This window comes from Micromys minutus (genome assembly GCF_963924665.1).
Source record: "Micromys minutus genome assembly, chromosome: 24".
In the NCBI taxonomy this organism is placed as follows: domain Eukaryota; kingdom Metazoa; phylum Chordata; class Mammalia; order Rodentia; family Muridae; genus Micromys; species Micromys minutus.
The window spans coordinates 8777976-8846757 of record NC_137959.1 but is presented as its reverse complement, the minus strand read 5'-3'; the positions used below and the strand labels follow the sequence as shown (position 1 = coordinate 8846757).

At 50.7% G+C, this 68782-nt stretch overlaps 5 protein-coding genes across 11 annotated transcripts in view; 2 read left to right on the top strand and 3 right to left on the bottom strand.

Moving 5' to 3' along the window:
• ADGRE5 (adhesion G protein-coupled receptor E5) overlaps positions 1–2563 on the top strand; it is an 18212-nt gene extending 15649 nt beyond the window's left edge. For 2 of the 3 annotated variants that reach the window (XM_080936686.1, XM_080936684.1), the window contains 8 exons: positions 1–87; positions 596–787; positions 898–1124; positions 1248–1317; positions 1406–1497; positions 1610–1778; positions 1881–1973; positions 2051–2562. The exon at positions 1–87 is cut by the window's left edge and continues 81 nt beyond it. In XM_080936686.1, the coding sequence (XP_080792812.1) occupies positions 1–87; positions 596–787; positions 898–1124; positions 1248–1317; positions 1406–1497; positions 1610–1778; positions 1881–1973; positions 2051–2080 (960 nt within the window). In that variant the 3' untranslated portion in view covers positions 2081–2562. Of the gene's footprint in view, positions 88–595; positions 788–897; positions 1125–1247; positions 1318–1405; positions 1498–1609; positions 1779–1880; positions 1974–2050 lie in introns of all 3 variants that reach the window. The other variant, XM_080936685.1, reaches the window with a different exon arrangement.
• Positions 2564–2678: 115 nt separating this feature from the next.
• On the bottom strand, positions 2679–10690 carry DDX39A (DExD-box helicase 39A). 4 transcript variants are annotated; one of them, XM_080936689.1, is made up of 10 exons: positions 6600–7245; positions 6243–6370; positions 5326–5418; positions 4824–5007; positions 4077–4195; positions 3572–3703; positions 3385–3494; positions 3158–3302; positions 2914–3061; positions 2679–2825 (listed from the first exon to the last, which is right to left on the bottom strand). In XM_080936689.1, exons 1-10 carry the CDS (start codon positions 6844–6846, stop codon positions 2809–2811), a joined length of 1323 nt encoding a protein of 440 aa, XP_080792815.1. In that variant the 5' UTR covers positions 6847–7245; the 3' UTR covers positions 2679–2808. The 4 variants fall into 4 exon arrangements, with proteins under 4 accessions (XP_080792815.1, XP_080792814.1, XP_080792813.1 ...); XM_080936688.1 differs by adding an exon at positions 10622–10690 and having other exon boundaries at positions 2715–3061; positions 6600–6811; XM_080936687.1 differs by having other exon boundaries at positions 2715–3061.
• An 11257-nt stretch (positions 10691–21947) lies between these two features.
• PKN1 (protein kinase N1) lies at positions 21948–49512 on the top strand (the record flags this gene model as incomplete). Of its 2 annotated transcripts, XM_080936986.1 has the most annotated exons (22): positions 21948–22137; positions 28147–28447; positions 30405–30556; positions 32886–33030; positions 35767–35912; positions 36330–36543; positions 36889–37083; positions 39153–39262; positions 39349–39492; positions 42389–42464; positions 42548–42689; positions 42779–42872; positions 46179–46258; positions 46333–46408; positions 46498–46589; positions 47437–47613; positions 47741–47803; positions 47919–47995; positions 48258–48400; positions 48663–48770; positions 48869–48949; positions 49309–49512. In XM_080936986.1, exons 1-22 carry the CDS (start codon positions 22117–22119, stop codon positions 49510–49512), a joined length of 2841 nt encoding a protein of 946 aa, XP_080793112.1. In that variant the 5' UTR covers positions 21948–22116. The 2 variants fall into 2 exon arrangements, 1 of the variants encoding a protein (XP_080793112.1); XR_013975522.1 differs by lacking the exons at positions 47919–47995; positions 49309–49512 and having other exon boundaries at positions 48869–48899.
• A 589-nt stretch (positions 49513–50101) lies between these two features.
• Positions 50102–53027, bottom strand: PTGER1 (prostaglandin E receptor 1; the record flags this gene model as incomplete). The annotated part of the gene is made up of 2 exons (XM_080936988.1): positions 50782–53027; positions 50102–50362 (listed from the first exon to the last, which is right to left on the bottom strand). Exons 1-2 carry the CDS (start codon positions 51730–51732, stop codon positions 50102–50104), a joined length of 1212 nt encoding a protein of 403 aa, XP_080793114.1. The 5' UTR covers positions 51733–53027.
• Positions 53028–54813: 1786 nt separating this feature from the next.
• Positions 54814–66686, bottom strand: GIPC1 (GIPC PDZ domain containing family member 1). The gene is made up of 7 exons (XM_080936590.1): positions 66629–66686; positions 58291–58611; positions 57406–57591; positions 57131–57311; positions 56410–56522; positions 55609–55690; positions 54814–55490 (listed from the first exon to the last, which is right to left on the bottom strand). The coding sequence occupies exons 2-7, from the start codon at positions 58576–58578 to the stop codon at positions 55339–55341; spliced, it is 1002 nt and encodes a 333-aa protein (XP_080792716.1). The 5' UTR covers positions 58579–58611; positions 66629–66686; the 3' UTR covers positions 54814–55338.
• Between the last annotated feature and the right edge of the window lie 2096 nt (positions 66687–68782).

Below are 68782 nucleotides of genomic sequence, written 5' to 3'. Positions count from 1 at the left end.
GAGGGCTGCTCAATGAATGACACTGGCTTCTGCCACTGCAACCACCTGACCAGCTTTGCCATCCTCATGGCTCAGTACCACGTGCAGGTAAGCTGTAAGCCCTGGACCCAAGGTAGCCAGGTGTGCCCAGGCAGGACCATGTTCTCACTCAAGGGTGCTGTTCAAGCAGACCCCTTCGGATGGCCCAATGCCCTGCTTTTTAGTTCCTCCTGCCAGAGGCCCTTGCAACTGTCTAGTCCTAAAAACACAGCAGCCTGGGCGGATGAGATGGGTCAGTGAGCGAGGTGTAGGCAGCCAGCCTGATAACCGGAGTAACATCTCTAGAAAAACAGTGGCAACAGACACTTCACCCTCAACCCCCTGCAAATACATAACTTTAACTGAAAAAAAAAAAAAAGGCCCTGTGTATAATCTTCCAGGTACTGTAGCTTCCTGAACATGGCCATAACCTAGGCCACATGGCCAGCTTGATCCAAAGACAGGATCACAGACTTTTCACAGGAAGGCCCATCTGGGGTTTTGAGTGTAGGAAAGAGGAGCGCCTTGCTTGGAGGGGTGTGAGGGAACACCACCCATCCTTGTTGCCTGCCCCTAGGACCCAAGGCTGGAATTGATCACCAAGGTGGGGTTGTTGCTGTCCCTGATCTGCCTGCTGCTGTGTATCCTGACCTTCCTGCTGGTGAAACCCATCCAGAGTTCTCGAACCATGGTGCACCTGCACCTGTGCATCTGCCTTTTCCTGGGCTCGGTCATCTTTCTGGTCGGCGTTGAGAATGAAGGGGGTGAGGTATGTTCGTATCCCGACCTCACCAGAGCATGAGTCCTAGGAGTAAGGAAGCCTAGTACCAGGCCTGGGGTCCTGCCCTGCACTGACTCTTCCTGACTCTGTACCCACAGGTGGGCCTGCGCTGCCGCCTGGTGGCTATGATGCTGCATTTTTGCTTCCTGGCTGCCTTCTGCTGGATGGCACTGGAGGGTGTAGAGCTCTACTTCCTGGTGGTGCGTGTGTTCCAGGGCCAAGGCCTGCGTACAGGTTACCGCTGCCTGATTGGCTATGGGGTGCCCCTCCTCGTTGTGGTCATCTCGGCAATTGTCAAAATGGACGGCTATGGGCATGCAACATAGTGAGTGTACTATACGGCCCAGGCTGGGCCGGGGCTGGGCTGGGGCTGGGCTGGGCTGGGGCTGGGCTGGGGCTGGGCTGGGGCTGGGCTGGGTGGGGCACTGATGAGACACCTCCTCCCCAGCTGCTGGTTGGACTTCAGGAATCAGGGCTTTCTCTGGAGCTTTTCGGGACCTGTGGCCTTCATCATTCTCGTAAGTGCTCTCGGGGTACTGGAGGCCTGGGCAGCAAGAATGCTGACTACTTGCAGCCCTATAACCTGAGACCCATGACCCTCACCAGTGCAATGCTGCCATCTTCGTGATCACTGTCTGGAAGCTCACAATGAAGTTTTCTGAAATCAACCCAAACATGAAAAAACTAAGGAAGGCAAGGTGAGAAGGGCAGGGAGGGAGGCTTTGGGCAGAGCCAGGTTGAGGGCTAGGACTGAGCAGGTGGAGTCTGGAGGGCTGGAGACCAGACTCTTAGCAACTGTCCACCCCACAGGGTGCTGACCATCACAGCCATTGCTCAGCTCCTCGTGCTGGGCTGTACCTGGGGCTTCGGCCTGTTCCTCTTCAACCCCCATAGCACATGGCTGTCCTACATCTTCACCCTGCTCAACTGCCTGCAGGGCCTTTTCCTCTACGTGACGCTCTGCCTGCTCAACAAAAAGGTAGGCTGACCAGAGCTGGCTACGTGGGAGGAGGCAGGGTCAGGCCTGAGTCCTTTCTTGAGTTCCTTTCTGCCCCCATAACTTGGTGCCTTGGGCTCATAGGTGAGGGAAGAGTACTGGAAATGGGCCTGCATGGTGACCGGGAACAAATACACAGAGTTCAACTCCTCCACAACAGGCACCAGCCAGACCCGGGTAAGGAGCTGGCCGGCAGTTGGGCTGGGAGGGCATGCCTGGGGGAGCTTAGCCTCAAGGGCCTCCTTCCTCTGCAGGCTCTCAGGCCCTCAGAATCAGGGATGTAAAGACAAGTTCCACACAGGACAGCAGCACATACTTGAGGCTGTCACTCTGCCTTCTGTTCCTGCCATTGGCCCCATGTCAGATAAAGGGATGTAAATCCAGCGATGCGCCCTGCAATGGCAAGGAGCCACCGTCCTGCTTCTGGTTGCCTCTTTGCCTCACCAGTTACTGCCTACCAGGGAAACAGAAGCCAGACAGCCCAGACCTGCAGCCCACTGCCTGGTACACGAGGCAGGCAGTCCTAGGACAAAAGTGAAGGTCCCTTGAGACTTGGGCTCTTTGCCAGGGCACTGGGTTCAGGTTCCTTAAGCTAAGACTGATGATGCCATGTTGGCCACTGAGGCCCCGCCTGCTGCCGAGGCTCACGGTACAGAGGCCTCCTGCCCCACATCCAGGGCAGAGGGTCTCACAGCTAAAAGACTGGGTTTTTTTTTTGTTTTTTTGTATTTTTTTTAACATGTATACAATATTGACATAAAATTAAATATCATACTGATAAAAAAAAAAGATGGCATGCCTGCTGGTGGAGGCTTGCTGGCTTGACCGGACTCCATAAGATGTTGAGTGAAAGAAAGATGGGTCTAGAGCCAGGTATTCACAATAAAAGTTTATTCTTACATAGCTAAAGCTTTAGAACAATAAAAAGAGACACCAATTTGTCACCTAGGAAGAGGATCTGAAGCAGCAGGTAGGAAAGAGGGTGGCCATGGTGCCCAGGCTGCACAAATGGTTACCGGCTCTGCTCAACTGTAAAGACAAGAAAGACGCAGTGAGGATGGAGGGCCTTTGCTCCTGAAGCCCAGCTCCTCTACCCAGAGTGGCTGCAGGCACTTACTGTATGTGGAGATATCTATTTCTTCTGGAAGCTCAGCCACATTCACTTCGAACCGGTCCTGAACGTCATTAAGGATTTTGGCATCATTCTCATCCGATACAAAAGTGACCGCCAGGCCCTTGGTACCAAATCGACCAGCACGAGCCACCTGCAGAGAGGTAGGGTCAGGAGATAGGCACTCCTCAAGAACTGAGGAAGGGTGGGGGAGACCCTGACCCCACCCACACTGGGAGGAAGCACTCACTCGGTGAAGGTAGGTATCTGAGTCCTCTGGCATGTCATAGTTGAAGACGATGTTGACTCGCTCAATGTCCATACCTCTGCCAAACAGATTAGTAGCCACCAGGATGCGACGCTGGAAGTCCTTGAACTGCTGGTATCGGGACAGACTAGAGTGGAAGACAAGCAGAGGCATTAAATCTGAGTCCCAGGTGTGAGCACCCCTGGCCCTGGTGGACATAAAGCACCTACCGCTCCTCCTGGGCCATGCCTCGGTGAATAGCGATAGCTGGGAAATTCTGCTCCACTAGGAGCTGGGCCAGGGCCATGCAGCGTTGCACAGACTTGACAAAGATCACCACCTGAAGAAGAATGGTGTTTAGGCCCATGGGTAATCATCCCACAGGTCCATATCTTGGTGTGGGCAAGGAAGCATCACCTGGTTAAACTCTAGCACGTCGAGGAGGTCGAAGAGCTTACGATTCTTCTCACTGTCCTTGAGCTTGACGTAATACTGCTGCAGCCCATGCAGCGTGAGCTTGGTCTCGTCGTCCACAAACACCTCCATAGGCTGTGTGGGAAGGGAAGCAGGAAGGGGCGAGTAGGGCTCACTTCTGGGCGTCTCATGTGCCCGGAACCTTCCAGGGAGCGGTTCCTCTGTATTGATGATTCCCAGAGGGCCTGTTGCTCCCAACCTCAGTAAAATATTCTCTCCCAAAAGCCGGATGTAAGCTCTGCCTCTGGCTCAGGTGTGGACCACTCAGCTCCCAGTTTGACAAACCAGGGGAAGGAAGGAGGCCGGCGAAGCCTCCTAGCATCCTCCAGGCCATGAGAGCAGTGTGCTTGTCGCAGAGTGGCCCAGCCCATCAGGGAGGGCCAAAGCTGCTGTGCTGACGTGTTGGCCACGGTGGGCAGGCAGCCAGCTGGGGCATCACCCTACTCACATCCTGCATGAACTTCCTGCAGACTGGCCGGATCTCCTTGCTCAGGGTGGCACTGAACATCATACACTGCTTCTCATGGGGTGTCAGACGAAAGATCTCCTGTACATCCCGGCGCATGTCTGGATGAGATGCCAACAAATAGCAAGCCTGAGTGTCTTGTCTGACTGAGCAGACCCACACCAGAGAGGAACCAGCCCTTCCCAACCTGGGCCAGACAACACTGGCACCATAGCCGTGGTGGAGTGGGCCCAGGGGTGTCCCCACTGCCTGAGGGGCTGGGCTCGGATGGGCGGGAGCGCAGGCATGGGAGGAGCTGCGATCCACTTACTCGCTGCCAGCATGGAGCGGCCCTGCCAGTGCGCCTTGAGCCACGCTTCAGGAAAGGGAGCCTGAGGCAGAGACAGCCACTGGCGTGAGAGCTGCAGCTGCTTCCCAGGACACATGCCCATCTCTCCCAGCCCCTGATGGGTGGCAGAGGCCACTCTACTCCTCTAGATTCCCTGGGTGTGCCTCCATGTCCTTAAAGAGATGGCAGCTTATGGGGCCTATGGTCCCAATCAACTTGGATTCAGAAGCAGCATATACTCTGTTAACCTGAGAATTCCCCTTAGGCTTCTCCTAGGAGCCCTGAGTTCTGACCACCCATGTGACCCACTATGAGAGCCACTGCCTGCCCCATCAGGCCCCCTAGAAAATGGCTGTGACTCTGAGTGGGAAACCAGCTGGACAGGCCAGTAGGATGCTCACCCAGCTGTTCCAGCATCTTGTCACATTCATCTAGCACAAAATGCTTCACATTCCTCAGGTTAAGGCTCCTGCTCCGCACAAGTGCCAGGATCCGGCCTGGTGTCCCCACCACAACATGGGGACAGTTCTTCTTCAACACATCTTCATCCTTCTTAATGGAGAGACCTCCAAAGAACACAGATACCTATGGGCACAAAAGAAAGCTGTTTCCACCCATCTGAGGCCAGTGATCCTTACAGCATAAGCCCCACCCATCCTGAGGGGACCTAACACTCCAGCCCCACTCCTTCAGAATCCAGGGTAGCCTCAAAAGCAGGGGTAAGGACAAGGTATGTGGGCCCCAAGACAAGCCTGTGGGAGCTGAGCATAATTCAGCAGGCTTATAAGAAACATAAGTTACCACCAACCTTAAGATTAATAAATGCTGCTCCAGCTAAAGCCAGAGGCCAGCATGGCTCCAGAAGGCCACATGGTACCCAAAGCAGCACCCGAGGAGGCTTACCTTCACACTGGGCATGTACTTAGAAAAGCGCTCATACTCCTTGCTGATCTGGAAGGCCAGCTCCCTCGTGTGGCACATGACCAATACTGATACCTGTAGAGTGGGCAACAAACACATCGTCTTTCCCAGAATCCATACCACCCTACCCCAACGCACTACACCCTATCACAACAGTTCCTTTCACATAAGCCATTTGAAGCCCAAACATTACCCTGACCGGTCCTCCTCATGGCTACTAAGCCTGTCTCCCTCAGTAGGCCAGGAACAAAGAATGGCAGCACTGACCCTAGATATATGGGTTCTCTCAGACTGCCATGTTTTCTTGACCACCCAAAGCATAGCCCTTCCCTAAATTCTCATGCTCTTGTCAGACCCTGAAAAGACAGACACCCACCCAAGAATACAAACCAAAGCCTCACTCGGGCCACCCAAGAGCTCTATAGCCACACTCCAGCCCACCACAACATGACTTTTCTTTTTCCCCCACCTTAGCTTCCTATCCTGGACTCCAGCATAACTCTTTTTAAAAAAAGATTATTTATTTCTTTCATGTATATGAGTACACTGTAGCTGTCTTCAGACACACCAGAAGAGGGCATCAGATCCCATTACAGATGGTTGTGAGCCACCATGTAGTTGCTGGGAATTGAACTCAGGACCTCTGGAAGAGCAGCCAGGACTCTTAACCACGGAGCCATCTCTCCAGCCCCAGCATAACTCTTAAGACCCTAAAATTTATCTCTAATGGTGGCCTCAGAGTACCTGCAGAATAAACCAGCAGTAACCATGGTGACGGTAGTCAGTGTAATTTCACTTCACAGGTTAAATTCAAAAGCCCACAAAGAGAAAATGGAAATAGTTCCATGAGACCCAAGGCTGTACTGTCATATAGTAACTTTACAAGAGCCCATGTCTACCTGGCCATTGACGGGCTCGATCTGCTGCAGGGTGGCCAGCACAAACACAGCTGTCTTGCCCATCCCAGACTTGGCCTGGCACAGGACATCCATACCCAGAATGGCCTGGGGAATACACTCATGCTGGACTAAGGAAGAAAAAAGTGAGTTAGTTAAGAAACTAGCTGCTGCCTCTCTGTATGCTCCTCAGCCAGAGAAGCTCAGAAGAGCCAGGGCCCAACCATCTGCTTGCATAGCGGCTGCTGATATAACTGGCTCATGGGGAGGGCAGACCCCTACCCAAGGCACAGGCGCTCAGGAAGAGTAGGATTTACTCTGGGCAGAGGGCATAACTGGGGTGGCAACAGGGGAGCATACCCTCTGAAGGATGCTCAAAGCCACAGTCAACTATAGCTCTCAGGAGCTCTGGCTTCAGCAAAAAGTCCCGGAAGCCAGAACTGTGGATGGAGACATAAGATCCTTTGACATCTTTCTTCGGAGGAGCTGGAGTGGTCTCCTGGGGTGCCTGGGGCTCTTCATCTTCATCATAATCCAAAAGCTCATTTTCCACATCCTGTTCTGCCATGGCACTGAGAACAGAAGAGAGGGGAAGGCAGAAATGCATCTGAGAAGCACGCAGAAAAACCCACTTGGCAGAGAAAGCAGGCAAGGAAAGGGGTTAGCAGGGGCAAGTCCTGGAAACAGGCAGAGTTTAGCTGTTTTTTGTCACCATCTTCTCAGTAACCCTCCACATCTGCTTCACAACATACTTCCCCATCCAATACCACCCACCTCAAACAACCTAAGCAAAATACCAATTCCATATTACAGACAGGGATGTGGCTCAGTGATAGAGCACTTATCTACCAAGTTCTATCCCCAACACCACAAACCAAATAAGTGGTAATGGATTCTTCACTATAGCCTTCATGGCCCCGATCCTGCTCAGTTCCCCATATTTCATCTGATCAGAACCTCTACCTGAAGGATGCCCAGTTCTCAAGTCTGTACACAAGATTTTTTTTAGACAGCTCCAACAGCTCAAGCTGGTCCAGAACTGGCAGTTACAGGCTGACATCACTTCCCCTGACTAATGTGTCCTCCCTGACATTCAAGTTTTGGCACTAATAAGGTTTCTCAGACCACCCTCCCAAGAAGCTCCTGGAACCCATAGCATCAACCTGAAGCTGTACCTGCATCCATGCTGAGAAAGAAGTGGTGGTCAAGAAGCAAGCAGCACTTCCCTTGCCATGCCCAGCCCAGCCTCCCCTGCTGTTTGTGGTCTACACAGGGGAATCATTAAGAGCTTTTATGAAGAGGATTCCCATTGGGCCAGGCCAGCAAGAAAGCCAGCCAGTCGAGATGCTAAATGGAATTCGCAGAAGACCAGCTCACCCCTCACTTTATTAATCCCTTACACATCAAGTACAAGGTACACACCAGCCAGGCTTGTCTTTTGTCTTTCCTAGTCTGCAGAAATAGTTCCATTTTCCTGAGGTCGGATGCTAACACACTAGGACCCACTGCTAGCCCTCTTACTCATTTTCTCCATGACTTTATCCAACAATACTCAACCATTTCTCTGTTGGCTCCCCAACTTTGTCCACAGTCATATGCCTTCTCCACTCCAGAACCACTGCCAGCTGCTCGCTTTCCCAAATCCTTACAAGTTAAATGCAAGCGGCCTACAGCAAGCTTTCAGTTGCACCCCAAGGGCTGCATCCCCCACCTCAGAAATGACTATTCCATTCTCAGGGGCAGTCTTGACTGACCACAAATCTTATCCAGTACATCCCAATTACCATATCTCACAAGGCTACCATGCTGGCCCCAAGTTGAAAGGACCTTTCGTTTGTTTTTTCTTTTTCATATCATCTTTTTAAAAAATTTTTATTGGATATATTTTATTTACATTTCAAATGTTATCCCCTTTACAAGTTTCCCCTCCATAAACTCCCTATCCAATCCCCTTTCCCCCTGCTTTTTTGAGGGTATTCCCCCAACCCCCTCCAGCCTCCCCACCCTGACATTCCCCTACACTGGGGCATCAAGCCTTGGCAGGACCAAGGGCTTCTCCTCCCATTGATGCCCAACAAGGTCATCCTCTGCTACATGTGCAGCTGAAGCCATGGGTCCCTCCATGTGTACGGTTTGAATCAGGTGTGTTTATTTCTTTAAAATTGGAATGCTATACAACTCACCAATCAAAGTACAAAATTCAGGAACCACAAACATGCTCACACAATCAACTCGAACATACTTCACCACCTTAAAAAAAGAAAGCCTGGATGGGCTAGAGATGGCTGATTGATTAAGAGCACGTGTTCTTTCAGAGCACTGGGCTTCAATACACAGCATCCACAACTGTCCAGAACTCCAATTCCAATTAGACCCAATGTTCTCTTCTGATTTTCTGATCATACATATAAAGCACTCACTCTGACTATAAATGCACTCAGACAAAACACTTTCATAAGACAAAATTAATCTTAAAAAAAAAGAAAAAAGAAAAGCCCCTGGGTCTGGGGTGTGGCTCAGCAATAAATGCCTAGCATGTGAGAAAATCCTGAATTCCTGAATTCCATCCCCAAAACCACAAAGTAGCCTGTAGTCATCTCCTAACTTCCAGAACCATTAATCTGTTTGTCTCTGCAGACTAGCATTTTCTGGACATTTTCTATAAATAGGTTCAGATAGCATCACCTGGCCTTTTACTTTTTGATTCCTTCACTACCATTCTCAACACTACCCACAATACAATGGGAATAAATGCTGCATTCCTTTTTATAGCCAAACAATATGAGGTCATGTGAACTGAAGCCCGGTGCTCTGAAAGATCATGTTCTGGTTGACTGTGCTGACATCGAGGCATGTAAGACTATCACATGGTGTTATTCAGAAGACACTGTATTTTTTAAAACTGGATCACACCAACTCCTGTGTCCAAAGATCCTTAGATTGCTAAACCATGGAGAACTGCTAACTAGGCTTTTGGAGTTGACTGCTCAAGATTCGGTGGAAGACGAGCAACAGCAGGGAGAAACCCAGTGCACTGAAAGAGAATTAGCTGGGGTGAGGAACTGAAGCCGAAAAGACTGAGGAGCTCAAAGCCATTCCTGGGGAGAAAAGAATCATACACCTCAGAGTTCAAACACCTGAATGGCCAAGATGTGCCTATTTTTATTTGAAACTGGGTCTCGTGCAGCCCCTCAAACTCGCTATGTAGCTCAGGCTAGCTTTGAATTCCAGATCCTCCTACCTCCACTTCCCAAATGCTAGAGTATATTAAAAATAAATTTTAAAATGCCTGAGACAGGGACAGGTAGATAGATCTCTGTGAGTTCCAGGCCAGCCAGGGCTACACAGTGAGATCTTGTCTCAATAACAGCAACAACAACAAAAACCACTTAGAAGTTAAGTTCCACGACTGGCTAGGAGAGGTGTCTAATGCTGCTGAAGAGTGCTTGATGCTCTTTCAGACGACCTGAGTCATGTTTCTCAGTTCACATCCTTCTAACTCCAGGGAAAGCACCTCCAGCCCCCAAAAGCACAAACTTCAAGGACAGCCTCGACTTCAGGAGAACCCATCTTATGGCCTCTAAGATGTGAACTCTTTTTTTTTTTTAAGGCAGTACTGCTTTAAGAACATTTATTGTGTTGGTTAGAGGTTCAGTGTGGAGCCAGGCAAGTGGATCTCGTTTAGTTCGAGCCCGACCTGGTCTTCAGAGAGTTCAAGGACGGTCAGGTTTAAGTAAAGAGATCTTGGCTCAAGAAACCAGATTAACAAAAGGTTCCAGGAAGTAGTTGAGGTGCAACTCGGAGCGTATGCCCCCAAATACGTCAGGCCTTGAGTCAATGAGGAAAATGAAACAAGCGAACCCAGGCTGTCACAGACCTAAAGTTTTAACTAAGCCCAGGAAGACGAGATGCAACGGGCTGAACCGGCCTCACACCGGGAAAGCCACACCGGATGAATGGCCACGTTCCTATGGGCCGCCACACCGGCCTTCCGCTTCATAGTCTGGAGGACAATCTCCTGGGGGAACGGCAGAGCAAGACGGGAAGCAGATGGCTGCCGACTCGGGACGTCTGCCCACAGCCTGGGTCCTCTCCCTACGACCAAAAACCAGTGTGGAGCCTCCCTATGCCTTAATCTCACCACGGTACACATGCGGGCCTCCGAGTGGCGCCATGACACCGTTCCCGGAAGCCGATGCATTAACGGTTGGCCCGCCCCTGGCGCACGCTCAGAGGAGCCCAACGGCCTCCAGCTCGAGATGGGTGCCTAACCGTCCCGCCGCCGCGCACCCACTCCTCCCGTTGCACCGCGCCCCGCGGCGTCTCTTTCGGCAAACCCACAGCCCCGCACCGCGGCTCCAGCCTCGGGACCCACCACTTACCTGCTGCCCGGTTCGCCTCCGCGAGCTGAGAAGACAGACGCCCGTCCGGTTGTATGCCGCGCCCCTGGACGCGAGCTACAGCGCTTCCTGCCTGGAGCCCAACTCTGATCTTGCTTACTGGACGGCTGACTTGTCACTCAACACTAGGGGAAATGATGGTTGGGTTATAAGGACGCTGTCGGCTGGCTATTGGTGAAAAGGCTGAAAGAGGGCGTATCTAGAGTCTCAGGTTCATTGGGCAGTTGTAAAGTAGGCGTGTCCGAAGGAGGAGTGGGCTAAGCGGCGGTCCCGCCCAGTCACGTGAGATGAGTTAAGGACTTGAGTGGTTGCTGCCACATTTAGTACTGGCAAAGGCACGTAAATTGCACATGTGTGCCCCACCCTTTTAAAGTGTCCCTTTCTTGACTGGCTTAGAAACCCTGATTCTTTTGTTTGGTTGTATCTTTTCGAGACAGGGATTCTCTGTTTAGCCCTGGAACTCCTCAAACTCAGAGATCTGCCTGCCTCTTCCTCTGTCTGAGTAAAGGTGTTACAGCCTGTGTGCTCCTACATTTCAATCCACTGCCTCACGTGCAGAAGCTCAGGAAAGGCTTTGAGGATGGAGAGATTGAAACTAAAGAGCAATTTGGTTTATTTATATAAACGAAAGATGCTACTTTGGCAAAAGTCTTAACCTTACATTTCTTTTTACTTATTGGGGGAAGTGTACCAGTCTTACAATTGAATTACAATTGGATCCAGATCCAGTTCTTTGGGTTTTTTTTTTTTTTTTTGACAGGGTTTCTCTGGAACTTGCTCTGTGGACCATGCTGGCCTTAACCTCAGAGATTCACCTGTCTCTGCCACCTGTATGTTGTGATTTAAAGGCAGACATATGGCATTGCTGCATGGCCCAATTTATAAAACATTTTTGTTTGTTTTTAATCGTTTTTTTTACCCCTATGTTGTACCACCACCAAAACAAACAGAAAAGCCCAGACTATAAACTGAGCTCATAGTTCCAGGAAGCCAGCTCTTCGAGGATTGCAGAAGAAAAAAAAGCAGCTGCTCGACCCCAGATACCTGGTGATACAGAAAGTCCTCATCTAAGGAAAACAGCAAATCCCCTTTTGCCCCCACAAAACCCTCTTCTCCCTCCCCCATCCTTAGCTACAAAAACCATAGCCTGAAACACAAATCACAGTACTGAGAGGCCACCTGGCAGATAAAATAAAACCTACTCTAGCTGTTACGCCATCTACACTCCTCCTTTCTACATACAAACACAGTTCTTACCACTAGTATCTGGGAGCTACCCTGCCTGGCTTGACAGTGCTTAACAAAACCCTAACAGGCTTTCTCTGTAGTCCCATCACCTTGGGACTCACTCTGTAGACCAAAGTCATGGAGATCTGCCTGCCTGTTCTGCCTCTGCCTCTTGAGAACTGGAATTAACAAGACCTAGGGTGTAACTCAGCTGCAGAGCACTTATGGGACACATAAGGTCCTGTGTTCAGTCTTAGGTTGAAATAAAAGTGCTATTTTGTTTTTTGAATTCTAGCACTTGGTAGGCAGTGGCAGGCTGATCTTTGAATTTGAGTCCATCCTGGTCTACATAGTGAGTTCCAGAACAGCCAGAGTTACTTAGTGAGACTCTGTCTCAAAAAACAAAACAACAAAAAAAAAAAAACAAAAACAAACAAACAAAAAAACAGTTATAGTGGCCCATGCCTTTAATCCCAGTTCTCCAGAAGCAGAGAACTAACTCTATGAATTCAACTAGCCTTATCTACATAATATAGTTAGAGGCTGAGGCCAACTTGGTCTATACAGGAAAGTCCAGGATAGCCAGGGCTACAAAGAGCGACTCTGTCTCAAAACCAAAATGAAAAAATGCCCAAACAGGTCTGGATTCCTCCCTACAGAGCTGAAATCACTCTTAATTTGACCATGGCACCTCATAAGGGAAAGCATTTAGTTGGAGGCTTGCTAACATTTCCAGAGGCTTAGTCTATTATCATGTGGGGAGCACGGTGACACACATGGGAACGTCTGTCGTTTTACATGTTTTTGCTTCCACAGATGTAATGTGCAGTGGAGGCCAGCAAGTCCGGAAGAGCACACTCGGGTCATTAAGGCTTGGTAGTAGCACCATGCCACTGGCCCTTGGTTTTTATTTTTTGTTTGTTTATTGAGACAAGGTCTCATCATATAGTTCGAGCTGGCTTGGAAATCACTCTGTAGATCAGGCTGGCCTTGAACTTAGAGATCCATCTGCCCCTGCCATATAATTTTTATTAAATATATGTTATTTACATTACAAATGTTATCACCTTTCCCAGTTCTCCCTCCATAAGCCCCTATCCTATCCCACCTCCCCCTAGATCAGGTATTTGTAATCAGCAGGTTCTCGGTGTTTCCGGTTTCCTTATTTGGTGTACTGAGGACAGGCAAGCCCTCCACCACCTACAGCCCTGGTCATTGTTTTAGGATGATTTGTTTTGAGGGTTTGCTTTTTAGATTTTTAAAAATATTAGTATATGAGCCTTTTGCCTGCATGTATAATGTGTACCCCGTGTGTGCCTGGTAGCCTCAGAGGTCAGAAGATGGCATTGGATCTCCCAGAACTGGGGTTATATAGACAATTGTGAGCTGTCATATGGATATCAAACACAACAAAGCCTCTAACCATTGAGCCAACTCTCCAGCCCTGGTTTTGTTTTCCCCTACCCCATCCCACCACCCCCGAAACCTCCCCCCCAGGACAGGGTGTCTCTGTGTAGCTCTAGCTGTCCTGGAACTCAGAAATCTGCTTGACTGCCTCTACCTACCCTGCGATGGGATTAAAGCCAAGAGCCACCACCACTGGCTATGGCTTTGATTTTTTGAGACAGGGTTTCATGTACCCAAGTCTGGTCTAAAACCTTTAATTCTCTGAAAATCTACATAAATGTAGGGTTATGGGCCCCGTATCTGCTCCACCACACAGCACTTACCCCATGCTGCTGCGGGGGGACGGGGTCCCCGGGCCTGCAAGGAGGCGGGGGTCATCTGGTTCTCAGGCTCTCTGACATCCAGAGACCACTGGAAGAGCTGAGGGGAGGAGGGGCGCTCTGGCTGGTCCCAGATTGTCCTGCGGCAGGCTTGAGTTTGGCTTGATAGTGGCTGGGAGCATAGAGAGGCCTTCTACAGATTAGACAGAACCTTTCTCTCCTACCTAGTGTTGCGGGATTGGAAGGGTGGTAGATTTGAGAACCCAATAAAGGAGGCTGGAGAGATAGATGGCTCAGTGGTTAGCAGCACTGACTCCTCTTACAGAGGACCTGGGTTCAACTCCCAGCATCCACATGGCAGCTCATACCTGTCTGTAGTCCATTCCAGAGCTTCTGACACCCACATGCAGACAAAAGACCATAAAAATAATAAAACAATAAAATAGCTTAAAATAGTCCAGCCTGCACAATCACCTCCAGACAGGAAATGGAACAAAGAGATATGTTTTCTTCTCGAGGACATGTGTATGAGGGTCATAACTCAGACCTGTGATAGCAGCACTTGGCAAGCTGAGGCAGGAGGAGTTTAATTCCAGATTAACCTGGGCTATACAGTGAGATCTTGTCTCAAAAAAAAAAAAAAAGTGCGTTTGGTTTGATTGAATTAATAATTAACTCAGAGTCAGCAATAATGCATCTGTGTCGCATTAAGAAAAAAAATCAAAGCACTTCCTCTTGGTGTCATCAAATCAAGAGCAAGCCCTGATTTAAATTCTCTACCCTGCTCTCCTTGTCTCTGTCATCCCCGTCTGTCTGCTGACTGTATCCTTCTGCCTACATGAAGGCTGTCCTGTGAGTCTGCCCCTGACAAAGGGCTTCATTCTCTCACTGAGCAGCGCCGAGAGCATCATCTGGGGAAGGAGGGATACCCCACAGAGATATTAACAGTTTTACAAGGGATTAAGTCAGTAACAGGCTAATGGAAAGTATTACCATTGTTTATCAGGTAATATCTGTACACTGATTTCAACATTTATGGTGCATGTTCTTATGTTATTTCCAGCAATTGATTATCATAATGTATAAACACACATGCATTATTACTGGGTCAGGGGCATAGACCAGTACATAATTTAAGATTAGCTCAGGTGGTGAGAATTGATATGGAAATGAGTGCGAAGTAAGGCTGGTGGTTTTTGTTTTTTGTTTTTTTTTTTTTTTTTGTTTGTTTGTTTGTTTTATTTTAAAGCAGTTTAAATGGGCCAGGTGGTAGTGCTATACACCTTTAATCCCAGTCCTGGACTGGAGAGATAGCAGTTAAGGGCACTGACAGCTCTTCCAGAGGTCTTGAGTTCAATTCCCAGAAACCACATGGTGGCTCACACCATCTGAAATGGGATCTGGCTCCCTCTTTTGGTGTGTCTGAAGACAGCTACAGTGTACACATAACATAAAAACTAAATAAAATTCCAGTCCTCCGGAGGCTGAGGCAGGTGGATCTCTGTGAGTTTGAGACCAGCCTTGTCTGCAAAGCTAGTTCCTAGGACAGCCAGGGCTATTACACAGAAAAACCTTCTCTCAAAAAAAAAACAAAAATCAAAGCAAGCCATGTTGAGTGGAAGAATATAGTTCTGAAAAATGGTGTGTTGATTGTCGAAAGTTCAAGAACAGGGTCATTTTTAGTGATGGAGTCTTTGTGGCCTGTGAAGGGTACAGCAGAATTTAAGGTGGAATAGGCCGAGTAAAGAGAAGAGGGTTAAAAAAGTGAAAACCACCTCCAGAGCTAGTGAGATACCTTCAAACCAGACAACCTGAGTTCACTCCCAGAAACCAAACTTTTAAATAATGAACTAGTGAATTCTAGTTAAAGTCTCCTGGGCTAGGATAACTGTCCCCGGCCACTGCCCCTGTTAAGCCGTGGCAATAGATCTGCTGCTAAGCTCTCCAGGAACCAGAGACCCGGAGCTGCTATTATCAGACATTTGGGTCTTTTGTGTGTTTCTTCAGTTTGGCTTGATTTGGTTTCAAGATGGTTTCAATGTGTATCCCTGGTTATCCTGGAACTTGCTCTGTAGACCAGAGAAGCATCAAGCCCAGAGATCTACCTGCCTCTGCTGGGATTAAAGGTGTGAGAAAGTCAATGTAGACCAGGCTGGCCTGGAACTCACAGATCTAAGCCTGTGGCTCTCCAGTGCTAGGATCAAAGTCTAGGATCTCAGTGGAGAGATAAGGACACCAACCCACCCATGAAACTTTTGACCCAAAATGTGTCCTGTCTAAAAGAAAAGCAGGAACTGAAGACAGGAAAGAGTGAAGGAATGGTTAACCAATAACCAGCCCAACTGAGACCCATCCCATGGGCAGACACCAATTCCTGACACTGTTATACTCTGCTATGCTTGCAGACAGGAGCCTAGTGTAACTGTCTTCTGAGAGACTCGACCCAACAGCTAACTCAAATAGATGCTTATAACCAAGCCAAACAGTGGCTGGAGGTCAGGGACTCTTTAAATATGTATTTATTGTAAGTACACTGTAGCTATCTTCAGACACACCAGAAGAGGTCATCAGATCCCATTACAGATGGTTGTGAGCCACCATGTGGTTGCTGGGATTTGAACTCAGGACCTCTGGAAGAGGAGTCAGTGCTCTTAACCACTGAGCCAGCACTCCAACCCAAGATCAGGGACTCTTATGGAAGAGTTGGGGAAAGAATTGAAGGCCCTGAAGGGAGACAGGAACTCCACAGGAGACCAAGCAAGTCAATTAATCTGAACCTGAGGGGGCTTTGAGAGATTGAGCCACCAACCAAAGAGGATGGATGGGGGCCCTCAGCACACATGTAGCAGATGCGCAGCTCACTCTTCATGTGGTCCCCCAACAATCAGAGAGGGTGCAGTTCCTGACTCTGTTACCTGCCTGTGAATCTTTGTTCCCCTAACTAGGCTGCTTTATCTGGCCTCAGTGGAAGAGGATGTGCCTGGTTCTGCATGCCAAGATGGGTTGGTAACCCCCACTGGGGAGTGGGCTCACCATTCTCAGAGGAGAAGGAGATGGGAGGATGGGGGAGGGGCCCTTGTGGGGTCAGAGGTGGCTGGGAGGAGAGGGACAGCTGTGATTGGGATGTCAAGTGGATAAATTAATTAATGGAGAAGGAAAGGAAAAAGCCTGAACCATGACATCTAGATAAATGAAGGCATTTTTTAAAAATGCACTTGTAGAAACCTCAGAGAGGTGGGTCACCACCAGGCAGACTGGCCTTGTTGCTCTTAGTCTGCCTTCTTAGCCTTCCACTAAGAGAAGAGGATTTCCTAAGTTAACACATTCCATTGTTTTGTTTTTATCAGGAAGTTAGGTCTGATGTAATAGACTGTGTTGGCTCTTAAAGGCTGAAAGATGGCCTTGGAGAAGCCGTAATTAGGTTCCGGGCCTCCAGCCGTTCAAACTCCATACGGGCACTGAAGTTTTAAGCACGCAGTCTTTAATTGACACACACAGCTTCTTTTCAGTTCACACAGGGTTTACTCCAAGTGTTCAGTCTGAACTCAAATGAGCCACTCCTTGCGTGTGGTATGTCGTTGAGACAGAGTCTCCCTCAGCCTAAGCTTCAGCCCCTGGTTCTTCTCCCTCTTCAGCCTCCGTAGCATGCAATGGCATGGTGAGTTCTGTCCCGGGGGTCCCTCACCATAACACATCATTTAATTTTGTTTTGGAAGGGGTGGTGATGGAGCCCAGAGCCTCAGAAGAGCTTGGCACGTGCTCTGCCACCGAGTCCACCCAGCCCTGCCAAATTTGTTCTTGTTGAGGTAAAGTAGTTAAGTAGCCTAAGCAGCCCAGGCCAACCTGGAGGTCTTCAGACTCTCCTACCTGACCCTCTGCAGTGACACATTTAGTATTGATGGTAGGTAACCGGTCCTATAGTTTATATGCTCCCTCCATGTATGTGAAAGCCAAACAAGAGGTCAGATGTCTTCCATTGCTTTCCGTCTATTTCAACAGGAGTGCTCTGGATGAAGGAAGCTTGTCACTTCTGCTCAGCCTGTGCTGGTCTTGCTATGTAGAGGCTACAGGTGCCCACGTTCATGCTCAGCGTTGAACACTGTGCTGGGAACTTGAGGTACTGCTTGTCTCATCATCAAACCGCTTCCTTGCTTTCCTTTTTGCAAAAAGGTAAGGGTTAATTTCTTTTCAGGATCAGTTTTTTCCTTCTGTGTCTTTATGAATATCCCCTTGGAAAGGGTTACAGCCACAGGGATTCAAACTGTGGTCCTTTGGAGGTGTGGTTAACACTCTCAGTCTTAACCACTGAGTCATCTCTCCAGGTCCTGGTGTTTGAGGCGTTTTGTTTTGTTTTAGTTTCTTTAAAGATTTACTTATTTATTTCACACACTAGAAGAGGGCATTGGATCCCATTACAGATGGTTGTGAGCCATCACATGGTTGCTGGGAATTGAACTTGGGATGTCAAAGAGACAAGGAACAACAGAGAAAATGTCTTAACCTTTGGTGGGACCTAGTCACACAGGCCTGTAATCCCCAGTTACTCCAGATGCTGAGTCAGGAAGTCAAGGAATTTTGAAAGCTGCCTAGTCTACAGTGTGAGTTCAAGGCCAGCCTCGGCTATATAGCAAAATAAAAGTTGGGGCTGGAGAAATGTCTCAGCAGTCAGGAGTTCTGTTCTTACAGAGGGCATGATTTTGACTCTGTAAATAGCTCAAATGTCAGATCCATGGGTAACTCTAGTTCCAGAAGAGTCGATGTCCCGTCTGGCTTTGGTGGACACCTGCGTGTGGTACAGACTATACGTGCATACATACATAAATTCTAAAAGTTACTTTTTTCTAATTTCTTATTATCTTTATCTGAATGCTGGAAGAATATAGAGTAGTCTCAATTTCCCTTCTTTTTTGTTTGTTTTTGTTTTGTTTTATTGAGACGGGATTTCTCTGTGTAGCCCTGACTGTCCTGGAACTGACTCTGGAACCGGGCTGGTCAGAGATCCACCTGCCTCTGCCTCCTGCGTGCCTGGATTAAAGGCTGCGTCATCACCCAGCTCACCAATTCCTATAATTAAAAAACTAAACACTCCAAGTCTAGACTCCCTAGAATTGTCTTGTTCCAAGACCTAAAACTCTTGTTTTTAAAATGCAAAGTTATTTTTAAAAGGTGGGCGGTGGGAATACAGCTCATTGGTGGGGCACATACTTAGCATGGAGATGTTCAGACCTATAGTGCCAAGAGATTACCGTTTGCAGGGAAGGGAGCTGCCTCAGTGGCTCTGACCTCTTAGACCACCCTTCTCTCCACCTCCCTCACCCCGCCCTGTCACTGACTTTCCTTTATTTTACTAATTAAAATATGAAGGTTCAGATGAAGTCACCTCTTGAGTATGTGACTGGGCAGCCCTTCTTGGGGAAGTGGAATTAACATTAAAATACAAACAGCTTCAGGACAATCTACAGGACCAAACATTCAAAAGAGCTGGAGAGATAGCTCACTGGTTAAGAGCACTGACTGCTCTTCCAGAGGTCATGAGTTCAATTCCCAGCAACCACATGGTGGCTCACAACCATCTGTAATGGGATGTCTGAATAGCTACAGTGTACTCCTATATAATAAATAAATCTTTCAAATGTCTATGGAAGCCGTCCTCATTCAAACAACCAGAGCTGCAGCTGAGTGCCATTAATATTAATCAGACCATGCCACGGTCCGGAGATGCAGAGTTGAGCCATAGGGAAGAGCCTTGAGAGTCTCAGAATGGCGACATTTCCACAGATGATTAAGACAAATAAGAGTTATTTAAAGACTGTCCAGTGAGATTCCTCCGAAGGTAAAGGTAGGCACCATGATGCTTAACCAGATGTGAGCCCAGGACCCACATGGTGCAACGTGAGAATGAATTCTGAATTACGCTCTGTCCCCTTAGGTGCCATTGACAACACACGTGTTCTCTCATTCTTACGCACGCACACACATGCACACACAGAATAAATATATTTTGACATGTAATAAAAAACTTGGGCTGGAGAGATGGCAACAGTGAAGAACCTTTTGCTTTGGTTCCCAGCACCCCTTGGTGGCCCACACCATCTGTAACTCTCCTTCCAGGGGATCTGACACCCTTTTCTGGCCTCCACGGGCACCTGGACTCATGGGCACGTATCTATACATGCATTTACAAATAAACACATAAAAGTACATTTAACACAATTTTTAAATGTAATTAAAAAAATTTTTTAAATAAATGAGCAAAGAGGCCCGGCCTTGAGGAAACATGACAGACATTTTATACCAGAGAGCAACCTGTGCAAAGATCCTGTGGCTGGCAGCAATGTGAAAAGACCAGAGTATCTGGACAGACTACCTTGAAGGCCAAATGAGGCTGAGAGACCTAAGGCTGCTTCAGAGGCAAGCACAGACTTTTTAGCATGGAGAAGCAGAGCACGGTGACATATCACATGTCTGGGGTCCAGAGTAGACTGGAGAGAGGCCAGGGATGCCTCAGGGATCTGGTGGGACTTTTATCATTGCTATGTGGAGATTTTACAATAACTCTTTGTCTGTCCCTTTTAAAGCCTAGAGTACAGCTGTTTCCAGTCCACCAGAATCCCTAGCAGACTGTGCTAAAGACTCACTGAGTGAATTGCCTGCTAGAAGGTTGAAGGAGAGTCTGGCTGGATTCCCAAGCCTCATCCCCAGAGGCAGCTCAGAACCTGGCAGGCAGGGCCCTGGACAAGGCTTTCTCCCTGCCAACTCCGTGTCCTCCTCATCTGTAAGATGGGTGGGTTCCTTGCCTATTATGCAAGGGACCATGGACATCCTGGCTTGGTTATGAGAGCGAGGGGCGTCTCTCCTTTATCAATCCGCAGAGAGGAAGTTTCTGGTGTGGCGAGTTATTTTAATTCACTCTAAACCTTTGAGGTATAATGTCAACTTGCTGAAGCAGTGAGTGAGCACAGATGTGGAGAAATCAAGGGCAGCGATGGCGCAGTGCCGGGTGGGCTCCTCCTGGAAATATCTAGACATTAGACCCTGTTGGCAAGTCGTTTGGGGAAGAGACAGAAAGGAGGAGGAGGCTGTGGGACAAGGAAGGCTTCTACTGTAGTCCTGATAGTTCGGTGAAGGTGTGCTGGGCCTGTGATCCTGTAAGCTACTCACCGACCAGCACACAGTTGCCTTGGTATTTGCATGTTCATGCATGTGAAGACAAAATAAATGGTATAAAGATTAAAATAGGAATTGAAGAGATAGCTCAGTATTTAGGAGCAATTCTGCTCTTGTAGAAAACCCCAAGTCTGGCCCCAGCAGCCAGGTGGTACAGCTCACAGTTTATAACTTCATTTTAGGGGATCCCATGTCCTCTTCTGATCTCCAGAGGCACCCCCACACGTTTCATAACTCACACAAAGGAACACATATATGCACATGTAAGAAATCAAATGTGAGTCTTCTCTAGTAGATAGTATGAAACTTGTGTTTTGGATAGTTATTAAAATCATTATCTCCCCTACCTTGTAGGACTTTTAAAGAGATGTTTTAATTCTCCTCACCCAGGAAAACTTTTGTTTACACAAAGCTGCCGCCCCCCACCCCCCACCCCGCTCCATTCTAGGAAATTGATCACACGGAGCATTGACCCCTTTCCCCTTCCTCCTCAATTTCCTCTGCGCCAATTTTTTTCAGACTAGCCAATTGAATAAAGAGTGTGAGGTCACCTCAGTTAGAATAGAAACCAAATACACTTCCTGTCTTCTCTTTACTTTTCCGCAGCACACTGTCTTGATGAAGAGTAAAATTTCATTTTGAAGGGTGGTCTCTTTCTTTGCCACCCCAGAACTTATTTCTAACCCACAAGAATCAAAATAGAGTCTTCAAAACAATGAGATAAAAGTGACAGCTACTAGCGTTTATTGGCACACTTGGGGGTCTGTACACTTGCCCTACTCTTCCTCATTAAGTTTTACAGACATCCTTGTTCTGAGGGGTACGGTGGTCCCCAAGGCCCAGGACACTGGGATTTGACGTCAGGCTCTCCCTGTGCTGGCCTCCGGGTAAATGGGAGGATGCCTCTGTGCAGTTGGGCGGTGTGTGCGGGGGGGGGGGGGGTGGTGAATCGTGACTTTTGCTTTCAGAGGGGTCCGAGGTGGGGGACAAGGTTTCTGAGGCTCGCGGCCGCTTAGGCCCGTTCAGAGTCCCCCTCGCGCTCCGAGGAGCGCTCGCCGAACCGCACAGCGAACACGGACCCCACTCCCTGCTGCAAGCCCCGGGGGCCGCCGGGAGCCCCGCCCCCGCCCCGCCTCCTCCCCAGGCGCGGACCTCCGTGCTCACGTGACCCATCCTGCAGCCGCTGGGGCCCGAGGGCGCAGCTCGGCGGAGGCCTGGCCTGGCCGGGCCAAGCGCAGCAGGCCGGAGCGCGCAGCGCGCCAGGGAGGGTCGGGGCGCCGCGCCTCCCGCCGCCCCCGCCCGCGCGCTCGCAAGCCCTCCCTCGGCGCTGGGACCCCTGGCGGGCGGCCGGAGGACATGGCCGGCGACGCCGTGCAGGTAGGCGACTTGTCCGCACCCACGGAACGGCGGGACGGCGCGGAGGACCCCAGGCACGGGCAGAGTCCGGGACGAGGTCCCCATCGGGAGCCCGCGCGGGCCCTAGTAGCAGGTGGAGGCGCCGACCTGGTTGGAGGAAGGGGTGCTGTTCGGGAGTCTACCACTGCATCCCCTCCTCCGGCCCTCCCCGAGGGTCAGCGGGTGCAGCGGGGTCCCCACTTCGGTGTCCGAGGCTAGCTGCGGGTTTCGGTGCCTCTGGTCCCCGTGCCCTTCTCTGGGTCCTCAGCGTTCGGTTTCTGGCAGGTGCCGCTTCACCTGGAGCAGGTGCCTGGCACCCTGCCGCCGGCCGGAGGAGTGAGTGCCCGACCCGATCCCCTCTCCCGCACAACAAAGCCCGGGCCACCCCCGCCTGCAGACGTCTTTACGATGGTCTTGACGCCACCCAGATGGGCACCTGTTGGAGGAAGTGTCTAAGTCACTTCTTTAGGCCTGAGGCCGGGTTCCTTCTTCCGCCCTGTTCCCCGTAGCCACCCTTCAGGCTGACAGATGGAGCTGTAACCCAGGTGGGGCGTGTCCTGTCACATAGACAGGAAGGATTTTAATTCTGGAAGGGCTGGATCTTTGCTCACCCCATCCCCCGAAACAGACACCTGTGACTGGCGTCTGCCAGCCACATGGCTTTCCCCGTGCGACCTGTTGGGCGTTACTGAACGACCCTTCCCAAGAGGAAGCAGGATCGGGGTGACTGACTTCCCGCTCTCTAATTCAATGGCCCAAATCTGAGATCTTTGTATCTTTGTGGCTCCACCAATTCTTCACCATGCAGTCCATTGTTCTGTGTAACTGGTTCTCATCTCCTTCTACACCTGCCCCCATGTCTCCCCTGTACCCTCTTGTACCCCTCTTTCCCAGTCCTGCTGATGGCCTGCCGGCCTTGCCGAGGAGCTGGGCGTATCTGGTGCTGCCGATCTCACAAGGTCAGACCTCCAGGCTGATGCACCGGTGCCGGCTCCCCTTCAAGCCCACTGTGTAGGGCTGTGTAGGGCTCTCCCAGTACATGCATGTGCTTGGCGGGTCCCACATAGGACGCATATGGAGGCTTTGATTCCCAGAATGAGGCTGGACCTACATCTTGGTCCCCTTCCCGTCTTCTCCCTTATGTTCATTCCCGCTTGGACTTGCTGCCTTGTCCAACCAGCTCCATGCCTGTCTGTTCTGTGTCTGGCAAACGGATGTCCTGTCTAGATTCTGGAAACGCCCCAGGCATTGAAATCTCAGGAAGTGGGGTTTTGGGTTCCTATCCACTTTGCCAAGAGGGTTTCCCCAAGGTTGACAGTTCTTGGTCTGGTGTCTCCAGATCTGTAATGACAGGTGGAGAAGCTGCCGTTCTAATTCCTCAAGACCAGGCCAGGCGTTTGCCCTGCTGCCCTCAAGTGACTCCTTGTCCCTGGGCAGAAGTGACTCACCCAGGGGAGGAGGACTTAGGAGGCCCTGCCTCCCTCCCTGCATGCTTTTCCTATTCTCAGGCCTTCTCTGCGGGAGGTGGGGTCAAGGGCCTTCACCTTTCCTCTTTGCTCCAATGCTTGAGCTGGCCCTGCTCTTGGCTGTGTACCTGCTTTGCCTGCTGGGTTTGGGGTACTGTTGGGCATCAGTGGGTGGGCCTGGTTATGCCGGAGTGTTGCTCAGTGAGGCCAGGTTTAAATACCAATGCTGCCTTCCCTAATGAACTCTTGGGTCAAATGCCTTTAACTCACTGAGTCTCGTTTCTGTTTTGGAGGAGGCAGTGGTGTTAAGAATGGTTATGAGATTCTGGTGGTGGTGGCACACACCTTTGATGCCAGCACTTGGGAGTCAGAGGCCTGCAGATCTCTGAGTTTGAGGCCAGCCTGGTCTATAGAGTTCCAGGAAAGCCAGGGCAACTCAGAGAAATCGTGGGGTGGGGATGTGGGTGGAGATGATGATTATGGGGAGAGATGTGGAGCCTCAGCACTTCTGTGCTCCTGTGACATCTTTACTTTGAACAGTCTAAGCTGGGAACCCATGTCCCTTCCCAAGGCCCCAGCAATGGCCTTCATGCCTGGATCATTTTGTGGTGGCGACTATCCTGTGCCCCTCAGGATGGTGACACTTGATAGGTGGTTGTAATGACAACAAGAAAGACCCCAGCCACTGACATGTGTTTCTAGAGGTGATGAGAAGGCAACCCCACCTTCACTGAGAGGGCAGCTATGGCCTCTTTGAGGCCTAGTTTTCCCCGATGGTGACTACTGCTCAGATACACAGTCAGGAGACAACAGGAACACAGGATCTGTGTTCTTGGCCTGCAACCTCGCCTGCCCTCCTGAAGGACTTAAGAGTCTAGGAGAACATTGCTCACTGTGACAGTGGCTCACTACTGCTCTGGGTATGGGATTCTTTCCAGCTAGTGCGAATCTTGGCCCTATCTCGTGCTGCCTGTGGGACCTGGGGCGTGGAGCCTCAGCTAGTTCATTTGATCATTCATTCGTTTATCCCTCCCTCCCTTCTTTCTATTTTTTAAAACTTGAGACAGGGACTCACTGTGTAGCTCTGGCTGGTCTGGAACTCAAAGAGATCCCCAGCCCCGATATGCAGCAATACGCTTTGCTGGGCCTCGATTTCTTCATTTTGAAGATAGTTTCATACCTGTCTTATGAATCCCTCTCTAGCGTTTGCATCTTGGTATGCTAGGTGCTAAGGTGCATGTTACAGTCCTAGCACTGGCAAGCTAGAAGCAGGAAGATCAGGAGTTCAAGAGCACCCTGAGCGATGTATTGAATTCAAAGCCATCTTGGGTTCAGTGAGACCCAGTGACAAAACAGTATGAAGCGAAACAGACAAACAGTGCGTGTGCAAGGGAAGGACATTAGCTGAGACCCGTGCGAGCTGTAGCTGCTGTAATCACCACTACTATTACTTTTATTTATTTGTTATTTTTAATTATATATGTTGGGGTATGTAATATGTCCACAGAAGCCAGAGGCGTCAGATCCACCCAGAACTGAAGTTACAGGCATTTGTGAGCCGTCTGTTATGGGTACTTGGATCTGAACTCCAGTCCTCAGGAAGAACAGTGTGAGCCCTTAACTGCTGAACCATCTCTCCAGCACCACTACTACTATTTTAAAATATGATATGTATATACATTTTTAGAGCAGTTTTAGGATCATGGCAAAATCCACTGGGGAATAGAATGTTCTCATATGTATCTTGATCCTGATATAAACAGCCTTGTTACTGCTATATCTGACAGTTGAGATTTAGTATATATTTGGCAAACAGTTGTGGGCTGCTGTTTGGGGTTCCTCAAGGCTGTTTTTTCCTGGTGTTAGCTTCAGGGAGCTACTAGTAAGCCAGGTGGGCTCCCTAGGCTTCCAAACTGTGAGCAGCCAGGGTGTACATCTGGGTAGGAGGGAGCAGGAAGTTCATGCTGCTTGTGTACCGGAAGCGTGTGCATGTGCTTGAGGACACACACACACACACACACACACACACACACACACACTCCCTACAGAACTCCCTGTTCTGATCTTTAAGGGGAAACTGGGGACAAGAGCCAAGTGGAAGGGTCTCTCAATAGTGACATGGACAGACAGTAGCAGGGTTGAGGGCCTGAAGAACCTCAGGGGTGGCTGCTGTTGGGGCATGGGTGGTGCATCTAAAAAGAAGTATGAGCATGTACAAGCCCTGTACCACACACACACACAGACAAAGGTGCAAGTCTGCATGCACATGTGCATAAGCTTGTGGTTTATGGCCACTTGGCAGGTAGAGTACGTGTGAGAGGCTTCTAGAGGCATTTAAACTAGCACCCACAGCTGTTTGTTTATAAGGGGCAGGGCAGGCAGGCATGGGAGTGTGTACATTTATGAAGCTGTGTCCCACCTCCATGCCGATACCGGCTACTCTGTGTATTCCTGAGCCTGTGTCACAGACATACACCTGCAGGCGTGTGTGTGTGTGTGTGTGTGTGTGTGTGTGTGTGTGTGTGTTAGTATTCTGTGCATACACTGAGCCAGGCACAGACCTGCAGAGCTAGACTTGCACACCTTTAGGAACCTATGTTCTACCCACACACTACTGCAGGTGGGGACTGGTCTAGTCTGCTTTCCTTCGCCGTAATAAAAGACTGACCAAAAACAACTTGGGGAAGAAAGGGTTTATTTGGTTTTATAAATTATAGTCCATCATGGAGTGAAGTCAGAGCTGGAGCTCAAGACAGAAGCTTAAAGCAGAACCACAGAGGAACACTGCTCAGTGGCCTACTTCCTCTGGCTTGCTCAGCCCCTTTTCTTATACACCCCAGGACCACCTGCCCAGAAGGCAATGCCCACAGAAAGCTGAGCCCTCCTACATCAATTAGCAATCAAAAAAATATCCCATAGACATGCCCACAGGCCAGTCCTACAGAGGTAGTTCCTCAATTGGTGTGCAAATCTCACACTTGCAAAGCTGGAAATGTGACCACACCTAAGAGCCTATGGTTCACACACTTAAGATCCTGCCTGCTACATAATAGACTGTGGATATATATTACCAGTGTGTGAGGTACTGAGGACTGTTTCTCCCGGACTTGCCTCCAGAGAAACAGGCATGGCCATTTAGGGGGTAATGTTGAAAGAACCTCTTACATGGCACACACCTACCCGGGATATAGAAGCAGGTAGTTATCTGAGTTCTAAGCCACCCTGGTCTCCATAGTGAATTCCAGATCAGTCAAAACTATGGAGAGAGACCCTGTCTCCAAAAACAAAACAAAACAAAAAACCCCAAAACAGCCCCACCCTCAAACAGAACAACAAAAAACTTGCCCTAGAGCTGGCCTGGTGCAGAGGATGCTGGGAACTGGAAGGAAAGAGGAAGTGGCAGTCCAGAGGCCCTGTCAGGGCTGAGGTTCAGGAAGAGGGCGTGGCTCTCAAGCCAGACCTAGGACCCAGATGGCTGCTGATCCCCCTTTGGATTTGGAGCTGGAGGTAGGGGCTGGGGTCTCCACAGGATGGTAGAAGGAAAACCCCACATGGCAGAAACTGAGGTTCTGTTCTGGGTGTTCTCGATTGGAGACTAAGGGCAGGAAGGAGGAGGGGAACTGGTGACTTTTCCAGGTGGAGGGTGGAACTTGGGTGCTGTGTCAGCGCTCAGGTTTGGGAGATGTGGGAGGAGAAGAGCTCTGCTCTTTGGAGTACCAGATATAGACGATAGGAAAGCAGGACCAGCCCTTGGGACCTTCTAGTTTGGGAATGCAGATGAGAGAAGCCAGGATTTGTCTCTTAGGTCCTCCTGGGTTTGGAGGACAGCAAAAGAAACAGTAGCCTGCTCTTGGAACTTCCTGGTTAGGAGTGCAGGAAAGCAGAAGAGAAAAGGGGTCATCTGAGAGAACCCCACTGCATAGGTAACAAATTAAGGGAGATGGGGTGGGGCATACCTGTGGGGACCCTGGTGTGCACATAGGGAAGGAAGGGGCCTTATGCTTGACCTAGTTTTTGATCTCCTATTTACTTATTGATATTATTTCCTTATTATTCATAAATATCTGTGGAGTTATGTGCATATGCATACCAGTGCCTGCAGAGGCTAGAGGCATCAAGTCGTCCCCTGGATCTGGAATTAGAGGCTGGAAACTGAATTCAGTTCCTCTTTCAAGAGCTATTTATCCTGCATCTGTGTGTGTGTGTGTGTGTGAGAGAGAGGGGGGGGGGGGAGAGAGAGAGAGAGAGAGAGAGAGAGAGAGAGAGAGGACAATCTTTAGGACTTGGTCATATCCTTCGACTATGTAGATTCCTAGGGAGTGAACTCAGGCAGGCTTGGCAGCAAGAACCTTTACCCCCGAACCATCTCTCTGGCCAAGATATCCATTTATGATGGTCAGGCCCCTGTCCTTGGCATTCTAGGGTGAAGTAGGGTAGGGTGGTGCTGGGTCTGGTGAGCTGTGTCCTTGTGAGATCACCTGCCCCCTCTAGCTTCTGACATTCTGTGTCTGGTCCCTCCCCCTAGAGTGAGCCTCGAAGCTGGTCCCTGCTGGAGCAGCTGGGTCTGGCTGGGGCAGACCTGGCCGCCCCTGGGGTGCAGCAGCAGCTGGAGTTGGAACGAGAGCGGCTAAAACGGGAGATCCGAAAAGAGCTGAAGCTGAAGGAGGGCGCAGAGAACCTGAGGCGGGCCACCACTGACCTGGGCCGCAGCCTGGCCCCTGTGGAGCTGCTGCTGCGGGGCTCTGCTCGGCGCCTTGACTTGTTGCACCAGCAGCTGCAGGAGCTGCATGCACATGTGGTGCTACCTGACCCTGCAGCGGGGAGCGGTGAGCAGAAAGCCTGGGAGTTGCATTCCATTAGGACACTGTCCTGGATCCACAGAAGCCACGGGAGAGGCCAGACTCTCAGGGCCACTAGCACCCGGATAAACACAGTCACACCTCAGAGCTGTTCTTGGCATTAGGTGTACCTAGATAGACACACCAGCATCCAGATAACACCAGAGACCCACACACTGTCACCAGATAACTGAGGACACCGTTACAGCTATTTCCAGACAGCGTCTGAGTAACATGCTGTCACATGAGAACCCAGAAGCTCATAGTCACACTAACAAACACCTACATACTGCACATACATCTCTCACCCTCAAGACTCCCTAAGTCATCCCAATACAACAGCAGTTGTAGACTACTTTTCTGTTCTTTTTTGCTTTGTTTTATATCTTTTGTGTGTTTATATATTTATGTTCTTCTCTTTTTTTGTTTTGTTTTTTATTTTATGGTTTATGAGACAAAATTTTTCTAAGCTGCCAGGGCGGGGCTTTAGTCTCCTGAGTGCCAGAGATTACAGACCTGAACCTATGTTTTAATTTGATGGTGGTGGCACATGCCTTTAATCCCAGCACTCTGAGGCAGATGCTGGCAGGTCTCTGTGTTCAAGGCCAGCCACTATGGAGTGAGTTCCAGGACAGCCAGAGCTACACAGAGAAGCCCTGTTTCTAAAAACACAAAATTTTGTTTTTGATTGTGGTTAAAGTAAAACCCCACAGGTTGAGGAGTTATGTTATAAAACACTTTAGCCAGGAAAGTGTTTGCTGTATAAGTATTAAGACTCAAATTTGGATTCCAAGCACCCAAGTAAAACGTCCTATGTGTTGGTAATTCTAGAACTTGGGAGGTAGAAACATGAGGATCTCTGGCCTCACTGCTCCACGCAAGTCAAAACAGAGAGCTCCAGGCTCAGTGAGAGACCTTATCCCAAAAAAGAAGGCAGGCAGGAAGGTGGAGAACAACTGAGGAACTTTACTCGCTGTCCCTCCAGCTTCCATGAACACACACATGCATGCACACATGTGCACACATACACAAAAAGAAAACCCACAACACAATTTGTCATTGCTAGAGTTCAGTAGTTTTATGTGTGTTCATGCAGTAACAAAGCAAGGTTACAGTGACTTCGTCTTGTAGCTACAATGTTCATGCTCACAGGAACACCAGAAGATACCCAGAGAGTTTATACTGTCGCACATGCCCAAAGAAGTACAGTCATGCCACTGAAGCAGCACACAGCAAACATGACCGCATGATTCTAGGGACAGCAGCACAACAGCATGAAGGTCTGCATCTGTCACTTCTCTCTAGGGACACTAACTCACATTGACATTAGAGCTCTCCCACTGGGTCACACCAACCTCAGAGGTATCCCACCATTGTCCCATCCACAGCCGACTCTACATACAGCCAACAGGCTCAGCCCCTCTATATATGGCTGTGTCAGCTGTTGAGGTCCAATACTGGAGTTCAGCCAAGAGTCTCACAAGCCCCTTCTGCACGGAGTCCCCACCACTGCATCTCTCTTGAGGTACAGACCTCACCTCTGACAACAGCCAAATCTCAAAGCAGAATCCCCAGAAGCCCCTAGAGATCACAACTGAGTTGTACCAACAAGAAGCAGTGTCATCGAAAGCAAACACATACACTGTTACACCCACATCTAGGGTACTACCACCTGTGATCTACAGACATAATCACACTCACACCCGTGGGCTTACACAGCTGATGTACATGGGGACATTTATTCCAGCTAACCCTGAAGACCTGCACGCCTGGTCACTAACTCTCCTTCATGCTGAAGCCCATTTTGTCAGTGAGAACCATAGGTCTCCTGCCGGTGTACTGGCCCCAAGGCTCCTTTTCTGGATGAAGGCTTCCTATTGGCTAGGACAAAATCTGGGTCTCCTGGATACACTGATGGGATTCTCTTCTCTTCTCGTTTCTTCAGAATCTCCCCAATCCCTTGCAGAGGGCAGCCATGTCTGCTCATCCACCAACCTGAGCCGAGTGGCTGGCCTGGAGAAGCAGCTGGCCATTGAGCTCAAGGTCAAACAGGGGGCAGAAAACATGATCCAGACCTATAGCAATGGCAGCACCAAGGTAAGACAGTGTTCCAGGACATTTCATCGCTGTGATAGGAGGCTGTGTCCCACATATCGGCTACGAGTCTGCTTCCTGCCTCTGCACTGGTCTGCTCCAGGCACCTTATGCTACTACAGTGCATGGACATTTGTCTGAGGCTCTGCAGATGCTTGTACAGAGATGTTCAGAGAGGTGAGGAAGATGTAGCTGGTCCAAACTGGGCTGAGTCCTCAGTCCAGTGGAGGTCCAGACTTTGCAAATGAGGGCACTGAGGCCTAGACAAGTGAGAAAGCAACGCTGAGGTCACCAAGCTAAACTGTCATGACAATTTTGGAATTTTTGTTTCTTTACAAACTCAGAAATAAGAATATATTTATTTTCATTTTAATCCCAGGTGTGGGATGTGGGGCTGCTTCAGATCGTCCACAGCAGCTGACTGTGGTTTGCCTCGTGCTCTGGCAGAGACACGGTTTTGCCAGCTGCAGAGAGCTTCTGCAGTTGTGTGACATTTGGAATTCTGGGGACTTTTCAGAGGGACAATAAATGCTAGATAGGTGGGGTGAGTTGTTGATCATTCAGAGGGGCTGGTTGTGGTTTGTTAGTCAGCCCAAAGAAAGGAGAAGAAAGAAATAAGACTCAAGGATCTTTCCCTCCCTCCCCCTCCCTCATACCCCCTCCTATCTAGTGATAGGCTGTGAAACCAGGGGGATGATGGTTGGAGAAAACCTATAAAGTGACAAAAGACAGGCTTTAAGTGGTGCCCAAACATGGAACTCGAAAGTTAAGGATAAAAATGGGAAATTAGACAAAACAAATAGGAACAAAGGAATAAATTTTCTTTTTTCAAGACACCAGCAAGAGGGGGCTTGAGAGATGGCTCAGTGGTTAAGAGCACTGACTGCTCTTCCAGAGGTCCTGAGTTCAAATCCCAGCAACCACATGGCAGCTCACAACTATCTGTAATGAGATCTGATGCCCTCTTCTGGTGTGTCCGAAGACAGCTATAGTGTACTTACATAAAATAAATAAATAAAAATTAAAAAAAAAAAAAGACGCCAGCAAGAAACATATTGTGATTGTTGCCACTGGGTTGTTTTCTGCTTTGCTCTCAGGGGTTTTTTTCTTTTCTTTTTTGTATATTTTGTTTTGAAAAAGGATTCAGGACTGTTTGGGCAGCTAGAAAATTTGCTAGTGGAAATGGAGAGGCCGGAGAAACACAAAAATCACTGAAATGGGAAAGGGGTCACTCTGCCCACTCTTAGGAAGGGTTGGAGTCGGCCGTGCATGGGAGAGGTTGCAGGTAGAGGTGGGGAGCACCAGGAAAGAGAGAACAAAAGCCCAGTCCCGAGAGAGAGCAGGAGTTTCCCACAGAAGGAAAGAGGGAAAGAAGCTGTACCCAAGGGCAGTCAGGGCAGAGACAAGCTGAGAAAGTGAGAGAACAATCCGGTGAACCAGTTTAGAGAGAAGGGGTTAACCTCTAACCAGCTGTACCTCCAGAGACAGAGGAGGGGCAGCCTGGCCTCAGGAGATCAGCTTTCCCAAATGCCTGCTAATGCTGTCGAAGACGGTATAGCATGCCGTCCTCTAGACATGATAGATCGCAGGCGTTTGAAAGGCCTGTGGCTTCACATGAATGCACTCGCCTTATAGGAAACAAATTCTAAGTAACTGTGCTACTCAAAATAGAATGATTCTCCAAGGCTAGAAGGGACTGGTGAGAGCTTAGAGGCCAGTGTGCAGTTGCAGTAGTTAACATGTGGAGGGAGGAAGGTGCAGATATTGAATCACAAACAGATGGAGGGAATGAAGACAGTGAAAGAGTTGCTGGCGCACCGACACACAAGAGCAGACTCAGCCTGAGGACACTGATAGAACAGTGTTGCTTAGTGGCTCTAGCAGAGGCACAGTTTTGCCAGCTGCAGAGAGTTTCTGCAGTTGTGTGACATTTGGAATTCTGGGGACTTCAGAGGGCCAATCGGCAGGGCTGGAGGTGGTTGGTCACTTGGGGTTGGTTTCGGTGTGTTAATCATGGTCAAAGAAGAAAGGAGAAATTAGACCCAAGGATCCCTCTCCCTTCTTCCCTATTCTTTCCCTCCCTCCCCTCTATCCCTTTTTCTCTCCCGTCTAGTGATGAGGCTGAAACCTAGGGCATAAAGAGTGGGAAAAAGAAGCACCCACAAAGTAGCAGAGCCCAGCTACACTAAGGTGTCAGGCAGCAGAGCTAGGACAGAAGCCCATGGACCCAGGACCACGGGAATGCACATACCACTCTCTGTGATGTGGACAGCAGGGTCAGCGCTCACACTGAGTTCCCACTCTGCCTGTCACCTTGCATGTCTGTCCCTAGGACCGGAAGTTGCTGTTGACGGCCCAGCAGATGCTGCAGGATAGTAAGACCAAGATTGACATCATCCGCATGCAGCTCCGCCGGGCGCTCCAGGCACTGCAGGCTGGCCAGCTGCAGAGTCAGGCAGCGCTGGAGGAGGCCCAAGGTTAGACCTTTCCCTCTTCCCAGACACTGGCTGCCTGCCAGGGCTCAGTCTTCAACCCACAGTGCCTGTTGTGGAGGGCAAGGAGGCAGGAATTAACCTCACTGTGAATGGAGCCTGTTCCTGTCTATTTCTGCCTGTTTCCTTCTAGGTTTGGGTTAGGGTAATTGTTGCCAAATGCCACCCTCAGGTCAAAGGCCCCTGATGGTTTCTTCCGTCCTTCTGTGGGTCCATCCCTTCTGTGGGTCCGTCCGTCCTTCCTTTTGTTGTGTTTAGGGTAGAATCCACGGCTCCTATAAACTAGATCTGTGTTTTTATTTAATCGTGCCCCCAACCGTCCAATGGTAAAAATCTGTGCAGGCACCGGTACACTTACCATGCCCTGTCCCTTGTTTTTAGGGTTTTTTAAAGACTTATTTGTGTGTGTGTGTGTGTGTGTGTGTGTGTGCCTCTGTGCCTGTGTGTGTGTGTGTGCATGTGCAGGTGCCTCAGAGGTCAGAAGAAGGCATCAGATCTCAGGAATTAGAGGTACAGGGAGTTGTGAGCCATCCACTGTGGGTAACCAGATCTGAGCCCTCTGGAAGAGCAGAAAGCTTTTCAACAGTCAGAGCATCTCTCTAGCACACCCCTTGGTTGTTTTTACTTTAGTTTAGAGACAGGATCTTTGTATAACAGCCCTGCCTGTCCTGGGACTTACTATGTAAACCAGGCTGGCCTCAGACTCACATAGAGCTCTTCCTGCCTCTGCCTCCCGAGTGCTGAAACTAAACGTGCGTGTTATCATGTCTAGCCTGTTTTGGTGCTTTGAGACAGGGCGTCATTATGTAGCCCTGGCTAGCCTTGATCTGTGTAGACCAGGCTGCCTGCCTCTGCCTCCATGGTGCCTCTATTCCCCACTCTATCCTTTTTTTTTTTTTTTTTTTAATTTTGAGAAAAGATTTTACTCTGTGGCCTAAGCCTGACTTGAACTCTCAATCCTCCCTTCTTCACCTGTGAGTGTTCGGAGTCACAGGCCCACATGCCTTTGGAAAGAAAGCTTTTTTTTTTTTTTTTTTTTTTTTTTTTTTTTGGTTTTTTGGTTTTTTTGTTTGTTTTTTTTAAAGATTTATTCATTTATTTATTATATATGAGTACACTGTAGCTGTCTTCAGACACACCAGAAAATAAGAGCAGTTAGTGCCCTTAACCACTGAGCCATCTCTCCAGCCCCAATAAAGAAAGTTTTATTGGCGTGCAGGTATAACCATTTTTTCCTGTTTGCTTTTTACCACATGCACAGAGCTGAGAAGTGGTGACTGACCCTTGGTGAGCCAGGCATAGTGACACAGGCCTATCGTCCCACACACCTCTAGTCCCAGCACGCAGGAGGCAGAAACAGGCACGTCTTTGGGAGTTCCTGGCCAGCCAGGGCTAGATGGTGAAACACAGTAGAACAGAACAGAAACAACCATCTCAGATGCCGAGAGCTGGGCATCTGCCCTGCTCTCTCACTGGCCCTGGACTTGTGGTAATTCTTCTGCCTCAGCCTCCCAGGTGTTGTGATTGATTATATTCATTTTTCCTCCTATTTATTTTTGTGATTGTGTTGGCATAAGTAAATGAGTCACCTTTTGGGAGTCAGTTCTCTCTTTCTACCATGTGGGTTCTGGGAATCAAATTCAGGTTGCAATCTTGATGACAGGCTCCTTCATCTTCCCCGCCCCCTTTGGGTGGGGGTAGGGTCTCAGGTACCCCAGGCTGGCCTGGAACTTACTCTAACTCCAGCTTCTGTGTCCCAGGTGATGAGGTTATGGGTCTACTCCACTCCACTGGGCTCCTTGCTTGTCTTTGCAGTTTCTTGGGTTTTTTTTAAATTTATTTATTTATTTCACATATGTGAGTACACTGTTGCTGTCTTCAGACACACCAGAAGAGGGCATCAGATCTCATTACAGATGGTTGTGAGCCACCATGTGGTTGCTGGGATTTGAACTCAGGACTTCTGGAAGAGCTGTCAGTGCCCTTAACTGCTGAGCCATCTCTCCAGCCCCCTCTTATTTTGTTAATGCTACTTTTTGGGTGCTGGGAATGGAATGAGGCCCTCCTGCACGCCAGGCAGGTGGTTTACCGGTGCTGGGAATGGAATGAGGCCCTCCTGCACGCCAGGCAGGTGGTTTACCGGTGCGTTACGCGGCTCCAGCTCTGTTTCTGCTCTAAGGGCACCGTCACCTCATGCCCTCATCTAACCTAGAGGCTGTGACTCCAGTGCCATCTCACTGGGGATGAGCTCCACATGTAAACTGGCCCAGGACATGCACATTCAGTTTCTTACTGTGTCCCCATTGCTGGAAGGTCAGTAGGACACGAAGGGTACCAGTGTCATATGAGAGTCTGAGTTTTGTCTTTGACAGTCCCCTGGTGAAAAATGTAGTGTATGGGTGATGGCTGCTGGGTGTATATAATATCCACCCTTGTAGATTATAGCGTTTCCCTGGGAATGACAAGGGACTGTTACAACATATGTCCCTGAGCCTAGGTTGTCAGTGTGCCTGCATGTCATCTCTATGAAGGTAACTGTGTCCCTAGACATTATGTTTGAGTAAGAATGACTGAATTTGGGTGAAAGGTGACAGGCCCTTCCAGGGCAAGAATCATGGTGTGCTTTGGTGGCTGTGTATGGTGAGCCTGTGCACATGGTGGTGTGTCTGGGGTCAGACTGGTCTGAAGGCTGTCTCACTGTCCTGTGACCCATGTTCGTAGGAGATCCAGACCTGGGAGCTGTAGAGCTACGCATTGAGGAGCTACGACACCATTTTCGAGTGGAGCATGCAGTAGTGGAAGGCGCCAAGAATGTTCTGCGCCTGCTCAGTGCTGCAAAAGCCCCAGACCGGAAGGCAGTCAGCGAGGTGACATTGAGGGCTTCTGCTAGGGGTGTGGCATTTAAGGGACATAGGAGAGATAGGGGATTTATTTACCAGCGATAGGTCCTGGTGAGGGTGGAACAGTAACTCAGTTGGACTGCTACTAGGTGTGAGCCTCAGTAGCAAGGAGGAAAGACATCAGTTCATGTCTAAGCTAGGAGCAGAGAGAGAGTAGAGTCTCAGGGAGAGGTGAGGCCTGTGAGAGGTGGGGCACAGAAAGAAGCTGTGTGGGGGTGGTGCCTCAGGGTTCAGCAAGGGGGAAAGCCTAGTTTTCAAGGCTTTACCTGTTGGGTCTAAGTAGGTTTGAGGTTTAGGTCTGAGGAAGAAGTTGCTAGAAGTGGGTGGGTTCTTGGAGAAAGGCCTATGCCTGTCTTCAACTCTCTCTCTGCCTTTCTGTCTCAGGCTCAGGAGAAATTGACTGAGTCCAACCAGAAGCTGGGCTTGCTGAGGGAGTCACTGGAGAGGCGCCTGGGGGAGCTTCCTGCTGATCACCCCAAGGGGCGGCGGCTTCGGGAGGAGCTCACCGCAGCCTCCTCGGCAGCCTTCAGCGCATTACTGCCTGGGCCCTTTCCTGCCACTCACTACAGCACCTTGAGCAAGCCTGCACCACTCACAGGTGGGCTCCGGACTGACCACGCTCTTGGGATCTAGTCCCGGCTCCCCAGCCTTGACTATGCTAACTTCATCATCTCCTTCCTCTTTATCCTGGTCCCCATTTCCATCTCTACCAGCCAAGCAACTCCATCCTCTTGCTCTGTTCTGACTCTAGACTGTTGTCTTCACCCTCCTCCTAGGCCCTGTCTTTTTCCTCTATCCAGGCAGCAGCCATGGCAGATCATCACATCTTCGCCGCAGTCCTGCTGTCTTCCCTGGCTGCCCTGAATGTCTCCTCCTTAGACCCCTACTTCCCTGGCTGCCCTTTCTCCTCTGCCTCCCTCCCACGAGCCTGCCTCTCCTGCAGGGACCCTGGAAGTACGAGTGGTGGGCTGCAAAGACCTTCCCGAGACCATCCCCTGGAACCCTCTCCCCTCAGCGGGGGCGTCTGGGACCCCTGAGAGCCGCACTCCTTTCCTGAGTCGCCCGGCTCGGGGCCTTTACAGCCGAAGTGGAAGCCTTAGTGGACGGAGCAGCCTCAAGGGGGAAGCCGAGAACTCTAGTGAGTGCTCAGGGGAGTGGGTGGGTGGGTGGGTGGTGAGGCCACATTTGTGGCATTTTCTTTATTGATTTGTCTATTTGCTTATTTATTTAAGGCCAGGGTTTCACTCTGTTGCCCAGGCTGCCCTCACACTCTGGGCTCAGGTGATTCATGATTCAGCAACTAAGTAAGTGGTACCACCACTGCCATGGCTTCTGTGCTGATTATACGTTATTGGGCACTAGAGAGAGGACTTGGGAGTTACGTGTATGCACTGAGCTGCAGAGGACCCCAACCCATGTCAGGTGCCTTTTAACCGCTATCACCACAGTTGCAGAGGATCCACTGTTCTCTTCTGACTTTCCTGGTCACTACACCCATGTGAACAAACCTCCACACTCACACACACACATCATTCAAAAATAAATAAAAGTCAGGGGCCAGAGAGATGGCTCAGCAGTTGAGAGCACTTGCTACTCTTGCAGAAGACCTCAGGTTCAGTTTCCAGTACCCACATAGCTGCTCACAACCATCTGTAACTCCAGTTCTAAGGGACCTGACACCCTCTTCTGACCTGTTCAGGCACCAGGTACATACCTAGTGCATATACATACATGCACACAAAACTCACATACATATAAGAATAAAATATAATAAAAATTAAAATGAATACATTAAATAAAAAAATTATGTGACCTCCATTGGGGTGACTTACCAAAGCAGTAACAAGACAACAGAACAAAACACAACTCACAAACTTAAGAGAAGATGTAGAGAAATTGGAACCTGTGTTGAGAGTGGGAATGCAAAGTGAACTAGCCATCATGGGGAATAGAAGAGAGGCTGAGACACTGGTCAGGGTTAGAGCTGCCTAGACTCCCCCAGAGAGAAGATGGGACTCAGTGACAGAGCACCAGCCTAGAACCTTCCAGTGAGGTGCTGGAGTCACTGATTAGGGGTAGAATACTTGCCTACTATATTTGAAGTCTTGGTTCCTTCCAGCCGAAGCCCAGCTTTATTTTTATAAAGGTGAAATTAGCAATAATCACATGATCTAGCAGTTTAGCGTCTATATGTCATCAGAGAACTGAGTCAGGGTTTGGTTGTTAGATGCCCAATTTGTGGCATTATTCACAATGGCAAGAAGGGAGAAGCCATGCCATTGGTGGATGGGCACATGGTGTTTTGCACAAACAGTGGGCTAGGATTCAGTCTTAAAAGCAAGGAGAGTGTGAACCGTGCTATAGCACAGATGGACACTAAGAATGGTGCAGGAAGCAAAAAAAGCCAAGGACGGCTGATTTCACTCATAGCATGTCCTAGAGCCACAGACCCACAGAGACAGGAAGTAGAATGAATGGCTAGAGAGTGTTCAGTAGGGAAGGGTGTCCTAGTCTTCTGGGACTAAAGCGCAGAAGCCGTCTGAAGTGCAGGAGATGACTGGTGTGAGCTTGCTGAGCTCCACAGGCCTGCACTTACACAGCCCAGTGGGCTGGGGACAGATTAGGTGGAGCTTGTCTAGCATGCATAAGGCCCTTAGTTTGATTCCTAACACTGGGTAGACCAAGTATGGTAGCACACACCCGTACTCCCAGCAGGCTTAGAAATTCATAATCATACTCAAAACTTAGAGTATCCAGTGCCAGCCTAAGTTACACAAGACTGTCTCAAAAACAAACAAACCAAATGTATATCTGGTGTGGCCTTACAAGCCTTCCAGAATTTAGGAGGTAGAAGCAGGAAGATCACAAGCTAAGGGCCAGCCTGAGATACATGAAACATTGTCTCAAAAGTCAAAACATAAATGAGGGCTGACATGTGACCCAGGAGGCCAAGGCAGGAGGATTCAAAGCCAGTCTGGGTTACATAGTAATTTCTAGGCTAGCTTGGTCTTTAGAGTAAGATTGTATCTCAAAACCAGAAGAAAAACACACAAAAATGAGCAATCCCTTTCCCCAAACCCTCAGTCTGAATTAAAGGCTTTACTGTGAATGGCAAGTTAGCAGAGCACTGAGGGAGTTGAGGGACTCTGACCGGATATACAGCAAGCCCTCCCCTCCCCCTTTCCTGCCGCCCTCTCCTGGTTTCAGCTGAGGTCAGCACCGTGCTCAAGCTGGACAACACAGTGGTGGGGCAAACAGCCTGGAAGCCATGCGGCCCCAATGCCTGGGACCAGAGCTTTACCCTGGAGCTGGAGAGGGTGAGCCATGCGGGCAAAGGGAGTAAAAGAAGGGGAGTTTAGGCATCAGACACAGGAAAGAACTGATGGCCCTGTTTTTTCTCAAGGCTCGGGAGCTGGAGTTGGCTGTGTTCTGGCGTGACCAGAGGGGTCTGTGTGCTCTCAAATTTCTGAAGTTGGAGGACTTCTTGGACAACGAGAGGCATGAGGTGCAGCTGGACATGGAGCCCCAGGGCTGTCTGGTGGCCGAGGTACAGCCTGGTTTCTGACCCCAAGATGTTTCCTGCCTCCTTGCCTCTGATTGTCTAGCATGGGGAGATTAATTTCACATGCTCTGAGCCCTAATGGGAAGTGAGTTTCATGAAAGCTGGGATTGGTGCCAGGAGCAGGTGCATAAGGAACAGTCAGCAGTAACCGACACACATGTGGCAGTGCTGGGCACTGCAGAGATGGCTCAGCAGCTCTTCCAGAGGACCCAGATTTGACTCCCAGTACCTACAATACCACTTATTGCTGTCTATAACTCCAATTCTGACCTGACACCCTGTTTTGGTCTCAGTCACTAGGTTCACATGTGTTGCACAGACATACGTGAAGGCAAACACTCATACACATTAAGCAAACAAACATTAACTAGGTGTCTTACAACCTCAAGCCACATGATGAGCAAGAGGACAAAAATATAAGGACTGACCAAAAAAAACACAGCTAAAGCTGAGTGGAGGGGTGGTGCTTGCCTTTAATCCCAGCATTCTGGAAGCAGAGGCAAGTAGACGTCTGAGTGTGGTCAGCCTGATCTTTATAGTGTGTCCCAGACCAGCGAGGTCTATAGAGAGACCCTGTCTAAAAAACAGAAAAACAAGCCAGAAACATCTGCCACTGCAGCCTAGTGAGGTCTCAAAAGCCAAGCACTGGGCGAGCCTCGTGTGGGCTCTGGGCTCGCACCCGCAGAGCTCTGGCACCCGCAGAGCTCTGGCACCCGCAGAGCTCTGGCACCCGCAGAGCTCTGGCTTCATCCCTAACACTGCATGACAGCAACCAACAAACTCAAGTGGAGGCAGGGTTGCTGGTGGCAGCCTAACAGCAAGGGACGGTGGCAGCTGATAGAATCTTCCGGAGTGCTATAACCACTGAGCCCACCATGTCGAGTTCTACCATGGACAGAATGTTCTGTCTGAACTGTGGCTGGTATAACTGGAAAACAGAGTTTTTCCCACTGATGTTTTGAGTAATTTAAATTTGATCTCCATACATGGCATCTGCGCAGGAACACTCTGTGTCTAGAGATCAATACCTGTACGTGTTGAAGTTGGAATACTAGACTAAGTCATCATGGGTTTTGTACATGGATGGCCCCATCATCACTGGAGCTTCTGAAGCAAGGGGCCAGGCTCTATCCCTCTTGGTTCTGATGCAGCCTGAGATAGGAGTCTAAGAATATATTTCTCAGTTCCCAAGTGTGTAAGGCATCTTTCTGTCACTGTGACAAATACCTGAAATAATCAGGAAGAGAAAGGGTTTTGGCCCATGGTTTCTGCCCGTGACCCTCATCTGGACTTGTAGCTCAGTGTGTCACTGTCTGGACTTGTAGCTCAGTGTGTCACTGTGCCAGCAGCACAAGTGGAGAAGACATGTGCACCCAACAGAATACAGAAGCAAAGAGAGACACGGGAAGGTGCTAGGCTCCCAATAGCCTGTGTGTGGACACACTCCAGTGACCTCACTTCTAATGGCCACACTGCCTCCTAAATAGAGCCACAGGCTTGTGACAGAATCTTCTGTACACAGGGCCATTTTGGGATCGCTGAGCCTAACAACCAGATGATGTCAGTGTGGCCAACCTGGGACTATACTTGGGAATCAAGTCATAGGAGATGTGAGACTTGTTTTCCAGACTTCCATGACAGTCTTGTGGGTGCAAGACTTCCTTCCTTCTCTCCAGAGAAGGGTCTGATTGCCTGCCTCCCTTATCAAGATGGAAGCCTGTTGTGGTTTGAATATGAAGTCCTTGTCTTAGGTATTTTTCCCGTGACTGTAGTAAAGTACCCTAACAAAAGCATTTTAAGGAAAAGAGGGTTTCTTTTGTCTCAGAATCTCCCACGATGGGGAAGTCAGGCAGGAGCAGTAAGTGGCTAGTCACACTGTATAGGAAGTGAAGTTGGGAAGCAGAGTGGTGAGTGCCTGGGGCTCCGCTTGCTTTCTCCTCTCCATCCTGTGCAGGACCCCCACCCAGGGACAGGTGCCTGTCACAGCTTTGGTGGATCTTCCCTGATAGACATAACTACCATAGGTAATCCTCATAGACATAACTACCACAAGTGTGCTGGTCTCCTAGGTTATTCTAGTCAACCTGACAACTAACTTTAACTATTCCAGTCCCCATGAGGGCTGTGTGTTTGCACACTTGCTCCCTAGCCGATGGCTCTTTTGAGAGGTAATAGAACCCTCAGGAGCTGGAGTCTCACTGAAAGAAATGTGTCACTAGGGTCACTGCTAGTCCCTAATTCCTGCCACTTTCTGTTCCCTGGTCCTCTGAGATATCCATGGGCTTCAGTCTTCTGCCACTGTGGACCCCACTGCCTGAGCTGCCATGTCTTCCATGATGGACCACATTCCCTCAGCTATGCCTAGTCCTGTCAGGTGCTGTCTCACTGAGGAGGGCGCGGCACAGCACGTCTGAGGGCGGACAGTGAGTGTGCTGACCACCTCTCCATGCTCATCCCCTCTCTGTTGCTTGACAGAATACTCAGAGAAATAAACTTACCGGAAGCAGGTTTCTTTGAGCTCATGGTTTCTGGGTTGCAGCCATTTACCCTGTTGCTTCTGGGCTTGTGATGAAGTATGTCGTGGAGTTGAGCTGCTCACATGCTGACAGGGAGACACTGGAGGAGAAGGGAGTAGGTCTGGCAGCTTCTTGTGACACCGTTCTTTGTGAAGTCCCCGCTTCCCAAGAGTTCTCAAGCTCTGAAGCCATCCCTGGATGAATCCATGAGTGAAGTCATTGACCCTCAAGTGCATAGTCACTGACAATGACTTGGCTTTGCACATGGCTGCTAGAGACAAGCCACATGTCCTCAGGGACATTTGGTGTCATGGTACCCCATACATAGGTTCGTGTGATCACTGTAGCTGAGTATGTCCCCACAGGTCACTTTCCATAACCCCATCATTGAGCGGATCCCTAGGCTCCAAAGGCAGAAAAAGATCTTCTCCAAGCAGCAAGGTAAGGAGGGTCTGAGTGAGTGGGGTTGGACAGCTATGGACCCCAAGGTGTCACAGGTGGTGACCCTACCCTTGCAACCTCAGGGAAGGCATTTCAGCGTGCCAGACAGATGAACATTGATGTGGCAACTTGGGTGCGGCTGCTCCGGAGACTCATCCCTAATGCTGTGGCCACTGGCACCTTCAGTCCCAATGCATCTCCAGGCTCTGAGATCCGGCACACTGGGTAAGCAAGGAGCGTGGCCCTAGTTTCACCTGCTGCTCCTGTTTCCTAGGGTCCTAGCTTCTCAGCTCATCCTCCTCCCTCTCCTGCAGAGACATATCCATGGAGAAATTGAATCTTGGTGCTGACTCAGACAGCTCATCCCAGAAGAGCCCAGTAGGGCTGCCCTCCACCTCAGGTAGCCTGGTGAGTATGCCCCACTCCCCTCTGGGCAGGGGAACCCAGGGGACCTGCTTTTTTAATTTTTCCCCAGAAACCTCCAGATGCTAACCCAGGATCATCCAGAACAAGGCTGGTTGTTTGTTTTTGTTCAGTATAGTTTCAGGCTTTAAACTCTTGAACTCCTCCCTCAGTCCCCTGCATGCCGGGGTTACCATGCCCAATTTAGAGGATACTGGTGATAAAATCCAAGAATTTCTGCACGCTAGGCAAATGCTCTGGCAACCACATCCACAGCACTTACCCTGTTTTCTACACCTGCTTAAAAATATCAGCGTGGAAGCTGGGCGAGGTGACAGTAGCCTATCTTCCCAGCAGTCGCATGGTCAAGGCAGGGTGGTCACCACACTGCCTAATAAGTTCTAGGTCAGTTTAGGCTACATATCAAGACCCTGTCTCAGGAGCCAAAGCTAGCGGGGGATATGTGCTTGGGGTCCAAAGCTTTGCTCAGTAGCAGAGCTCTTGAACAGTATGCTTGCAACTCTGGGTTCTATCCCAGGCTGACAAGAAAGAAAAGAACAAAAGAAACAAAGTGTGAGCTGGTGAAAGGGGACAGAAAAGGTGCCATGTGATTCCTGCTCTGGGAAGCAGAGCACAGGGAACGGAACTAAAGGTCACCCCAGCTATGCAGAGTTTCTAGGGGATGGTTTTCTCTCAGTTTTGATATTGTATCATAGCTTTTCTCTCCCCAAATCCTCCTGTAAACCTCTTTTTCCTCTCTGTCAAATTCATGGCTCCTTTTTTCATTAACCGCTATTGCATGCATCTATGTATAAATATATATTCCTATATACATCTTGTGCAATGTACATAATGTCATTTTTCTGTATGTTTTCAAGTCTGGCTATTGAGGCCTTGTGGGCGTTTCCCCATTCACTGTGGCATATCTCTTGTTATTGTCCTTGTCCGGCTCACCTTTGGACGGTCATGCTCTTGAGATGGACAGGTGTAGCTTCTGATACAGCGTCATAGCAAACTCCCTGCTCCTCTGGCTCTCACAGCCCCCTCCTCTCAGTGTTCTCCGAGACTTAGGTATGGCAGTGCTTTGTAGATGTATCCACTGGAACTGGGCTCCATACTTCTGCATTTTGACTGATTGTGGTTTTCTGTAGTGGTCTTCATCTGTTGTAGAGAGACGTTTCCCTGATGAGGGTGAGGACCACTTTTATCTGTGGGTAGAAGGCGGTGGTTCTCAACTTTCCCAGTGTTGACCCTTTAATACAGCTTCTCATGTTGTGAAAAATAAGATTATTTTCATTGCTACTTCACAAACTGTAATTTTGGTATTGTTATGAATCGTAATGTAAATATCTGTGATAGTCTTATGTGACCGCTGTTAAAGGGTCATTTGACCTGCCCCCAGGAAGTCATGACTTACAGGTTGAGAACCAACCACTGGTAACCATAAATGTTTAGAGTGTAGTTAGGGGTTATCCTGGTTTAGTAAAGTGGTGGCTGTCGGTTCTCCTCCAAGGTCTATGACTTCACGAACCCTGGGTAGTTGGCTAGGTTTCCAGTACTGGCATGTTTCCCTCTTAAGGTGTGGGTCTTAAGTTCTGTTAGGGAGCTGTTGATCCAAAACACAACAGGAAAAACAAACAATTTATATCAAGGACAAACTGTGTTGCTCTATCGATAAGAGGGGCAGCTGTCATGCTTCCTCTGCTTCTGTGGTCATGGATGCTTTTGTAAAGAAACAAGGAATTGACTCCATTCTGTGAGCCTGACCAGAGCTGCATGTGGGTGACCGTGGCCAGGGAGGCCCTGCCATAGACAGAGCTTGTGTGGGTTACTAGATACTTCTTTCCTTTTCCCTACAACCATTTCTAGCTCTGGTAGGCTATCTAACCATAGGCTGTCCCATTGGTGTTCAGCATCTGCTGTGTTCAGGCTGGTGTATGGTGGCTGTTCTTGCCAATACCTACCTATCTATCTGTCTGTCTGTCTGTCTGTCTGTCTGTCTATCTACCTATCTATCTATCCATCCATCCATCCATCCATCCATCCATCCATCCATCCATCCATCTATCTATCTATCTATCTATCTATCTATCTATCTGAGACAGGGTCTCTCTATGTAGCTCTGGTTATCCTAGAATTCTCTGTATAGAACAGACAGGCCTTGTAAACACAGAGATTGCTTTCCTCTCCTACATGCTAGGATTAAAGGCATGTGTCACTATGCCTGGTTTTTTTTTTGAAATGTGTGTTACCATTCACTTAATTTTGTGTGAGTGTGTGGGTGCTCATGTAGAGGTCAGACAACAACTTGCAGGAGTCAATTCTCTCCTTATACCCTGTGGGTCCCAGGGTCAAACTCCAGTTGTCGGTCTTGGCAGCAGGTGCCTTCACCCACCACACCCTGCTGTTGGCCTAGTTTGCTGAGTGTATGCCTGGTTGTACTACCTACTTGCCACCTTTTCTCCATTTCGAAAAGGAAGGAAGATGGAAGCCAGGGTCTCACACTCAAGGCCAGTGTTACACCATGAAGCTGCATTCTCAGATCCTTGAGTCTTTTTATTTGTTTTGATTTGTGTGTTTGTGTGTTGTTTTCTTTGGGGGGGGGCACATGTGCTAGTGGTGTGGAAATCAGAGAACAACTTGCAGAAGTTGATTCTCTCCTTCCACCTGTGGATTCCAGGGATCTCCCTCAAGGCTTGGGGTAGTAAGCACCTTCCTTTTCTTGAGCCACGGCTACCCTGGGCCCTTGTTCTCAGTCATTGCTGGTGTGGTGTGGCTCAGCTGGGATGAAGCTCTGTAGCAGAGTGCTCACCTAGTAGGTATGAGGTCATGGGTTCCACGCCCAGCATCTTCAGCAGGCTAAAACCAGTAAATTAAATAAGCCAACAAAAGATATTTAAATATGCAGGATTCTGGGAGGAAAATTAGACGAGATAGACAGAGTGTGCTAAGGGTCTCTGTTCTTTAGCACAGGAGTCAGCTGATCTTTGCATAGACAGTGTTTCAGAAAGGGCTACAGAAAGGGTCTGATGTAAGCTTGGGGTCCAAGTTATCCAGCAGGCTGAGGCAGAAGGAACACAAGTTCCAAACTAGCTTGGGCAGTTTGGTGAGAGCCTGATCAAAAGAAATAAAGCAGAGTGCTAGGAAGGATGCATAGCGCTCAGGTCTATTCCTGTGCTACCCATGTGAAGAAAAAGTACACTAAGAATGTGTGAGGAGGGTGTGCATCAGTCGTGAGGAGAGGATGCGTGGCTCAGGCCCTTTGAGGTTCATGAGCTCTGACTTTCGGCTACTATGACCTCTGCACCACAGAGTTCTCCAACTCATGAATCCACCACCTCTCCAGAGCTGCCTTCAGAGACCCAGGAGACCCCAGGCCCTGGCCTGTGCAGGTGATACCCCTCCCTAGTCCCTACCTGTACCCCTGCACACCCTCCAAGTCCCCATGAGCTCACTTTTTCCACAGCCCCCTGGGAAAGTCGCCCCTGAAGCTTGAGGACTTCAAGTTCCTGGCAGTGCTTGGCCGGGGTCACTTTGGAAAGGTGAATCAGTGGGGAGGACTTAGGGGCTCAGAGTCTTTACCCCAGGGCCTCGGCTGTCCACTAAGGCCCCTGTGCCCACTGTGTGCCAGGTGCTGCTGTCTGAATTCCGCTCCAGTGGGGAGCTCTTTGCCATCAAAGCCTTGAAGAAAGGTGACATTGTAGCCCGAGATGAGGTTGAGAGGTGAGGTCCTGCCCTGACCCTTGGGAATTTTTGGAAAACAGACCAAGAGTGTCCTCTACTGAGCATTTCAGTGAGAGGGATTCATGGACTAGAAGTTACACCCCTCTTACCTGTGAGTACTGATAAAGGAAGCAATTCCTACAACTCATTTGTGACCTCCTTCAGTTTCCAGTGATTTTGTCCCCCAACAGTCCACTAGAGGTCACACAGTCACAGGCAGGAGTTCAAGACTCACATGTTCGGTCTTGGAACTGCCTTAGTTTTGGGGAGGGGTCCTGGTTAAAATCATGCCTCTAACAGATGCGCTTTCTGATGCTGGGAAAGGCAGGCCTCCCTTAGAACTTAGCCTCCTGACCCTCCGTCAGATGCTGGTGGATCTTGTCCTCTTATAACTGTCTGGTACAGTAAAGAGTTCTTCACAGCTCTTGATCCCTGTGGAGGCTTCAGGCTGTCCCTAGACTTCCCAGACACCTTTCTAATGACCAGGAACTTTAATAATTAGGGACAAAAGCTCAAATGAGTAAGAGTTTATTATTGATCTGGGCTGCAGAAGCCCAGTTGTGTCTGCCTTAGTGCTTGGTAGCGCTGCTGGTCGTGTGCTTCTGTGGGGCTGTGCTTGCGGTCCTCTCACAGCACCTCCGATCACTCCCACTCCTGCTTAGTCCTCTCACTGGGCCTGTAGGCAGGCACACTGCTTCCCAAGCCGTTCCCCAGCATGGACTTGGGCTGCTCTGTCGGCCTTGTACCCTTACCCACTTCCCACAATGAGAAATGAATCCAGATCTGACTGAACCCCGGAGGGCATGGGTGCAGGGCAGGGGCTCTCTGACTTCTGCCTCCTGTTCAGTCTGATGTGTGAGAAGCGGATTTTGGCGGCCGTGACCAGGGCAGGACATCCCTTCCTGGTGAACCTTTTCGGCTGTTTCCAGACCCCAGAGCACGTGTGCTTTGTGATGGAGTACTCAGCGGGGGGAGACCTGATGTTACACATCCACAGCGATGTGTTCTCAGAGCCTCGGGCTGTGTGAGTCTTTCTTCCTCCCCCTCCTCCCCCTCCACCCCAGGCCTGCCTTCTGAATAGCTTTGGGACCCCAGGGGTCAGGGGCCTTGGAGCCTGTGGAACCAGGCTGTGATCTTATGCATCTCTGCAGCTTCTATTCGGCCTGTGTGGTGCTGGGACTACAGTTCCTCCATGAACACAAGATTGTCTACAGGTGTGTACGTGAAGACATGTTCTGTTCACAGACTGGACATGGTCAAGTTCTGCACAAAGCCCTGATCCCTACCCAGTCACCCCTCTTTACATCCCCTGACACCCCCATTCCTCAGGGACCTGAAGTTGGACAATTTGCTCCTGGATACTGAGGGCTACGTCAAGATCGCAGACTTTGGCCTCTGCAAGGAGGGTGAGGGGCTGCAATCCTGGGATGAGAGGAATAGGGGGTGGGCTACCCTCTGGTGCATCTGTACCTTGGTGGTCAGGTGACATTTTCTTCTCTGTGGGCTTTGCTGTCACCTGCTCACCCTAGCAGCTTCAGGATAGTTCACCAGCTCTAGCCACATCCGGGTCATACTGATTTGGGTAGGGCTGGATGGAGATTTGGAGCATCTCATGTCCTACTCCCCCTAGCTATAGGCTCACATGGCCTTGCTCTCCCCCCCACCCAGGGATGGGCTATGGGGACCGGACCAGCACATTCTGCGGAACCCCGGAGTTCCTGGCGCCAGAAGTGCTCACGGACACATCCTACACACGAGCAGTGGACTGGTGGGGACTGGGCGTGTTGCTCTATGAGATGTTGGTTGGAGAGGTGAGGCCCAGGCTGCCCTTTTTTCTGTAGAGAACATGCATGTGCCTCAGAGTGGGATGGGAAGCTCCTACCACATGCAGTATGATCTGGAACCATCAGCTTCCCTCTCTACTCTGCTGCTGTAACTGTAAAGTGGGTACTTACCCTGAAGGCCAGCAGGAGTGCAAGGGTGCTCCCGAAGGAGCGGGGCTCTAAGGCAGTGCTGGTGTGTGGACTGGCTAAAAGTGGAGTCTTACAAAACCTGGTTTTCTCTGCCCCACAGTCTCCGTTCCCTGGAGACGATGAGGAGGAGGTATTTGACAGCATTGTCAACGATGAGGTTCGCTATCCCCGCTTCCTGTCTGCAGAGGCCATCGGCATCATGAGAAGGGTAGGCACACCTCCCACCTCTCCACACCTAGTGCAAGGTTGGCTGGGAAGGGTGTGGGGACTGGAATCAGATAGACCGACTTGTGCTTCCTCTCACAGCTACTGCGGAGGAACCCAGAGCGGAGGTTGGGATCCACTGAGCGTGATGCAGAAGATGTGAAAAAGCAGCCTTTCTTCAGGGTGAGCAGACCCCTCCCCATCCTCTCGATACCCCCAAGATACCTGAGTATTCTTCCCAGTTCATTTCCACCCCAAATCTAGTAGGTGTATCTTAAAGTTTTGTTGCCCTGCCCCCCCACAGCCACCATGATTCCTCTCAAACGTCACCTCCGTTTGTCTGCACCATTCATTACCCTTAAATATCACTACCACTGCTTCTCCAGGCCCATGTCATCATTACAGGACTTTCCCTGAGCTGCCCCAGACCCCTTGATTTCTCTGAGTTCCCAGCCCCTCCGCATCTTGTCTGCTTCCTGCTGACCTCCAGACTTCCTTTGATATCCTCACCCTCCATCATGCTCTCTGTCCCCTCTCCACAGACTCTGGGCTGGGATGTCCTGCTGGCCCGTCGCCTGCCTCCACCCTTCGTGCCTACACTTTCGGGGCGCACGGATGTCAGCAACTTCGATGAGGAGTTTACTGGGGAGGCCCCCACACTGAGCCCTCCCCGGGATGCACGACCCCTCACAGCTGCGGAGCAGGCGGCCTTCCGGGATTTCGACTTCGTGGCAGGAGGCGACTAGCCTCCAAGTCCCTGCCTTGCTCAAGAGTTCTTGGTTTTTAAAAAAGCCTTTGGGGGTTTACTCCATACATGCATTTTCAGCCTCTGTGTGCAATCTGGGGTGGAGTATGCTTGGAGCAGGTGACAGAGGCAAGGCAGACTCGGGGGCAGGACCTGCAGGGCTCACTTGAAAGGTCAAGATGAGAACATGCAGTATTGGGCTCAGGGGTGTGCTGAGGAGCACTGGGGTTTTAAGGGTTGTTCTTGGGATAGTTAGGGACCAAAATGAACTATTGTGGTGACGACAGAAATGGGAAGTGAATCCAAAAGTTTGCTCTACTCGAGGAGAGCCCCAATCTTAGAACTACGGTTGCAGCGTTGTGCGCATGCTCTTCAAGCTGCTGGCCTGGTGAATCCCACTTCTGGTGAATGTATCTGTGCCATCGCATGACCAACGTTAGAACTGTACTCGTCCCCAATGGAGCCTCTTTCGCCCCTGTGCGGTGACAGTGTTGTGGACCCACAGGACGCAGCGCCCTAGGCACACTGAGTTTGAGACTTTATGCCCTTGAGCCCTGCCCAGAATAGTTTGGCTTAGCTTCTGGGCACATTCAGAAGTGGCTGAAGCCACTGTGCCGGGAGCTACGCAGTGAACTGGCCTCCCAGGCACTCTTGGTTAGGCCCAGCTCCGTTGGACCACCCTTGGCACTGACCCTCAGGAGGCGAAGCAGTTGACGAAGCATGGCCTGGCGCAGCAGGATGTACACCCATGGGTCCAGGATCTGGTTCCACGATGCGAGGCGTACAGCCAGAAAGAGCGGCCTCTGCAGGGAGTTAGAGTTCCAGCCCCCGATGGCCAGTACCACCAACACCTGCGAGAAAAGCAGGTGTGAGCAGTGGGGCCGGTGGGAGAGAAGGGGTGAGGTGGAAGGTCAGGATGCCGGGACGAGCCATGCAGGGCAAATAGGATCTGTGTGGGAAGGACAGTGATTAAGCAAAGGTCATCAGTGACTGCGGAGAGTCTGCTTAGAGAAGACCCAGTATCCCAACACACATAGGACTCAAGAAAGCTCAAAAAGCTGGGAAGGAAGAAGGCTATGGATGGATGGAACGGAGGAGCGTAGAAAATAGTCTGAAAAGCTTGAGTGAGTGAGACTATTTACAGAGATCCCAAAGAGACGGAAGGTAAGAGTCCTGGATAGCAGAGGGGCAGGCTTTGCAGGCAGGGTCTTCAGGGCAGAGTCCAAGAGAGAGCAGAAAGTTTGGCTTGAGGAGCGACTGCGCCCCTCACCAGCAGGGGGCTCCAGCAGATGCACGACACCACCATGATTCCCACGAGCTGGCCCACCATTTCCACGTCGTGTGCGTGAACCCTGCGCGCGGAGCCGCCGCCCCGAGAGCTGCGAAGGGTGGCTGTGGCTGAAGTGATGGATGAGGCAGACGAGGCGGAGGCCAAGCGGGGTCCACGGGACCCCCAGCGCCGGCGATCATCAGGACCTGCGGTCTCTCGGAAACGTTGAGAGCGACGCCGCCTCCAGCGGGCACGGAGGAGCGCCAGGCCGCTGAGCGTATTGCACACTAGTGCCGCAAGGAGCGCGGCCAGGCCAAGGCCGGCGAAGAGGCCGGCAAGCAACGCCTGGCGCCAACCTCCACGAGGCCCAAGGCTAATGAAACACCAGGTGCCAGGGTACTGTAGCTCGTAACGACCCACGTGCACTAGTGGCAGCAGTGCCACTGCCAAAGCCATGGCAGCCAACACCGCTAGTGCCAGGCGTGCGCGGGCCACGGACACGCGCGCCGCGTGGATCAGCGGCTGCGTGACACCCACGCAGCGCTCCACGGCCATGCCACAGCCAAGCAAAAGTGGGCACAGGCCGAAGAAGACCATGCAGCCGCCCAGGAAATGACAGGCCCCGCCAGCAGGCGCTCGTCCTGAAGTATACAGGCGAAGCACCAGGGCGCCCGGGATCACATGGCCTGCTAGGTCGATGGCAAGCAGGCTGGCGACGAACAACAGGAAGGTGGCAGCCGAGCGGCGGCGCCGCAATCGTCCTGCTACCTGGGCCAGCAGCGCCAGCGCCAGCACGTTGGACACAGCACCCAGGGTCATGGAGAAGATAGGCAGCGCTGGCGATGTGCCGTTGTCGCCCGTTGGCAGCACCACGGATGTATTGGGGACCCTGGGTGTTGCACACGTTGTTGCCTCATCCGCTAGGCTCAGGTTGAGCCCGTAGGGGCTCATATCAGTGGCCAAGAGGGCTGCGTGGGTAAGAGGGCACAGTAAGGTAGGGTCTCACCCTTCTGTGTGCTCTGGGCACAGCCACATGACCCTGGCTGCTCCGTTTCGGATCCTTCTTCACCTGTCACTGTCCCCATCTCTTGCGCCTGACTTCACTCTGTCCTCACATCTGCTGGAGGTCTTGACTGACCTGGCATAGGTCCCCGGTATCTGTCCTCATCTCCATCCCACCCCCTTCCTGGTTTCCACCTCATCAGTTCTCTGGTCCATGACTCCATGGAATAGACCCTCGCCCACTTCTAGTCCCAGTTTCATCCTTCATGTCCACTGCCCACTTCTCTTTTCAGAAGTCTCCTTGGCTTGCCCTGGAACTGGCCAGGCTAACCTTAAACTCAAAAGATTCACCCGCCTATGCCTCCTGTGTCTTGGGATTGAAGGCTCACACCACCATGACCAGCTTTGGTCACCTTTTAACTCTGTCCTTGATATCTGTGTCCCGACACCTCCACCACTATAGTTCATCTCTACCAATGGCTGTGTGCCTGTCTCCAGAGACTGACTCAATCTGCAGTTACATCTCTTCCCCAAACAACCTGTCTCTACACCTACAGACCCGCCATTCCTGGGCCCCAAGCCACATCTGGTCTCCGTGATCCTCTCTGTCCCCACAGACCTCTGCTGCCACGAACCCACCTCTCATCTCGAAAGTGCTCTCAGACCCCATGAGCCCACCTTTTTCAGAATACCATCTCTTTTGCCCTCTGTGTCCATGGCAATCTCTCACCAGTTTGGCATTGCCTCATTCTGATGCCCATCCCATGCCTCTATTTGAACCAGCCTCTGGCTTGTCCTTCATTCTCTAGTTGAGAGATGGACAGCCTAGGCTGAGAGCCGGAAGACAGCAGGATGGCTGTAGCTACCCTTCTCTGACTTGCCATCCACCATGTCCCAGCTTCTTACCCAGTACTGCTCAGGATGCAGGGTCCCCATGGCCTGGAACTTGGCTTCTGCTGCCCGCTCCAGCTACTCCCTGGCTCCCGGCAGGCCGCTCCCTCTTCCTGGGGCGGCTCCTCAGCTCCGTGCCGCCTCCACCCGCACTCCACTGGCCTCCAGGGGCTGCTCCACCCCATGCATGTCTGCCCTCTGGGGCTGGGAGCCTTGAGTGGGCAAAACCTCTACTGCTGGCAACGGTCAGGGCAACTGGGCCCAGCTCCTTCCCGCCAAGCACTGAGGTCCTCTGAATTGGTTTGGTTTGTGACCCCCTCCTCTCAGCGGGGCAGGAGCAAACCCCCACACCCTCACCCGGGCCTCTTGCCCGCCTCATTAATAAAGCAGATAAAATCTAAACACTGGAAAATGTGAGCATCGCCTAGGGCGAGCTGGGAGGGCTGTTGAGCTCCCGTGAGGGGTGGGGGTGAGTGTGTGTGTGTGGGGGTTGTTCTCATTGGGCTTGAGGGTTTGGGGGTTAGTTGCCTGGGTGGGATGGGAGCTAGCAATGCCTCCTACCCTCACCTTTATGGTTGTCACAGTTGGGCAGCCTAGAGCAGGGCAAGGGGGAGAAAGGATGGGGTCTAAATGGCTGTGGGGAGCCAGGCTATCATCTGCATCCTGCCTTAGGGGGAGGTAGGCAATTCATAGGGCACCTGAGTCTTTCTAGCCCTGCACCTATAGCTACGCCTCATCTTATATCTTGAAAGGGGTATGTGCAGCCACTGTCAGGTCAGCCATAATGGGAAGTAAACACTGGACAGCACTAATCACTGCTGACTCCAATTTCTGTCCCTGATACGGACCACTTGAAACTGCTGCTTGCCCATACCTCAGCACTGGGTGTAAATCTCACTGGCATTTTAAGTCTGTTCCCAGCCCCAGAGCATACCTCCTGATGTAGTTCCCCTCAAACCAATGCCCATGGACCCTGAGAACTTGTCCTGAACACATAATCACATCGCTAAGGCCTGGTTGTTTATCCACCGCCCCAACAAGAATACACCCGAGACCCATGCACACACTGAAAACAGCTTAAAACTCAGAGGACCCAAGGCTTGTCCACAGTAGTCCCAGTTCCGGTTCAACCTGCCTACATATGCCTACATTCACTACATATGGTTCCAGCCTCTCAACAAAGCCACACAATCCCAGCTGCTCCCAGCAGACATGCAAGACCCCAGTATAGGACCTGGGGTGCAGTTCAGTGAGAGAGTGCATCGTTAGCATATATGAAGCCACGGGTTCCACCGTCAGCACTGAATACAGGCCTGTGAACAGGGATGGCAAGTAGCCCTCTGCAGGGCTTCTGTCCCGATTACAGGATACTCATCTCTGTACCAGGGATCCTGCAGCATCTATGCTGGGCTCACCTCCAAACATTCCTACTGGGTGCTAGAGAGACCTCTGGCCTGGCTCCCCTTGTTCTAACTGCCTCCCTTCTCCCCAAGTCTGGCCACCCCACCCTTTCCTTGAGCTCCCTAAATCCTAGGATAAAATGGAGTGTCAAAACAAGCTTGGCAGGTTTATATCTCTGTGATGCCTGTGTCCCGATTACAACCACTGTGTGGGTGCTGTAACAGCAACAGGCCTTGCTGCCACACAGAGGGGTTAGGTGCAGTCTTCTCACACAAGAGGAGCACATGTGAGGCCTTGGAGAGTGGGATCCAGGTTTGAACCCCAAGCAAGCCAGAAACTCCAGCACTGCCTGGAAGTCTGACGGCCTCCAGCCAGTGGGAGGGGGCAGTGGGGCAGCCAACTCCTAATTCAATTTGGAATTCAGGAGATAGATTTCAGCTGCTGCATTCTTTCCCTGGCCACCCCTCCCACCCCAGAGCCAAACAGCTCCCAGAGTAAAATCTCTATATCCAAGGGAGTGTATGTGGATACAAGGGCCCACAGCCTCCCTCATCCCTTCCTCTTCATTGTCTAAAGGAGAAGACAAGGAACCAGGGCTCACAGCAGTGTCCACTCAAATGGGAGGTAACAGCACAACTGAGGGGGCTCCTCTCAGTGGGAGGTGCTGAAGGGAAGGCATTATTTATTGCCTTTCTGCATTTCTGGTGTCAAGAAAGCAGGAAGAGCCAGGGGTGGTGACGCACACCTTTAATCCCAGCACTGTGAATGCAGATGCAGGTGGATCTCTGTGAGTTCAAGGCCAGCCTGGTCTACAGAATGAGTTCCAGGACAGCCAGGGCTACATAGTGACTCTGTCTTGAAAAAAAAAAAAAACAAAAAAACAAAAAAACAAAGCAAAAGTAAAGTAGGAGGTCATGGCCCAGAAGAGTTGGGGCCCAGGGAGGATAGAAGGGGCTGCTGCCAGCTGATGTTGGGAAGTGTTGGGAACAGAGGTGGCTGCTCAGTGTGTTGGTCCCTCCCCATGCGCTTACTCTATTGAGGTAGGTGGGGAACCCGGCAGGGGTTGGCCGGGGACCCCAACCAGGCTGGGCACCGTGGTGGTACTGATTGGAGCGGGGCCAGGACCACAGGGCACTTGCACCCCACATCATTCCCAGGTTGCTGAGTTATGGGCCTAGGCTGTATGCCCAGGTCTTGGCTGTGGCTCCTGTCTGGAAACCCCAACCGGGCCAAGCCAGGTTTTCTCCAGCTCCAGGTCCAGTCTTAGTAGCGGCCAACCTTGGCATCCCCGATGGCTCCCCAGACATCAAAGACGAATTCATCTGGGAATGCAAAGTCACCGAGCCGTTCATCCAGAGCTTCTGCCAGTTCGTCTGGGTTCCTTTTGTCTTTTCCCAGCTCCACCATAGTGGCAGCTGTCAGGGAGGAGAAAAGATGGAGGCACAGATGGCACAAGGGGCAGAGATGCTCAACTCAGCCTGGGTGGGACCTGGAAGCCTGCTCCCACCTTCCAGGCATGGGTACTCCACTCACCCAGTTCTGTGTCTCTGATCCCCATGTAGCTCTCTAGCAAGTCATCCACCTTTTCAATGGCCTTTTCCTCAAAAGCTGACGGCTGTGGAGGGTGGGGACAAGACAGCACAACAATGTCAACAGATGTCAGAGCTGTGACACACACTGAGTGCCCGCAGCACTGGGGATGGCGCGCGGGGCCTCACAATGGGCAACTGTCCTTTATTTACTGTAGAGGGTTGCTTTGCCTGTGCATATGCCCTTCCCTGTGGGGTCAGAGAGAGCACTGGAGCTCCGGAACTGGAGTTAACAGGTGACTGTAAGCCACCCAGTATGGGTACTTGGAACTGAACTTGGGTGGTCTGCAAGAGCCACGCATGCTCTGAATTGCTAAGCCATCTAAGTCCCAACATCCAGAAATTATTATCCTCATACTGAGACATATTCTACGTTGCCCAAACTGGCTTTGAACATGATTTCTATCTTAGCTTCCCAGGTAGCTAGGATTACAGGTGCATATCACACTGGGCTGGCTTTCATATATATTCATTTAAGACCTTGGTGACAAGGTTTTATGACTTGAGCTGCCCTTGAATGTGAACCCTCCTGCCTGAAAGTCCATGCCGGGCTGTGCTCTTTGTCTGCATCACTAATGTCCACTCTGACAAGAAGTTACTGACCCTTGCTCTATAGGAAGTAGACCCAAAGCTTGACAGACACAGTAGGTCCCAAAGGGGGGAAGAATAGGTATAAGCAGATTTTTTTCCCACACATCTTTCACATAATTACAATGCTGTTACCGGCCCAGGGTGGCTCACTCACCAGATCCTCCACTGTGGCAGGACCCCGGGATCGGAGCCGGAGGGTCCCTCGGCCAGTGCCCAGTTGTGGGCCTGAACCAGGGTGACTACTTGCTGAACGCTGGCTGATCATATCTGTGGGAGGTAAAGGTAGTGGGAAAATTCAGCATACGGTGAACACAGTACTTAGGTACCTAGACTTTACACAGCCACCTCTCACCATCTCCAAGTTCTGCTGAGTTCCAGGAAGGAGGGACTTTGCGTGGATAGTGAGGGGCAGCTGGGGGTCAGATATAGAAGAAACTGGAGAGAGCCTGGAGAGTAGCTTCTATCCGAAGGAGGGGTAAGAAGGGATAGCATAGCTGCTGACTCCCAGATCAGCCATTTCCACCCACACCAGGGGCGCCTCAGGCCCATTCCTGAGAGTTACTGAAGCCAGGTAGAAATGGGGGCAGGGCACAGGAGCTGTGCAAAGCAGCCAAGCCTCACTTCTCCAGGCTGAGGGGCTGGCCAGGGTTGGGGGCCCTTGGCTGGGCTAACGGCTCCTGGAAGTCGGGTGTGGGGACAACTTCCTTCAGGCTGGGCTGTCAGCCAGCACTCAGTTCTAGGGTAGGGTGGGGCTGTTCCCACTTTTCAATGCAGGCTTGGGTACCACCTGCTGGTGGTTCCCAGGACTGCAATCTGTATTTCTTAAGAGCTCAAGGTCAGCCTAGTGGGTAGTCCAGGGTGCAAGGATGGCTCACCAAAGGCCTTTCGAGGCTCTGTGAGTTTGAGGGTGAAGGTGCGGCCTCGGGGCAGCTCCTTGAGGAGCCTGGCAACCTCGTAATGCCGACAGCCCAGCAGGCTCTGCCCGTTGATGGCTTCAATCATGTCACCCACGCTGATGAGCTGGATGTTGTCAATCACACTGCCTTCCTTGATGCGCTGTGGAGGGGCAGGCATCAACCCCGGAAGCTCCACTCTAGGTCCCATTACAGACCCTAACCACTGACTAAGGGTGTGCCACCCACCCGGGCACCTTAATGAAGGCATAGCCAGCCCCGTTGTCGGTGATGGTGAGTCCCAGAGCCTCCTCAGATTTGAATACTTCCACCTCTTTGCGCTGCCCCTTGACGTGGGCGAAGATGAAGTCCTCCAGCCCGATCTGGCCCCCCAGGAGCTTGTCCATATCCACTTTATGGGTGTTGAGGGTGCAGAACATCACCTGCAGAGGTGGGGAAGATGCTCATTCCTCCCTCCCTGGGTCCCCTCTCCTAGCACACCCCTGTCCTAAGGACTGGTGACGCCTAGAGCCAAGGAGAGGTCCACTGGTAGGTACATCAAATGCTACCAGTAGAGTTTCTGTCCTGGTAGGAACTCAGAGCTAGCTTGACATACAGTGAGCACTCAGTACTTACTGAGGAATGGAGTCTAGACTCCCACCCAGCCTTCAAACCTGTCTCCACTTGAATCTCAGTCCCACTGTTGCCCTCCCTGCGGCTTCTCAGCTTCTAGCTTGGAGTCATGTTTCCAGGACATCATGGAGAAACAGAAGCTGCTCCTGACCTCCAGCTCCCACAATGTTTGGGGGCACAAGCCTCCCAATGTCTCATGGAAACCGAGCTATCACTGGTGGCCGTCAATCCTCCACAACCTACCAAGACACAGGCTACTTCAGACCTGATGGGAAATCAGTATCCCAGACCCACAAACTACTTGATTACAAGCTTCGTAAGGCCTGTTGGGAAAGCCCCATACCTACTAGGGTACAAGTCTCTCAAGGTCCGATAGGAACTCAGTATCGTCCTATAGCCACGCCTCCTAGATCAAGGGCTGCTGGCCAGCAAGGAAATGAGCCCCAGCTCACAAGGACACATGCTCAGGCCTGTGGCTTGCTCTTAAGGGACCTAGGTCCCACTGGTACCTCAGCAGCTGGCAGTCGGAAGGCCTCAGCGATCTTGCCGTACAGCTCCTTGACATTAGTGAAGCCCTCGATGCGGCCCGTGGGGCTGCCGTGGGCCAGTTGGGTATGGAACACGAGACGAGGCCGGAGCGCAGCAGGAGGTGGGGGCAAGCCCATCTGGGATTCCCCTGCTCCGCTTCCACCCAGGGGCCCAGGCTCCCCGACGCCCAGCCCACTCCGGCTTGGCTCCGCTTCCTCATTTTCCACCAGAGGTGGCGCTTTTTTCCTTCGCCCCAGTCCCAGTGGCATGAGAAGCCAGAAGTGGGGACTCGGCCAGGAGACCTGCAGAAAGGGAATCGGGCTTCATTCTCTGAGTACTAGCCTTGGGAGCCTCCCGTCACCACCACCACATGGTATCAACACCAACCAACATGGTTCTGGTGCAGGCTAGTCTAGTGCTACACAATGGAGCACCATCATGGCTGAAGATGTCCTCAGGCATCTAAGCACAGGGTGCCAGACACCTCTAGAACGCTGCCGCCTATATAAAGTTGTATTTGCATTCTGCTGAGGCTTTTACCGCCCCTGCTTGGCTGACACTCGTCCAGAGCTCCTCACACACACTGGAATCAGCTCTACACACCTAAAGCTATGAAAACTCTTGTTCTGCTGTATTTAAACATAAAGAGTAACAACAAAAGAATCTGTCCATGTTCAGCATGGGTTCAGCTCTCCCTGAATCATCCAACTCTCCCTCCTTCCCTACTGGGGTTTGACTCTGGACTTGTACATGTGGACCCAAGTTACGTGCCTCGACTGCTTCTTTTCATCTTGAAGCAGTTATCTCTCAGTTGCTCAGGCTATCCTTGAACTTGCAATCCTCCTGCCTCAGACTTCAGAGTAGGTGGGACTACAGGGACAGAGCAGCACATCTGCCATGCCCAAGTATTTTCTGTGTACAATGGAGTCAATGTAGGCACACAGAGCTGACATGGAGATATTGCACAGTAACAATCACAACACACAACCTATCACAGCCCCACACCACCTGCTGTGGCTTCTCTCAATCCTCATTCCTTAGGCCCTTGGTGCCTCCTGCTCTAACCACACCCACTTGAGCTGAAGGGAGGAGAAAGTGCTGACTTTTTTCTTTGCTTTTCGTTTCTGAGAAGACCCTCACTCTGTAGTCCAGGCTGGCCTAGAACTCACAAACTCCTGCCTCAGCTTCTCAAGTGCTGGAAGACGGATGGAAACCACCACACCCAGCTTCTTCTCATTTTTCTATCAGCTGCAGCCATTAATGCTATGTGCGAAAGCCCTGAGTTTGGATGTGGTCTCTGTAAAACCCAGATGTGGTAAGATGCACTTGTAAGCCCAGAGCTGGGGAGAGGAGGATCCCTGGGGCTCAAAAAGCAAGGTGGGAGGCTGGCAAGATGGCTTGGTGGGTAAAAGTAATTTGCCAACACCCCTGCTGGCCTGAGTTCCATTACCTGGGCACGTGGAAGGAGAGCTCCTACTCTTGCAAGCTGTCGTCTAACCTTTACATGTGCACTGGGCTATGTGTACCTACACACACACAAATGCAATGAAAAACACCCTAGAGTGGACAGCTCCTGAGGAGGGACACCTGAGGTTGTCTTCCAGCTTCCATACACACCTGGCCACAAAGAGGAAACAAAACCCTTCTGAGTCTCTCCCTCAAAGCACAAAGTGCATGGTCCCTGCCACACCCCTTGGCAGATGACTACTTCTGCCCGTGAGTTCTAGGAGGAAGAGGCATGCGACGCACCCTCACTGGGGCGGAATCCTCTAGAGCAGTATTGCCCCTGACAGAGTGATCGGCTTTGATGACAGAAGTTGTGGGGGTCTGAAAGAGAAAGCCCCCCACTCGGCAGGCTCATGGACTTCCTACTTAACACACTGGAGAAATCTGTCATTAGAGTAGGCTTGGAGGTGTCAAAAGCTCACTGCAGGCCTGGTCAGTCAGTCTGTCTCTGATGCTTCTGAATAAAATGTAAGCTCTCAGCTGCTGCTCCAGCACCAAGCTTGCTACCTGCGGGTCAAATCTCAGTACTTGGAAGGTAGAGGCAGGTGGAGCTCTGACTTCAAGGCCAGCCTGGCCTTTCATGACTCCAACAGCCAGAGCTACATAGAGAAATCCTGTCCCCAGCCTCCAGCACCCACCAAAAAGCATGGGCGACCATGTTCATTTCTCTTTTAGTATGTGTGTGCACAGCGTATGCCCACTGTGTGTGGGTGTGTGCTCATGTGCTCACAGGTCAAAGGAAGCACATGGTGTCTCCAGTCGCTCTCCACCTTAGTCCTTTGAGGCAAGGCCTCTCACTGACCCTGCCAGGCAGCCCTGGGGCAGCAGCACCTGTCTCTGAGCTGTTCCTCCCCTCTTCTTTCCCTCTTCCCCTCTGTCTAGCAAACAAACATATTTAGAGAGTGATACTTGCTATAGTCATGCACTTCTTTTATTTATTTATAATTAATTAATTTTTAAAGATAAGATTTCTCTGTGTAGCCCTGGCTGTCCTGGAACTCACTTTGTAGACCAGGCTGGCCTCAGACTCACAGACTTACCTGCCTCTGCCTCCTAAGTCCTGGGATTAAAGGTTTATTTACCCCCCTCCCCACTCCACCCCAGCTTCATTTTATACTGTTCTAGACAGAGTCTTGCTATACTATCTAGATTAGTCTTAAATTTCTGGTCCAATGATCCTCCTGCCTCAGCCCTGATGAGAAGCATCACGTCGGATGTTTACCACACTGCAGGCATAGTAGGTATTAAGACAGCAAATGGGGTAATTTCAGCCCACAGGTGCCTGCTGAGCCAACCCCCTGCTTTGCCCCGTCTCTGGGAAGAAGGCTATTTTTCTGATTTACTTACAAGAGCTACAATAAACCAGGTGGTACTGACCACACACTTCAGAACCTCGCAATGTGTGTCCCAGTAGCAGTCAAAGTTTGGTGTCAGAAAATTCCTGGTCCCATTTCTAGAACTTTCCCTCCCTGGTCTCCCACACATTATCCCTCCAGGATAAGCATGTTCTAGGTAGACAGGGAACAGAGCAAAGGCCCCGTAGTAAGGTATTTCACATAGCACATCTTAGAAAGGTGTGGTTGGAGTGAAGGAGGGAGAGAGGGAGGGAGATGGGAGAAGGCACTTTTCTTCTCTGGTAGTGCCAGCAAGGGACTAGGCCTCCCTCACACTAGGTAAACAATCATGAACCACACCTAGACACTGATTCCATTTTCAAGTCACTTGTCCAAAGGAGGGGGGGAGCCTCAAGCTCTCTCAAGGGTGCCTTATTTGCAATCCCCTGAGGAAGTTCCTTGGCCTTGACACCTATCCTAAGAGACATTTCACCCTCTCTCCTCTACCTGCCTCATATAGCTCAGGCTGGCTTGCGATATAGACGATATTGAACTTATGATCCGTCCGCCTCATGCTCCTGAGTGCTGGGAACACAGGTATATGTCACACCTAGTTAAGTTTATTTATTATTTTGAGGCAGTGTCACACTAAGTAGCAGAGGCTTGCCTTGAACTCCGGATCCTTTTCCTCAGCTTCTATACCAAACTCTGTGTTAGTAACTTCCTGTGCTCTACAGAGTCCCTCCTGAGGGCTTTCTCAGGTAAAAGGGTGTCCTCTTCCAGAACAGGACATACTCTCAGCTGCTGAGCCATTTCTCTAGTCCCTAGAAAATGTTAAGTAAAAAAGGGGGGCACCCAGTTGTCTGGAAAACATCTTCCCGAGAGGGTTCTCTGCTCAAGTCTTCTGACTGGAGTTCAGTCCCATCCCAATCACCTACACTACAAGTGGCTTCTGGGTCTTCAGGCTTCCTTACTCTCCAGTTTCCTGTCAAGTCAGCAGCCAGAATGACTCTATAAACACACTCCTGTCACTTCCTTCTCTGCTCTGATCCCCCAGGCATCCCACTGTCCTTTACACCCATAGGGCTTGCTCTTCCTTCGCTTCCTCCCTTCAGCCACTGGGGCCTCTTCCGTGCTGCTCAGATAATCAGGCCAGAGCTAGCTGCCCCTTGGTCTTTGTAGTGGCTGGTTGTCCAGTGCCCTCCTTTACCCTTTGGCTGAAGTGGCTATTTTATGTCTTTGCCCACTGCTGAGGGAGAGATCTGTGTCACTAGAGCCTACCCTTCGGTATGTGGAACACTGGCTGGCACAGAGCACCCACAGACACATCTCTGTGGAGGAGTGAGGGCCCTGTGTGGCTGAGCAGGAAAGCCAAGACCGGCCATCTCTCCAGACCACATGCCCCACTCCACGACCCTCACCTGCTCCCAGCATGGGGCGCTGCCCAACTTCTCCCTGTCGGTTTGCTTTTGTACTCTAGGATAATCAATGGCGCCCAGCGCCTTTCTGTACATTTTTAATGCTCTTGATTGGCTTTTTAGTGAATTGCCTGTTAATTGTGTTATTGTTTTGGTTTTTGAGACAGGGTTTCTCTGTGTAGGCTGTTCTGGGACTCGATCTGTAGAGCAGGCTGATCTGCCTCCTGAGTGCTGGGATTAAGGGCATGCACAACCACCTGCTTTCTTTTTCATCAACTTAAGTATTTTGTTTACATTTATCTGCTCCATGCGTATGTATGCATACCTCAGAATATCTATCAGTCTGAGAACTACTAAGCTGACTTCTTTCCCTCCATCATGTGAGTCCTGGAGGTCAAACTCAGGTCATCAATTTTGGTGGCAGCTGCCTTTACCGATTGAGCCATCTCACCGTCTAAAAAACTGAATTTTGTATTATGTGTACAGGCCTAAGTCTGTGTGTGGGTATGAGTATCTGACTGCAGGTGCCTGCAAAGGCCAGAACCCCATTATCTAGATCCCCTAAATTGAAGCTGCCCAGCTTGGCTGCTGGAACCAAATTCAGGTCCTCTAGAAGAGCAGTAAGCACTCTCAACTGGTGAGCCACATCTCAACCCCTATAGTGCTCACTCATGGATGTGTAGGTACCTACGGAGGTTAGAGATCAACCTTGGGTGTCAGTCCCCAAGTGTCATTAGTTTGCTTAAAAAGTTTACTGAAGCTGGACAGATGGTTAAGAGCATTGACTGCTCTTCCAGAGGTCCTGAGTTCAATTCCCAGCAACCACATGGTGGCTCACAACCATCTGTATGTAATAGGATCTGATGCCCTCTTCAGGTGTGTCTGAAGACAGCTATTGTGTACTTATATATAATAAATAAATCTTACAGGAAAAAAAAGAGAACCACTTACTCTTCCACAGGACCTGGGTTCGAATCTCAGCATCTACATGGTGGCTCCTAACTGCCTCTAACTGCAACTGCAGGAAAGATCTGATGCCCTCTTTTGTCCACAGACATGCATACAGGTGACACATCCATACACATAAAAAATTATTACTCTGAAGCTAGACTGATTAATACAGCAAGTTCTTAGACAACCAGAGCTCACAAAGTGAGACCCTGTCTCAAAACAAAACACCAAAAACCCAAATCATATTTGTGTGCATGTGTGTTGCCACAGTGCGCTTGCAGAGATTGTGAAAATCAGTTCTTGCCTTCTACCATGTGGGTCCCAGGACCAAACTCAGGTCCCAGGCTTGGCAGCAGGTGCTTTACTTTGCTGAGCTGTTCTACCACTGTGCACACTGACAGCTTAACTCAGAACATCCCATATGCTAGGCAAGGGCTCTACCACTAAGTTACAGCTCCCATCTTCAGCCCTACTTTGTCTTTTTGAGACAGGGTCTCTCTTGGGACCGAGCTTTCCACTTAGGCCAGCCCCACAGCTCCACTGGCCAATGAGCCCCACAAGTCTTCCTGTTTATGTCCCCAGTGCTGGGGTAACAACAGCAAGTCACCATGCTTGGCACTTCCATGTGGGTTCTGACTGTCAAGTTCAGGCCGGCAAGCACTTTACCATGCCATCTACATCCTTGGTCTACATGGCCCCTGCATGGTTTTGTTCTGAGGAAGATGAATGGCTCATAAATTAGAACTGAAGAACCTGAGGTGTGGTGTGGTGGCCTGGATTCAAGCCCCACCCTTGCCACTTAACAATGGCATAGATTAAGTCAAGCTGCTTAATTTCATGAGGCCCCAGTTTCCGCATCTGAAAATATCTGGCAGGATTCACATTTCTTGGGGGTACTTCTGGGATTCTATGCTGCATGCGGGCTGTTCAGTACTTTAGCTCATCACTCCAGGAAATGTTATTATTTGCAAGTGATGGAAACAGAAACTAGCACCTTTTATCTGCAAGGAAGGTACTCCACTGCCGAGCCACAGCCCCCCCATCCCCCACTGACTGATTTTGGGCAGGGGCTGTACTGCTGAGCCACACCTCCAGAGCCATTACATCTTCCTTGCCCTGGCCAGGAGCACCCCAGTTCCAGGAGCCCACTGGAGCAGCTCCCGTGATCTACAGGACTTAGGCCCATGAACTCATATCCTGACAACAAATTTCACCTTCCAACCTCCCAGGTGTTATTTATCTTTATGACTCTGGTTTTAAGGTTTCTTTCTTTCTATGTGGGTGAGGGCTTTGCTGCATATCTGTCTGTGCAGTTTGTGTGCCCGGTGCCTGTAGAGGTCAGAAGATGGAAGTACGGTTAGAGGTGGCTGTGAACCGCCATGTGGGTGCCGGGCATCAAACTCTCAGCAAGTGCTCTCCAGCACGTGCGTCTCTATTTTAGGACGCAAGCCAGATGGTGACATTCATATGTATCAGACCTGACAAAGGATCCCACAGTATAGGAGAAAAAGTCCATAAATAAACAAATAAATAAATAAGTGTCCTGTGTACCAGGCACAGCCAACTCCTGCCAAACGACTCTCCAGCTTTATTACTTGTGTCAGCTACTGGACGCTTTGCTCTGCCCGGTGTGTGTGTGTGTGTGTGTGTGTGTGTGTGTGTGTGTGTGTGTATGTGTGTGTGTATGTGGCTTCCACACAGCAAAAGCTATTTTGTTCCAGGACCCCCAGCCCAGTGATGCTGAGGTCATTCAGCACTTACAAGGATCTGCAATGGCTGCCCCTGTTAACTGGTTGCCTGTTCCCCACTAGACCGCCTGCCAGGCCCAGTGGTGATGGGTGTGTGGTTCAGACATAGGGCACTGGCCTAGTGTGTATGAAACCTTGGGTTCCACGAGGGCTGAACTGTAGAATGAATGTTGTATATACCCAAAAGCCTGTGGCCCAAACCCCACAGCATCAGTGCTAGAGAGCTAAATGTGAGCATCTCTTTAGTCTGTCTGCAAAGAGCTGAAGGGAAGTGGGTTGGATGAATTTCCGGAGTCCAGCACTCTCATCCCAAAAGGGCCTGGAACTCAGCAACCCTGCAGTCACAGAAAAGCCAAGTGGGGGAAGCAGGAAGCAGGGAAGGAGGTTGTTCCATGAGCTTAGATAACGCCTGGTTTAGGGGACATCACACCTGCTCCCTGGTCGTCCCTCCCTCTTAACCCCCAGCACAGTACTGCGTTGGGCAGGAGGGCAGGAGGCCTCTGATTCATTCCTGAAAAACCGGATCCTGAAGGTTTCATCTCTCCAATGTTTCCGGGGCGGGGGCTGAGGGGCGTGAATTCACAGCTCGACTGGTCTTGGCCGTCGCCGTAGCCCGGCTCTCCGGACACCAAGCCTGTCTACTTTGTCATTCCTCTTCTCAGTGAAGAGTGGACAGGGTGGGCGGAAAGGAAATGGGTTAAGCGACCCAAGGTTTTTGGGCCTTCTCTCTCCAGCTCAGAGAAGGGACACGAGGGCCACTTGGAAGCTGTCTAGTGACCCGTGGGCTCGGGGAGGAAAGCAAAACCCAGCAAGCAGGTGCGGTCCGTAGTGAATATGGGGGCGGCAGTGGGCGATGAGTCCAGGGGCTGGCTAGGGACACCTGATCTCTGGAACTAGTTTCTGGACTCAAAGGGTTAGGGTCCCTAAGTCCCATGGGTTTACTAGTCACTTACTAGCTGTGTGACCTTGACTAAGTTACTCCACCTCTCTGGCACTGGTGCCTCACTTCTAAAACAAGTTAACAACCCCTCCCAGGAGGGTGTTTTGATTCAACGCTGTGCACCATAAGCGCTGGACAAGGAAACGCTGATACGGGCTAGCGAGGGGGAGTCACCAAACTAGTGCTGCAGTTGCTACTGTTATCCCGACCTGGGTGGTCTCGGTGTCCCCGCGGCTTTGGGAAGAGGCCTGGGAGGGGGTCGGGAACACTGACCCACCACCAACAGGGAGCAGAGAGCAGGGGCGGACCGGAGGTCCGGGCAGCAGGGAGGGGTCGGTGTTTGGGATCCCGACGCGGCCAGCTCCACCCCACCGCCACGGCTCCATGCCCCGGAGGCCGCCCCCCGGGCGGTGGACACTCACCTGCGCCGCCGCCACCCCGTGCGCCCTGCTCGGTCCTCTCGAAACTCCGCCCGGCTTCTCCCTGGGCCTCCGGGACTTGGGCGGGGCCGGCGTCCGGAGCGGACTAATCAGCGGCGGCCGAGCACACTCGCAGCCAATGGGCGCCTCCCGTCGGACCGCTCCGGAGGGATCCCTCCGCCGCGCCTCGGCCTCCCCCCGTCGTGCGAGCAGTGGTCCAACCTTACTCGCTCTACACGGCGGAGGGCTGAACCATTGTGGGGCTGCGCGGGTGGGCGGGAGGGTGCACGGGGCGGGGAGCTGGCAGTGAGAGTCAGATGACGGGGTTGGCAGGACTGAGCTCTGTAGCCAGGAAAGCGCGCTTTTTGAGAGGTCAGCGAGAGGCCGGAAGGCAGCCCCAAGCCTCGCTTCCCTCTCAGAAAGATGCTTTGACTACAGGGGGTGGGCCACAGTGAATAGGGAGGGTCCCGCGTGTCTCTGCCTCTTCCATTCTATACAATAGACAAAGGCGATCGCGCATTCATTCAGTCTTTCAATATTTAAGTGCCCCTGCCCGGTACCAGGCTCGGTCCTATCTCTACAGACACGAGGACAGAGTATACTCAGTGTCAAATACAGGGTGTGCTAAGGCTCCGAAGCTGCACAGAGAGCCACAGAGCACTTCGCAGGCAGAATCGTCTAAGAACACCGTACGGAACATATCGGAACAGTAGTAGAACACTCGACTTTAGTGACCAACCAGTCCAGGCTTCTACCGTCAGGGAGATGGCCTCTGTTTCGCCACCTTCTTTTTTGTTCTTATAGGTGCTCTAAGGTTGAACCTAGGCCTAGTTCCTCCTCCTCTTGGAGGATCAGCTATTGGGTCTTGTGCATGCTGGTTAAGTGCTCAAGGTCCAGTCACTGTCACTGGTGCGTGTTAGGCTGACAATCTACCTTCAACCTTCAAGCCATGTCTCCTGCTCCCCTTTGATGGGTTTATCTCCATATAACTCTGAGTTTACTGTTCGCACACTTTATCATCCATGTTGCTATCTTTTAACAGAGAGAGAGGGTGGGGGGGAGAGAGAGAAGGAGGGAGGGAGGGAGGGAGGGAGGGAGGGAGGGAAGGAGGGAGGGAGGGAGGGAGGGAGAGAGAGAGAGAGAGAGAGAAGGAGAGAAGAGGGAGGAGGAGGAGGAAGAGACACACACACACACAGAGAGAAGAGAGAGTGTGTATCTGGAAATGAAACCTCAAAGCCCTTCCCCAGTGACATACCTTCTCCAACAAGGACATACCTCCTTAAGCCTTCCCAAACAGTTCTATCAACTGAAGACCTTTAAAAAAAAAAAAACATTTCTTCTTTTTCCCTTCCTTCCTTCCTTCCTTCCTTCCTTCCTTCCTTCCTTTCTTCCTTCCCTCCCTCCCTCCCTCCCTCTCTCTTTTATTCTTCCTTCCTTCCTTCCTTCCTTCCTTCCTTCCTTCCATTCTTTCTTTCTTTATTTTTGAGATAGAGTCTCTCCCTGTCACAGCTCTAGCTGTCCTAGAACTTACTCTGTAGATCAGGTTGACTTCCAACTCACGGAGATCCACCTACCTCTGCTTCCCAAGTGCAGTGAGGGAACCAAATGTTAAACTATATGAAATATGAGGATCATCCTCACTCAAAGCACCACATTTCATTGTCTGGCTCCCTTAGGCTTGTAGCCATATAATAATTAAAACATATTTAGTCCCTGCAGTCTATCACAGTCTTGACACAGTTTAAAAGTCTAAAGTCTCTTCTGAGACTCGAGGCAATCCCTAAACTGTAACCCTCTGTAAAGTCAAATTTCCTACTTCCAACATATAATGACATGAAATACACACTACTATTTCAAAAGGAAGGAAAGGGACATTATGAGAAATTCTGGACCAAAGCAAGACCCAAACCCAAGCAAGTGCCAAATCCTGTAGCTCTGTGACTGAAGTCAGGGGCTTAAATGGCTCTGCCCTTCCAGCTTTGCTACAGGTAACAAGGATTCTCTCTTAACTTTTCTTCTTCTCTCACACACTACACAGCTTCCTTTTCCTCTACTTTCCCTCCACTCCTCCCAATTCCTCCCCACCACCTCCCCTCTCCCCCAGATCAACTCCTCCTGTTCCCCTTTTTAACAAAGGAGGTGGGTGGGCCTCCCAGG

What these genes read in the sequence shown, in the direction of transcription:
- DDX39A (XM_080936687.1), bottom strand. Translation starts at nt 6,846, where the DNA reads ATGCATTTCTGCCTTCCCCTCTCTTCTGTTCTCAGTGCCATGGCAGAA. An exon ending in GCAGGAAGTTCATGCAGGAT is followed by an intron (nt 3,704 to 4,076) that starts GTGAGTAGGGTG and finishes CTTCCCACACAG; the next exon opens with CCTATGGAGGTGTTTGTGGA. An exon ending in GGCATGGCCCAGGAGGAGCG is followed by an intron (nt 3,303 to 3,384) that starts GTAGGTGCTTTA and finishes CTTCCACTCTAG; the next exon opens with TCTGTCCCGATACCAGCAGT.
- GIPC1 (XM_080936590.1), bottom strand. Translation starts at nt 58,578, where the DNA reads ATGCCACTGGGACTGGGGCGAAGGAAAAAAGCGCCACCTCTGGTGGAA. An exon ending in TCCGACTGCCAGCTGCTGAG is followed by an intron (nt 57,592 to 58,290) that starts GTACCAGTGGGA and finishes CCACCTCTGCAG; the next exon opens with GTGATGTTCTGCACCCTCAA. An exon ending in AGAGCCTCGAAAGGCCTTTG is followed by an intron (nt 56,523 to 57,130) that starts GTGAGCCATCCT and finishes TACCTCCCACAG; the next exon opens with ATATGATCAGCCAGCGTTCA.